Raw genomic sequence first — 72,089 nt, forward strand, 5'->3', positions numbered from 1 at the left:
TGACAATTGCATAAGGTGGCCATACTAAAGGTATTACAGCGAATATAACAGGAAGTACTAAAAGTGTGAATCGGTATTGGTAAGTTCAGGTTAGTGGCGTGCGTTAAAGCCGCGTGTGGACCCCTCCCCCCTTTCATTTACCCGACTCCAGTGAAACGTGCTACCTAAGTTCCTTCTGCGACGGCCGCTAGGTTGTTAGATATATTCAGTAATCCATTGCTGATGAAATCATCAACGATAAGTGACCGAAACTTTCGACCAATGAGCTAGTTGCGAAAGATTCTCGATGCAGACAGATATGTGAAAAGCATTTGAAAGCATAGAATTACTAATGATGTCTTTCATACCAAGTTTCTTTCTTCATACCAAGTGCAATTTGCGTCGAGGAAGCCCACGACGAGCCAAGCTGGGTAGCCTCTTGCTGTTGCAGGAGTAATGAAATAATGAAAGAACCAATTGGCTGCCAGTCGAACAGACAAAGCAGGACGCTTCCTTGTCTGGATTACCTCTAATCCTTTTTTCATCAGGCTGAGTGTTCCTGTTTAGGTTAGACTGCGCTTAATATGATTACCGTGTACTATCAGACGCTTTTGGTTATGTTGCGTATGCGCCTGGTTAGCTAAAGTAGTTCCCCTGTTGTTAATGCTTTGTCAAGTGGTATAAACGAAAGCAACACTGTGTAATGCAGAATGAAATTTCATTTCATTTCATATACCTTAAATGCCCTAACGGGGTACGTCTAGTCGAATGCAATATTATAGGAGTACAAACTGTTTGTACTGGGGAAGTTTATTATGCGTGTTATGGTGTATACGTATTTTTAATGTATGCTTGCACATGGATTTGGGAACAAATGTACCCTGGCACATGAGCCACAAATTAACCCTGAGCCTGGTAGTGAGCCACAAATTAAGAGTCGAATTTCCTCAATCACCGTCCCTACATGTATTTGCTATTGTTATTAGTGAGACATGATGATGAAAAGATAACAACATTGAAAGTACTGTGTACTAGCGTACAAGCTTTCATGCACTAGCCTGCAATTAATCGGGTACCATTTAGATCACGTATCATCAGGTAAGATATGATGCTATAATAAATTCACGCTTAAGTTACTCGTGGATCCATTGAATATCGGCTTTATCTTGAATATAATCGTTATTATACTTTTGTGCGCATAAAATGCCTCCTCGATGGGTCAATGCGCGTGCGAATTGTCCGTAATTTTTCTGAAGACTAGAGCAGTGTTATACTTAATATGTTTTTGTTGTAATACGCGTCAACCGTGGTCGGTCGACTGGATGGAGAAAACTAGAGTCACTAAATAAGCTACGCTACTAAATAAGCTACTAGATAACAAGCTACTGGCTCTAGAGAAAACAACGACCAGCGAGCTCTTGCTCTAACCTCGTCATGCTTCCAAGGAAAGCATCAGCGCAAAAAGCACAACCTTCTCCAACGTGTATGAGCGGAAGAAAGTGCTCCTCAGCAACAAATAATGGGACTCGGAGAAGGAGGAGGAAAGATGAATTCCACTATGGTCGACACAAAGGAAATATAAGTGGGCAGGAACGCCAACAATGATGAACGCTACGTGTCCAGCTCAGAGTAGGACTGGGAGGCGTTACATGGGTATTGCACATGATATGTACAGTACTCTGTTATACAGTGTTGTGCATTCAGGTAACTGAATAAGTAAACAGACGAATAAGTAACTTTCGTATTCCTATATTTATTAATATGTACGTGACACAAATTTAAATAAATCAGGTGTAAGCGTCAAAGCTGCTGTGTTGTCAACATCATCTTGTCATACTGTACATTGAACGGTAGTCATTGAATATGATCGTGACCTGATTGCGGGTCGCTGTGAAACTATGTGCATGATTTAGCATTTAGAATGATCGCTTTATATACTACGCACAGAGGAGATGTCAGTAAAGTTTTTAGATGGGAGAATAACACTACATTCATGGTTTTTTTGGTCCTGACAGAATATTTCTGTGTGAAAATTGAAGCTTACTATACAAACTGGACTGACTTCCAGATCAGGTATCTGCAAGCAAAGAGTGTAGCAATTTGATACACATACTTTTTGTCGGAATCACCACCACCACCACCACCACCATCATCATTATCATCATCGTTCCAAGAGTTTTTCACCAACGTAACTGGCGCAAGTGATGTGGAGTTCCTGGTCTCACACTAGCGAAGCCGAAATCTCTATTTTATTTTTTTCTTCAAATCAATCAATCAATCGTCAGCATCATAGGCAGCAGCAGATAGCCCGCTTGGCAGCACCAGCTCGTTCCCCGATCCTTCGCGGTTTGCTAGCTTGCATAAGCGTTTATTGAACAGTTCGAAATTGTGCGTCCTGGGTCTATTTCACTGTATACGTATATCAACTGTATATGTCAATACAGTTACCCGTGAAGAGGGCCCATTACGTATGATCTCGCCGTGTGATAACTGTGACGTTCTCCTCCTGAGCGTGGTGGACTACAGCAAGCAGTTCAATCACCACCACCACCACCAACAACAACAACAACATTCGAAATCGTGGCGCGCTTTCGTCATTGTTATATTGTCCGCTCTACAAGGAAAAAGGAGTTCGTAGTGAGAGAGGCAACCGGAGAGGCTATTAACGTGGGATGCAGAGTTGCGGATTTGTGTCATTGAAGCTCAGGAACCGCAGTACACACAAAAGACGTAGACGGGTAGAAATCCAGCGAACCGGTAGAGAAATACGAAGGGAGTTGCCTCAGGACAGGAGCCGCCGATATTTCTAACAGAGACTGTTCTTCTTGTGGGCGAAAAAGAATGGTCTTTGTTCGAAATATCGGCGGCTCCTGTCCTGAGGCAACTCCCTTCGTACACAAAAGATGTAGAATTTTCTACCCATCTCGGTAAAGCAGTATTGCGACCACATTTCTACTGAAACGAATTTTACCTTTTGGGTATAACTGCAGCGTAGAAACAAACTGCAGAGCAGAAACTGTCGTTCTACCAGCTTGGGTAGGAAATTCTACCCTTTTTCCTCAGAGCAAACATGAGAGAGAGGAGCAAGGGAAAGGGACGACGCCGCTTACACCCGCGGAGGAGAAGGCGCGCGTGGATTGGCCCGAAATGGTAGAAGTACCTGTCATTCTCCCAGCTTACCTCTAACACTTTGCTCTCCCCGAGGAACTCACGCACCCTCTACGCATCTCCACCCTTCATCCTCCATCCGTCTTTTTTTTTTATATAGTTGTGACGACGCCCAGTTCTGTGTGCAAATCTTGTGTGCCGATCTGGTCATTACTCCCTCCCCACCTCTACCAGTTTGAGTAGTAAATTCTACCTTTTTTTCTTAGAGTGTACCTAGAGGGAATACGGTACTCACGGCGAGTACGCAAAGTGTGCCATGTGGTGTCCTTACCAGGACACTGTGCCTCCGGTACCACTTTACTGGCATCAATGCGCTACAAATAATATGCAACGAGGAGTTAAGGCTCTTCGGACGAGTCTGACTTCGTCGTGACTTAAATCCCCGATGAAAGATGAGTGAGCAAAAATGTAAGAGTGAAAGGAGGGTGAGTGAGAGTGTGAATGGCTGGTTTGTCGTCCCTTCAGATGATGACGCACCCTGAAAGTCGCTGGAAAGGCGTGTTAGCTTAGCTCAATTGGTGGAGCCCTGGACCGGCAATCCAGAAGATGTGGGTTCGCTCCCTACAGTTGGCTAACCTTTTCAGTGACTTTCATCTTTCATCGTTGATTTCTTAGGCAATTTGAGGCTTTGTTTGTATCTGTCCCTTCTATGTTGTTCCAGCCTCAGAACATCAGTTTCTCTCTTGTTAAATCCCCGTTTTTTTTTGTTTTTTTTTTTGTTCTATCACATCACATCACATCACACTCTTCTTACGACACTGTACCGCACGAAACTAGCTGTAAAACTCCGGGCGATGAACTCCCAAGACGAACACACAAAACAAGATGAAGCGAACACGAACGTTGTATACCTATATATTTTCGTACTTCGCAGGTACTTATAGCTGCACAGCGGACCGTAGCGGACTGTCACTCTAACGTCGTAACCCCACCTTCCTCTCCTGTTATTTTTCATTAAATCGCGCTCACCGCGAGTTCTCATTAACTCGAAAGTACCGTAAGCGTAGAACGGCTGTTCAGTAGGCTGTCAGCCCCACGGCAGCCCTGCTACTATTCCTAGACAGGGAGCGCAACAGACAGCCTCGCCAAGACACTTTGCGCAAATTTTTTTATTTTTCTGTCCTACGCATTCCCCGCATCCGTTGGCAGCATGCATATCAATGCAGAGGGCACGTCTTCCTCACTTTTTCTGTGCCTTCCAGCAGCATGCCGTAAAATGCTGTGTCGAAATGAACGTACTCTCCTTCGTCATTGAAATGCAGAGCGTTGCGCAACGTTGCCAAGTTAGGATGGAGACTTTCAGTAATGTACTCTATAGTCTTAGAAGTTTCGTCACTTTCAGCTTTTTGTTTCATCTCCGTGAAGTAAGCCATCTTCGTAAGAAAATAGCAACACGTGGTGACATGGCCAGAGCAGTTTGATGTGTTGTTGCTTTGTGTTTGTTGTGTGTGTGTTGTGTTGTCATTTGTACGTGTCGATGTGAAGCGACACATCCGGAACGAATAACTACGAACACCCTACGGATGAACAGATCGCGCAACGCGTCTTCTCCTGAAGCAGCACGAGTACTTGTTAAGAACGATTTGTCAGCACCTTTCAAGTTCTTAATTATGCAGATTTCACCATGCACTGTTAAGAGAAAACACTCATCAAGTACCTCTAGTTTTGTGTAACATATGGGTCACGCATATCATATTCAATAAGGAAGATTGCGTTCGCCTAAAGTTCTTTAACCCAACTGAACTGGCATCTCTTTTCTTTTTTCTTTCCTTATTCTTATCTTATTCTTTCTTTATTCGCGGAGAGTGAAGCGTGTTTCGACATATTTAAATAGATTTCAATCAACCTGTCGTTCCAGCGTGACCTCCAAAAAATACTTCGACCCCTCTTCATCTATTTATACGCAGTTTACGTTGATTCGTCAGCTCGCTCCCCATCCCTCACCTTCTTCTTTTTTATTTTTTCCAGCGAAATTTTGTGTTGAATATGGGTACGTAAAAATATCACTTTGGTATAACGCCAAGAGATAGAGCTGGCATCATCCACTGCAAACATGCTATTCCCAGAATGTTGTTCCTTGAAAACTCTTCTTTTTTTTTTCGACGAGTACTTACAGAAACATTTGCGAGAATGAATTACAAATGCCCTGGTTGTGTGCACTCATGAACATCCGGCGCGTACGACTCATTAATTGTGTATGGCGTATGCGTTGCTCCGGTTCCAAGCTTGCTCGAAAACTGAAGGTAATTACGAAATATTATGCAGAAAGGATGGCAATTAAACTCTTCGTGCAGTTACCTTTGACATTTTTCATTGCGCTTTTCTTTTTGTTGTTGTCGTTGTCGTAGAAATCTTCCGATGGCGTCGCGTTTTCCTGAGCTTTCTTTCGTTGTTTACAGCAAGCCAGCTCGGGCTGAGGAGAAGACTGTGAGCTTGCGTGCCTCCGGCCATTTGACACCCAGTTGCGTATTTGACGCATAGTCACGATTTTGCGTTGTTGTTGATCAGAGTACCTCTGCTCTCCACAGGGAAAAAGCAGGTGGAACGTCATCTTCTTGTCGGATACTCACATCTCATTCCGTCCGTTGTGCCTTAGGGATAGTGGGACGCACCTCATATGGCGAATTTCCCCATTTATCACCGTTAATTTATTTGTTGTTGTTGTTATCGTTGTCGGATGCTTTCGAATCAGAAGAAAACATATAGCTCATCAGTCCAGCTGAAGGAAGCATCGAAAGGACGAAAACTGCAAAGAATGAAACAGTTTTATGGCGAATTCGGGTGGTCATTTCGGAACAACTTTTTTTTGCCAGATCTCGAGCAGTCATGTTCGCTTGGTCAAAATGAAGTAAATCTCGCATGTTCGCGTGGCGCTTTCCGAGCGCTCGGAATTTGCTGGCTAGCACTTTTTTTTTTGCCCGGTCTCAAAACGATCGAGCAGCAGATTGCTCAACTGTATCCGGTGTCGTCACATCCGCACTGCAACGGTGGCGAGTGCCCTCATTGGCCCGCATGTTGAAATCACGTGGTTTAGCAGACGACAGAACTCGAAGACTTGCGACCGCGACGCCCCTAGCGTGATCCAAGTACCTAAAACTGCTAGATTCCTAGCAGTCATGTTCGGGTGGCAACGGTCACGTGATCCAGCTCGGTCGCCGACCTAGCAATTTCTGAGCGCTCGGCCGTTTTGCTACGAAATGACCACCCGAATTCGCTATTAATGAATAACCAGATTTCGTGCTGAGTCAGCAGTCGTGACGTAAACCCCATTTTTTTCTTCTTCTTCTGGCACATCACATCAGCACATCACCCCGCACTCTCAGAAAAAAAAAGATGTAAAAATGCGGTAACTCCACAAGTTACCACATTATGCGTACGTTACCTCCTTGTTCAGGACCACAAGGGGTGTAACTGCCCTCGTTACCATCTTCATTGCAGGGTGACAAAATCTTGCAAATCTTACAACTGTGTGCATTTAACACAAATGTTGCGTCTCTTCAGTCGCGTTCGGTGGATCAGTTGGTATTGTGTCCGCCTTCTGGTTCTAAGATCGCGGGTTCGAACCCCGCCGAGTACGGTGGCAACTTGGACATTTCGGCGCACGTTAAAAGAAAAATTAATTCACAGACTCGACTACTGTGGCGTCGCTAATATCGCAGTTGTCTCACGACGTAAAGCCCCGAATTATTATTATTACACCCTTCGATAGGTGGCATAGTTACCGGCTGCATGTGGAAACGTTACACCCTTGCATGAGGTGTAACTTTGAACTCATAACCAGGGTTGTAAGTTTACATCCTTTTGAGCACAGTATATGTAGCAAGCCAGTTACCAACCAAAAGGTACTATTACTAAACTGCTACGACTACTAAAGTACTACTACTACTAAACTACCACTACTACTACTAAACTACTCTACATTTTTTTAAGTGCATTAAAGCTGTTGCGATAAAGCTGAGTGACAGCCAGGAAAGGGGAAAATGTACGCGTAAAGTGCACTGGAAAATCACTAGAACCCTGAAACATGCTTTATTGGTACTATATCGTACTCGAAAAAAGAATGTGTGGAGTTTGAGTTGAGAATGAGTTTGCAACAATAACGTTCTTCTGTGTTGTGCCTGCGTTACGTTGACGATCAGCAGCAAGACCGAAGACTACACTCAGATAAACTTGCAGCACGAACAGCCCAAACGCAAGCTCCGCGAAATAGTTGGAGAACAGGATTTAAGGTTTCAACTACAATACAAACTACACATGAGAGCAACAGAATTTCATTCCTGCCCACCCTTTTCCCGCGCTTAACCTTACCACATGCTCCATCCCGTACATACCTGGCTGGTAAACAGCAACTACATCGTCTTACATCACCTTCCAAGCGGCATATTATTATGGTCGCGTGTCCTTGGGAAAGATGTCACAAAGAATGACACGACAACGACACTGAGTGGCTATTCGTTTTCCTGTCAGCCGTCGTTAGTGGACGAATTTTTCTCTGTCTGAGCCAACGGGGAGGCACACACGCTTGTGTTTGGAATGAGGGCCTAACCAATGACAGATTTATCTGCCGTTGCAGTCTCTCCATGCAGCTGCTCTGACAGCCGGGCGATGAATCGCGCGCCGGTGATAAATAGGCTGAGAACGCGGGTCGGATAGGAGTCGCCAATAACTGCCGCTGCAGCCATATTGGACCCCCACGGCGTACCCGATCACTAAACCCCGGAGTTGGTATACGGCTAAGGATATTTCGTTGGAGGTGTGCCCTCATTGCGTTGTGTTGCGACCTTAACCATGTTGGCGATCTTCGCCGAGAACCCCCTTAGCGGCCGTTAACGCATTGCGTACGTTAAACAAATTATACAAAGGCGAGAGAAAACCTAAAAAGCAATGCGTGGAAACAGTATTCGGAGGTTTAGCCATTGATGTTGGTTGGGACAGCAAAGATTTCCTGTTTTGAGTTGCTTTTATAAAGCGAATATGTTTAAGGTTATTCTTTAAGGATATAAGGGTGCCAGACTGATCGGGCCAATAAAACTCGTGAAGGTAAGGATATCGCTAATCGTTGAAACTTTCCTAAAAACATTTTCTCAGCTGCAGTCCTGCAAAAGTACGAGTAGCTACATAAGAAACAATAGCAATTCGAACATCGATCAAGACTCTAATTTCCATTCCATTTCGATTTTTTCTTTCTACTTCTATTCTATTCTGATTTGAAGTCGATAGAATATGTCCTTCCACAAATTTTTATTCTTGTCGACAAATTACTTGGAGTCCCCCTCCTCTGTGAAATCAAAGAAGAAAACAAAAAAGAAAACAGTTTGTGTTGGGGTTCTCCACGTTACACGCTTGTCATGCAGGCAAAGCACGCTCTACAGGAGCTTGGAATTACACGGTGTGTATTATTGTGAAAGAAAAAATGACCACAAAGAGTAGGACAACGTAAGAGTCACATAGAAAATAGTAATCCTGTCAGCTATGCTAAATTATACCTGATTAAACTAATGACACTTACCTCATGGATTTCCTTAGCTTCAACCTTTTGTAATACTTCATTTGATCGCTCGAAGGCTGTTAAAACGACGGGTTCAATTTTAAACGACATGCATCGCATGATGTTGGAAAGTAATGAATTACCAACCCAATTCCATACATCATATCTCATTTGCATGCAAATCCCTTCTAATAAATGGCTACTATCACCAGAAATAATCAAACGACAAATCGGCTTTATCTGATTTCCGAATGTGGCAACCACAGCTCCTACAGATTTGCGTTTGCATATTGCATCAACAAATTGGTCAGTTGATCAATACATTCTGCATTGCATCAATGATACCAGAAATGTCGCATCTTAGATGGCGCGTGCACGAATGCATGGGATGTCTCGAATTACAACTTACAATGCAATTAGAAGACCAGTGTGGAAATATAAAAAGCTATATTGAGAAAGAGTTCGTCTCAGATGTGAACACGCTATTAAGGGTAGGTGAGTATTCTTATCTTTTTTTTTTCTTTGTTTGGCTGACATCTTTAAAGAGGCACGTTACTTCACTCGTCTATAACAGCGCAATCTGTCAGGCACAAAAATGGGAAGAGGGCGGGGCCCCGCTGGTCGCTGGCGGCCGGTGATGACAAAGTGGCGGTCCAGTTGACGTCCCCATTTGACCAGGAGGTATGTTGATGAATACCCCTCTGCTTCCCTGCTTCCCTGCCTTGGTACAGATGTACAGAACAGCAGGGGTGTTACCAAAGGCAAGATAGACGTTTATTAAGGCTTTAGGTTGGTAAAAGGCTGAATTAAAGAGTTGATAGATGTTAATACGTCGACGCTGGCCGATGAACTCCCGTGGTCTCTCTCGCGCCCATCGCTTTTGTGCATGGGCGATGCCATGATGACGACAACGATTGGTCGGTCGCAGTGGTGATGATGATGATGATGTTCACAAATCGCAAGCATGGTAAGGCCGATACGAACCACCACATGCCACACGACAGCTTAATGTCTCCAGAAAAAGAATCACACCCCAGGTCTTGATTTCGAAAAGAAAGTCAGGGAAATCCGTGTGCTTTATCTCATTCCACTTCCCTTTTCCATTCGCAAGACAGTCCTCACAACTCACGTCCCATATTTCGTTTATTCTTTCTTTAAAAAAAACACGCCAACCATCCTATCTGTAAGACCGGAATAAACAGCGAAACACCCGCAACCCTCGAGCGATTATACGATCTAAATAACCTCCGGTCTCAAATCACAAAAGCGATCTCGGTGATCATACACTCGGGCACACGTTCAGGAAGACCGACCGGCAGTTTTATTTTCCAGAGCCACTAATATAAAGCCATCAAGCATATCAGTTTTCCCCCTGTTCTGTGCACGTTCTCCCCACTAAGATATTTACCCAGCGCGGTTGGGCCATTGAAAGAGGACGCATTCTGTTTTGTGTGTTTTGTATTTTTAACACTCTGTTTCTCTTTGGTTTTGCATTTTTTAAAGTTGCCACATTTCTTTACGCCTGAGGTAGTTTTTAACGAGCCTAGTAGCGACCGCGTTCCTTTGAATTTTGGTAGTTGTCTTTATTGTGTTGCGTAGTAGCGGTCTTGTTAACGTGCTTGGGGAAATTGGCTGGAAAAGAATGATTGGGCGCCGTGTCAAACGCGTTTAAATGCCGTAGTTTTACAGGGCCCTGACGTGGCTATATCACGGGACACGTCACGTGGCCATACACTCTAAAATCAATACGTCACCGTATAGCACGCTCTGCACCAACCATTGCTATGAATGATAGGGTTACCGTTTCAGATTTCAACACAGGGGGTCGCAAGCCTCTTTGTGTTAACTGTCACATACCCGCATTGGCGAAAAAAAAAAGGCGTAGGGAATCGTGAGGCACAGTGAGGCATGGGGCAGACCATTACACTGCCCATATCTGCCTTATTCGGGAACCTTAGAACAGCGAAACAGTAGGTCCATTCATTTCGAAAGAAAAGCGCATGCACCAGTTCTTAAGTACACGCGAGGTCTATGACAAAAAGAATGCGAGAGGGCTGCGCTCCTTGAACTATAGTTCAGGAGGTGCAGGCAGTGCAGGCGAAAAGAATGAACTGGTGTAACTGTGTCCGTCAAACAGTGCGACATCGTAATCAATTCACGCACATCGGCAAGCAATCAGCAATCAGTAGGCAAATCGTATTGGCGGACGTATTTCAACGAGGAAAAAATACTTTGTGGTACGCAACAATAGTGACTTGAATCCTACGCGTTATGACTGTAGTAGATGAAAGCGGAATCACTCAGAATTAGAATCGAAAGATGGCATGCTCTTTGCTCATGCTCAACCACGTGCTGATACGCCCATCTCAATAGCTGTGTGATGGGGCATCGTGTTACGGGATCGCATGGGGCACACCGAAGCAGTGTACACCAGGGTGTTGAATAGCACGGCTTGTACATAAAGTCGGGTGTCTGACAAGAGAGAATGCCGCGGAGAAATATGAAGTTAGTTTTCTGAGGCAGGGCAAGAAAAGACCGAATTCGTCTTCCCGAGCATGGGGCACACCGTTACAAGAGTTACGTAGATGCCTATATTTTCGCAATTTGTCGGAATATCTCTTCAGAAATAACGTTTATTTTGTATTATAAAACAAGACTTGTGCTAGCCAGTGGAGTAAAAATGCAACGTTCTCTTTCCTGTACAAAACTAATGCTATGTAGGAAATGCAACGCTGAAGCCTTCTCTAATATACCCAAGCTTTCATGTAGTATCTACATTTCTTCAAGTGCAAAACGTATGTTCAAGTTGCACAAATATATACCAGGAAGGTCTCGCGTGTACAGTACATGGCGAGAAAGAAAGAGAGAGAGAGAGAGAGAGAGAGAAAGGGGGAACGTGCTTATGGCGACACTGTGTTTGAGCACATTCCCCTTTTATTCTCTCTCTCTTTTTCCTTCTCGTCATTTACTGCACACGTGGGACCTCCTTGTATATATTTCTGCAACCTGTACAAACGTTTTGCACCTCAAAGAAATGTAGACTACTAGCCCTATCATTGGTCGCAACGGTTGGAGCAGAGCGTGCTGTGCGGTGAAGCTCGGTTTTTGGCGTAGGTATATAGTATCACGTGAGAACAATATGCGAAGCTTCCTTCTTGTTCTTTGCTGACCCCTGCGTCGGTCGTTTTTCCTTGTCACGGAGCCATTTTCACATTTCTTGCCCCCTTTTTTCTGACCTTCATTTTTTTTTTCTACATGCGATCATCATTTCAGTTGCCTCCGGCACCTCCATGCGCACACTGCCACAGAGAAGAAGAAATAATAATTCTATCAAAGGCGCCTCCGCCGAATCATCTCTCTTGTGTCACCCAACAATACTTGGCTCTCTTTTATTCTCTCGCTTCCAATCAATTTCCAAACGCAGACACGTGACGCCGGGCATTCTCCGAAGACAGGTACATCCTCTCCGACCTACTCCAGCCATGATTGGGTGGGAGCCCGAATTGACTACTATGGTACATCGAAGAGAAGCTCTGAATTCCATCTCATATCCCCACTTCCGCAACTCCCTTACGCTCCCGTCACGTGACCCATCGCGGCGTGGCAACCAAATAGAGCCTCCCCTCCTTTCGTCGGCGAACAATACTCCCATTCATCATTTTCGCGAAAGCCGAATCGTCTTTATCCCATTTTCCTCTCTTCTTGCTATTTCTTTCTTGCATTCCTCGCGACACCAAAGAAAATGCGCCCGCCCAACCCCTTATTCCCGTCATATTACAGTCCGAAGAAAGATAGGGGGCGCTGCTGCGTCGGAAATAACAAAGCAGCGTGCACTAGTCATCACGCGCAACTACTAGCGACACCTACTTTATTTGATATGTGGACGGAAATAGCATTTGGAATCGGTTTCTGAATAGAAAGAAATGCAACCCTCGCGTGTCAAATGAATCTAGTTTTGGAAGTCGAGAAGTCGGAAATATGCGATCTTTTGTTCTAAGCCACGAAAGAAGTTTGCGAGAAATTACTTCTCTGTGTTTGAATGGAGGATTTGAGCGGGTGGGGTGGTGAGCTGTGGGAGTTTTGTTCGTGGGTTAGCGACTTGTAATTGGTTCCGTTGTACGCGGAAATGTTTGCTCTATGAAGGACAATAGAAAGGAAATTACTAAGACACTGCCAATGGGAATCGCTAGTAGTCGGAGCATTTATTTATTTTTAACTTATTAGTTGATAACTATTAACGCTTCTCTCGGTTTGTTATAGGAGATGAGGGCTACAGACAAGAAGGGCGGGATACAATATTATACATTAGGTTGCACTGAAGAAAGAAAGACCCATTCAGAGTATGCATCTCACTAGACAGCTTAACATACTTAAAAAACTCGTTGACTTGTTGAATGCACAAGGCGACCAGCAGTATGCAAGCATGAACTAGAGAACTGTATAGGAGAACGGTTCCACTCCTCTAACGTTTGTACAGAGAACAAACCGCAACAACAAGTTTAGTTTATGATGATTATTGAGGAGTTACATCGCCAGGGGCGACGCTCTACCCCATCGCTTGTGACAGAGAACGAGTATCTGAGAATGCCAGTTCTAGAGCGAAACCATAAATAAGAAGCCTCACACCCTGACTTGAACGCGAGTCTGCCATTGTGACGTATTCTTAGGAGATCGGCTCCCCCGTAGTGTCAGTCTAGAGTGAGGGTTATGCTGGATTTATGGGTGCTGTCAAAGAGCAGGGCGGGTGCAGAAGGAGACAGTGAAAGTGAGCCTATGGGAGAAGCAGGAGTACAAGGTAAATGGCACCGAGAGACACGATCAAACGAGGACGGTCAACAAATTCAGGAATATCCAGTATCGTTGAAGTTTGACAAGGGTGAAGCTGTACTTCGCTGACTTATTCGACGAATAATGGCTGCAACATTCGTCGTGCAACCGGTGCAACTGCATTTGAACTTGCAGTTTGAAGCTACACCGGGAATGTGTTATCACTCGCTGCGCTACATCTTTTCCATATACCGAATGCGGAATCTGCTGAGATGCGTGGTTGGGACATTTCAGGGAAATACATTCTGCTTTTTCTGTTTTGTAAGTTTCTGTTTCACTTTGCTTTGTTAGTTTTTTTTTTCTCAACAAATTTGCTTGTATTACGTAGTATACTCGCGGATGACATTATTACATAATACAAGGGAATTCGTAATGAATCCTCTATAAAAGCCAAAGTTTGTCTTGTTTCACAAGGTGTATGTATAAGTGTTTGAGTATGTAAATAAATGTGCTAGTTGTGAGCAGTAAATAAATCTGCTAGTGAGCAGATGTGTTGTGCTGCCTGTCGTCCTCTCTTTGGCTGCTTGAACATAATTATGACTACTTTATAAGCCGAGTCCAACGTACATATTTTTACGCGTATGATTCAAACGCGGCGCACCTCAATGTTTTTTTTTTCACGTGAAAAAACGATAAGTGTAGAACCAAATCTCTCAAAAGAAACTCATGCATCGCCAGATAAATTCCAATACAAAGCATTCTCGGTGACCCGTACGTCCTTCTTTTATTTGCCGAAATCGTGAGCGAAATCATACCATCGCATTGTGTCCTAACACCCAAGTGTATGAGGATCAAGATATTTTACTGGACGTTCCTCTCATAAGCCTGCCTCAACTTGGCGCAATATCTCATATCTCGTGCCTACCAGACTCACTCAATGAGTTTGGCGCATGCCAGTGGTATTCCATTCGGTCAACTCCCTCCTCTTAATCCCCTTCATGTGACCCCGAGCGTGGGCTCGTTGGTCCCCAATCGAAAGGCAGCCAACCCTTTCGTTCCATGCCGGAAAATTCCGCCGTTTATTTCATAAGGGAAGGCGGGAAGGGAGAGAATTCTGTGCGGTGCCAGACTTCCAATATACGATGCAGGTTCCTTCAATTAATTTGATCGATATCGGCGTGGCACGTACACAGCATGCCCAAGTTGGGTCTAAACGCTTGTGCGGGTATAATGGAAAGCTGGACATCTTCAGGGACGGGAAAAAATATGCACGCGTTAGTTGTGTGCCCCGAATTTATAAAGTGCTATCTGCCTCGAGAGACAGAAAACCGGCAGAGCATTTCAAGCAAGGTAGAACGAAACTCTGAAATGCAAATATCTCCAGGCATCTTCACGAATCTTTACGTACTTGCGACATCACAAAACGAGGAAGGAAACATTCGTGTCGAACGAAAGCTTCCCGTGGAACTGATAAAGCCTCGGAGCTCTTTTATGTTTTTCCGTCGGCGCCTTCATTAGGCATAAGCCTCTTCTGAGTGCCGCTCCCGCCTTCAAAACATTTGCTCTCTCATCCTTTGAGTGTAGGATGTTGTCTGATGATCAGTCGCGTTAACTAAGAAGAAAGAGAAATGGAGTGTTTCCTTTGGTGCAGCAGCCAAGGACACGAAGGCCACTCGAGCCCAGAGCATCGTCAACATCCTACGAGGTTTATTGCCGGTGGCAGCTTTTATGGGACGCAGTGATTCATCGTGCGACAGCATATAGTTCATAACGTCTGAATGCGAACCCGCATGAATGCGGAGCTGCTCTCTTAGTCGTCTTATGAGTGCCCCCCGCTACTTTAGTGTCGGCGAAATACTCTTATCCGACGAATACCTTTCCATTCTTAATATCTTGTTGCGCTGTCATCGTCGCGCACTTTCTGGCTTGCGACTAATTGATCTATTAATTAAAAGGAAGTTGAGAAACGTGCTGTCGCACTGCGTAAGAACAAAGATTCGTTCCCGTTGCTTCGATCACGTTGGTCGACTACGCTGTTTAGCAGCGTCACAGTTGAAGAAGACAGGCAACCTCTCTCAATTAACGTGTGGACTAATTACGATGGTCTTTTCGGAAATGAATCGTCCCTTAATCCTGAACTCCCGGTAATGCGAGCTAACGCTAATTCGATCGGATATATCGCCAGTTGCTGATCACGTGGGTATCCTCTCTTTTGCGTACTTTCGCAGAGCACGCTCCTAGCCAACCATCATCTGGAATGATATCGTTATCTGCCCTGATTTGTTGAACATGGGGGGCGTACGCCATTTCTGTGACAATTATGAACAGCATAAGTGTCACAAAAAAGGCGTACGCCTACCGTTTTCAACAAATCGGGGCACACAGCGATATCATTCGAGTTGATTGTTGGCTAGGAGCGTGCTATGCGGTGAAGTTCATTTTTAAGAGTGTAGGAACGTGCTACACGGTGCAGTTCATTTTTAAGAGTGTGGGGCAGAACGATGTCATTCGGGATGGTGATTGGCTAAGAGCGTGCTATGTGGTGAAGTTCTGTCTTTTACAGTAAGGGACGAACGTTTCCTTTTAATATTTCAGGTTAAACGAGTGTTTACCTTTGCCTATAGCGGTGCATCAAATCTAACCTGTGAAATTGTTAGAGATTCAAAAATCATAATTGCGTGCCTGTTATGTACTGTTGATGCCCTCACTACGTGTTCAGCGATGTCAGCGTTGACTTGGCGTGATGAGCTATGACATCTACTCTACTTCCTATACTTCGCCACGTCCCTATCTATACTGTTATGAATGACATTCTTGGGTAAACATAAACAAGCTCCCGCAGGAACTTCCGGTGACACGAAGACTTCCGGTCCTTCCGTGATACAGGACGCGCGGAACCAGGCTCCATGCAGACTTATATCTTTCGTTTTCCTGATTTGTTGAAAACGGAACGCGTACGCCTTTTTGTGGCAATTTGAATGGCTACAAAAAGGCATATACGACCCGCTCTCTCTCCTCAAATCAGAAGCGATAACCGTATCAATCGGCACAGTGCACTGTTAAAACAGAACTTCACCACATAGCACGCTCCTAGCCAACCATCATACCGAATGATATCATTCTATGCAATGATCTGTTGAAAATGAGACGAGGCGCCTATCTGGGACAGATTATCTTGTCCTAGATAGGCGCCTCCCTACTGTTTTGAACAAATCATGACACAGAATGATATCATTCGGTATGATGGTTGGTTAGGAGCGTGCTATGTGGTGAAGTTCTTTTTTAACAGTGTGGTTGGCGCAGAGCGTGTTTGCTGTGAGACCGGACGTAGTTTTGGCACCAATTCGGAAGCTGTGAAAACGGAATGTATAAATTTATTTATTCGATATTCCACAATAATGTTGGTCCTTGATAGAACTGTAATAGGGGTGTGAACCCAACATGAATCGTACGTAGCACATATAACACTGTAGATATTCGGGGTCCTGTCTTCTTCTGTGTTGTGTCCATCGTTAAATTGCTCCGCTATGTGTACACCAGTATATCACACAAACAGGGGGGAAAAAATACAGTGTCACACTATTCTTGTAGCGCGTCATTCAAAGATGACAAAGTACACTGTTAAAAATAAACTTCACCGCATAGCACGCTCCTAGCCAACCATCATCTTGAACGATATCGTTATCTGCCCTGATTTGTTGAAAATGGGGGCGTACGCCTTTTTTGTGACACTTATGTTGTTCATAATTGTCACCAAAAAGGCGTACGTCCCGCGTTTTCAACAAATCAGGGCAGATAACGATATCACTCGAGATTATAGTTGGCTAGCAGCGTTCTATGCGGTGAAGTTCATTTATTAGGAGTGTAGGATACGGTATCAAAAGGCAAAACGTTCGAGTCAGGAATCATGCATCATGAAGAATAAATGATAATTTAATGAATAAATAAATATCATTAAATCAAAAGACACCAGTGACGTGATCGAGTGGATACTCGTTGTTCGCAACTCCAAGTACAAGGTCATGCTTAAGTATGGGAGATTGTGGGATTGAATCTAACCACCTGCTGTATTGTCTTAGGTTTTCCCAATAAGGTTTTCTTCCCACAGACTTCCCATGCACACGTCGGTACGCTTCTCTTTCCCCTGAAGCTTTCCCAGGACGCATACTAAGCTCTCCTCGTCTTCTTCCGGCAGCCGTTTTCATCTGTGCACCACACTTATATATTTATTACACGAGGCAGACATGACATGAGGCAGTGGGAGAAAACATACGAAGCACACCATGAACAGCGATATCATACCATGTCTAATCACAAAAATTGTAAAAAGAAACACATAAACGATGATAGTTATTATAATACAATAGGAAATAATAGTAAATAATATTATTAAACAATTCAAAACAAATCATATTTTATAGCATTGAACATGATACACTTAAATGAGCTTAGTTATGGATAATCCAATCACTTAATCCGGTGCGAAATTACTGGTGATCCAGTATTTTTGCGATCCCTGTCTATAATGTGGTCCGGCTAAGAAGGACTTAGAAAAGATGTCTGTGCGGAAATCAATCGTAGGATTTTAAACTGATGGTCTTATCGGGGGAAAATAACACAGGAACGAATTATGGGAGAACTATAAGAAGGAATGGTATAGCCAAATTTATGGAAGAGATATAACATTGTGAGAGGATGATGTTTTTCAAGACCTAGAAGCCGATGTTGTTTAACTGCAGTTATTGAATAAATGTGAAGATAAAGCCATAGTTTTCAAAAATTTAACGCAGCAGAGAGACAGGAACGGACAGAACCAGACTCTTTAACGGGCACATTTCAAAACCTACACTCTTAAAAATGAACTTCACCGCATAGGACGCTTCTAACCAACCATCATCTCGAATGATATCGTTATCTGCCCTGATTTGTTGAAAACAGGGGGGGGGGGGGGAGCGGACGCTTTCTTGTGACAATTATGAACAGCATAAGTGTCACAAAAAAGGTGTACGCCTCCCGTTTTCAACAAATCAGGGCTTCTAACGATATCATTCGAGATGGTGGTTGGCTATGAGCGTGCCATACGGTGAAGTTCATTTTTAAGAGTGTAGTTGATAGGGAGATCCTTGAAGCGTACATGATACACAAAAGAGGTGCTAAAAGTATAAGTACACTATCTATCGATCTCAAACAAGATGAGATAATGTATCTAGATAATGAATGCTAGTGTTTACGTGTTTGTGATGTACCTACGTCATGGAATTTTGTTATTTAGGTGTTGCGAACAATAAAAAAATTCCTTAGTTGAGAGTACCTCCCCGTCTGGTTCTTTCCGTTCTTGTTTCTCTGATGCGTTAAATTTTTGAGTACACTCTAAAAACAGAACTTTTCAGCATAGTGATGCTCTGCGCCAACCATTGCCACGAATGATAGGGTTATCGCTTCTGATTCGAAGAGAGAGGGAGGCGTACGCCTTTTCGCGTCAGTTATCGTATATCCAAAGTGACACAAAAAGGCGTTCGCCCCTTTCTCTCTTCGAATCAGAAGCGATAACCCTATCATTCTTGGCAATGGTTGGCGCACAACGTGCTATGCGGTGAAGTCCAGTTTTTAGAGTTCAGAGCCCGATCACTGAAGCAGCTACACTCTTAAAAATGAACTTCACCTCATAGCACGCTCCTAGCCAACCATTATCTCGAATGATATCGTTATCTGCCCTGATTTGTTGAAAACGGGGGGCGTACGCCTTTTCTGTGACAATTATGAACAGCATAAGTGTCACAGAAATGGCGTACGCCCCCCGTTTTCAACAAATCAGGGCAGATAACGATATCATTCGAGATAATGGTTGGCTAGGAGCGTGCTATGTGGTGAAGTTCGTTTTTAAGAGTGTACCTGTAAGATTATATCTGGACCCGTCCTGTTACACTGCGGCATGTTTGTCATTATTTCAAGCTCGACCCATAGTTCCTTCATTTTGCATCACTAGCACAAAACTTTGGCTTTTTCGAAATTGTCCAAAGTTGAAGCCCCATCGGCTGCAAAGCCTTTCAGAGCCTTTCAAACGACGAGTCATTATCTTAACCCCGCCCACGAGCAGCGTGAAGGGCATACCAATTAGACGAGATAAACGCTTCCTTTACGCTAATCATTATGGGCCCATAACTGACCTAGTAATCACTAGTCCTTCCCCTCTCTCTTTCTGGGAAAAAAAAATATGTACAAACAAGAAAACTAGCAAGAATGTCTTTAATACCCCTTTTGCGCATGCTCACAAAAAGAAAGCGAGCGTGGGGGAAAAATAATGAGAAAAGAATGATGAGGCCTCATCACCTTATCTGCTGCTCTGCGGAGTCGACGCTTATTGGACGACATCAAAGTATTGGGGAAATGGAAGGTGGAGGGAAAGGGAGGAAGGTGGTGTCGTTCATTCCGATAGATTCGACCGATATGAAAGTCATGGATCATAGGCGGAATGTTCTCGGACGTTCTTTCGGGTTATTACTCCACATTTATTCCGCTTTAAAAATGATACCTAAAAAGGAGCACACAGTTTGGATCGTGCTTGTCACGGGAGGAATTTCGTTCGCTTATATTGCGACGGTGCTTTATTTGTAGCCTACAACTAAACCAGATACAGCAGTGTCGACGACGGACAGAGCAAGAGATATTGCGAATGAGAACCTCCTCGTTTCTGTTCGTAATGAGGCTTTTCTGTGCCACTGCATTTTATGACCAAGATCTCGCAGATTAGGTCTCGTGTCCTTTCTTTCTTTATCTTTCTTCTTTTTTTTTAAGACTTCAGTGCCTGGTAATTTTCCGATAATACCTTAGCTTTGACTTCCGTCCCTACGCGAGTAGAGATTATCCCGCGCAGCTTTTCCCAGGAAACTTCAGTAAATTAGAGTTCTACTACTGCCTGAACGAATAATGAGGAATGTAAAACGCACTGACTCCGTATCTTGTACCGCTACATTGGGGCTCATTATCTAGCAAAGTCCTCATTAGGGTTTTTTTTTTCCTTTTTTCTAAAGTTTTCCCCTTCAGATTTGTGTACATCATACGAACTGAGTTTCGAAAGAGAACAAAAAATCACGTTCTACGCAGAGAAATCCGAGACGGAAACAGGTTTGTAATTGCATGTTCGGTATTCCGAAACATTACTTTCAGCTTCATGCGATATTCTCCTCTATATTACGTGTAATACATAAACGTGAAAAACGTAGAGAAAGTGTCTTGAGCTTTCTTGGCAAGTTTTGCAAGTTTCTGCCTTAATATACGTATATGCTCCTGCATAACTTCGGACACTGAAAAATTACTTCTCGCACGAAATGGTTACTCAGTTATTACTCCGCATGGTATACACGAAGTGTAAATAATATATTATCGCGTATTATTAATAAACTTAGTGCGCAAGGTACAAATAAATATTCCACGAAATATTTCGAAGACAGATACGGGTGCAATTGCTTGCCTTATTTTCGAGTTTGCAGATGGACGTATTACTGTACAAATAACGTTTGTGTGTTTTTGTTTCTATTGCGGATGAGTGTTGATAACGTAGTGGTAGATGAGGCAATTAAACATAGGACAAACACAACGCAAAGCCAAAGCCTTTTGAAATGATAAATGAGCAGTTTTATCGCCGGTGGAGATATTCTACCCCCTTGTTGGTAGTGATGTAGCAAATGAAATAATGAGCCCCTTCATAAGGATCGAAGTCCTATGGTGTCCAAAAATGTCATAAGAGCTTTGAGGGCAGAACGTTGGTCGACTGGATTTAGCCATGGACCGAGCAAGTTTGAAAGAGAGTGAGAAAGGGCGAGAGTCCAGCTGATTAAGACATACAACACAAACCTTCATTGCCCAGTTGCATTGCATTCTTCAACTGCCATTATTGAGAGTTGATAATTCGTTAGTAGAAATTGCTATGTTGGTATTTTCATGTGAATTTATTCACCACTGTCTCCTCGTGGTTGTTGCTGTTGTTGTTGTTGTTGCAAATGCCGAAATTTTGTGCAGAAATGCAAGTGAAATTTAAAATTGTCATGTGTTTACTGCACTTTTAAAACAACTTCACCACATAGCACGCTGAAGTCCAAGCACAGCGTCGAGTACCGTTATCACTCGTGATTTGTGGAAAGCGAAGGGCGTACGCCTTTTTGTGACACGCATAACTGCATATAAGTTTCATTGAAAGGCGTACGCCTCTTGGTTTCAATAAACCGTTTGAGCGAACGTTGTCATTCGGGACGACGGTTGACAAAGATCGTTCTGTGCGGCGAAGTTCTGTTTTGAACTTGTAGCAGAACCTCTGATAATGCATATATTTTGATAATACACTTTGATGCTTTGGTAATACGCAAGATCCGCATGGCGCAGAAAATTATGACTGTGGTGTCCTACTTGAAATTTGCCCGTTAAAAGTGGGGCAACCAACACTCAATTTTTTTACTCAGTTTCGAAATTGCACCACATCAATCAGTCAATGCACGCACATAGAAACACACACAAAACCATTACATATGCGAATCTCGTGATAGAGTTTAATATGAGCGATACTCAGAAGTCCCCTCGGGAATTTCTTCTAAGGACGACAGGTGGCAGCTGAGGTGGTCGAGGGTAGATGATTCGTCTTGGCACCACAGGGGGATCTACAACGCGAACTCTTGCAGAATCCTGAGAAAGAATTAGTCATTTAAATGCTGTAACACTTTCACAGTTTAGCGCAAAAAACGGGCGCTTAAAGATTTACCCTTTTGAAAGGAACTTTCGTCACTACAAGGACGACGGAGATTATGACGGACACTGCAGGGATTGCCAGCAACACGAACACAGGGATGAACGCTGAAGATTAGAACACATTCTATGTCAGTAATGTTCCAGTATCTGTTAAAATACCTAACTAACATCAACTCTTGTAGACGTGGAAAATTCTGTATTAGTAATTAGGTTGATCATGATTACGGGCGTATCCTTCCTATCCCACACCCTAAAAACACTACTTCACCACATAGCACGCTCTTAGCCAATCACTATCTCGAATGACATCATTCTTCCCCCTGATTGGTTAAAGACGGGAGGCGTACGCCTTTTTTTGGAACACTTATGCAGTCCCGCAAAAAAGCGTACGCCCGGCGCTTTCCGCAAATCGGCAGTGGTAAAGGTATCATTGGCCTTCACGTGGTGAAGTGCTACGTGGTGAAGTTAATTTTTTAAGCGTGTATGTGGTGAAGTTTCGTCTTTAGAGTGCAAGGAACACTTCGCTGGGCCAATACCACAGACTTTGTTTCTCGTCTTGCGTTTAGTTGATATGCACTCTTAGAAATGAACTTCACCGCATAGCACGCTCCCAGCCAACCACCATCTCGAGTGATGTCGTTATCTGTCCTAATTTGTTGAAAATGGGCGGCGAACGCCTTTTTTGTGACAATTATCAACAGCATAAGTGTCACAAAAAGGCGTACGCCCCCCCCCCCCCGTTTTCAACAAATCAGGGCAGATAACGACATCATTCGAGATGGTGGTTGGCTAGGAGCGTGCTATGCGAAGTTCATTTCTAAGAGTGCATATCAACTAAACGCAAGACGAGAAACAAAGTTTGTGGTATTGGCCCAGCGAAGTGTTCCTTGCACTCTAAAGACGGAACTTCACCACATACACGCTTAAAACATGAACATCACCACGCTGAGGAAATTGTTGTCGTTTATTTCCCTGCCTCGGGTTGCATCTTTGTCATCATGAACCAGCTTGTCTGCGCCCTCTCTCTCTGTTGTCGAAGTTCATGAAGCTGATTTGTGAAGTTCATTTCTAAGAGTGCACTGCAGTGTTCTTTGGTGGAGTTTCACTAAACGGAAATGTCGCTCCCCAGCGACAACGGCTGTCTCTTATTGCTCTCTCAATGGATTGACCTGGTAGCTCTCGTGACGTGTTACCTTTGCTGTCGCAAACAAGTCTCACCCAGTTTAGCAACTAAGTGTTAGCTGTGCGAGAAGGCGGCACAATATTTTTTTCGGATTGCCTTACATTATATTCTCCTGTCTACCCCGTTCTACCCTAACTACCCCGTGTCCTGCGGAAATATTGAGTACTTGTACGTCTACACTCACTGGGATTGATCATGACCACAGCGTGCGTGCGATGCGGTCTGCTGAAGACGCGTTCCATGTGGTCCACATCCATCCACCTATAAGCCGTGACGCTGAATACGTGTCTGCTGAAGGGCGACAACTGAGTTATGGTCACGGATGAACCCACGGCGTCAACCGTGCACGTGCCACGAGTTGAGTTCAGCAGGAGACCCATGGGCCACGCCTCCTCGGGCTTGTCGTCGCACCAGGATACGATATGTCCGTCGGACGACTCGTCGTGCGGCCACCAGTAGAGACGGACTTCCGTCCAGCTTTTAACGATGCCAGTTGAGAAGCACGGTTTGTCTGGGGCTGCCAAGTTGCCCGCACAAATCGGTTAATACATTACATGTTTGCTTAATAGTTTGCTAACGAATTTAATACCCCTGTCACACGGGCATTTCGATCCTTCTCGAATCCGATCTGCATCGAACTTCCCGAGCACGCTCGAGTTTTGACGCTGCTACACGGCCACTTTCAATGCGCATTGAATGGTTGACCTGTGCAAATGAATAAACGGAACTCATTAATTTCGCGTTTCCTATATAACAGCGATATTAGTGGTAATTTATCGTATACCGATGTAAGCATCATTTGTAGCTTAGCGCGCATGTCCGTCTTAAGTTATGACAGTTCACCGGGGTCGAGGATGCAAATGGCGGCCGTCGAGCCGTCTTGAAATTCTCAATCCTGTTATGGGAACTGTCTTGAGTCAAGCAGGATCAAAGTACGATCCTGCTTGGAAGCGGCCATGTAGCACCATCCGATCTGCATTGGGTTCAAGCAGGTTCGGTCGAGCAGGATCGAAAAGGCACGTGTGACAGGGGTATAACGTGGCGCCATTTGGAAACACATGTAGCCAACCGACGAGGTATCTTACCGAGTCGTTTGCTGCGGAAGTGCTTCTGGTACAGTGTGGTACCATCCATTCGGTACACATCGACGGTAACTTTAAAACGCCACAAATCAGTGGGAAGAGTGTAGATGCCCTTCTTGGCTCGAATGCTTTCTCTGAAGCAGTTGGTGTAACAGCTGCCTTCAGAGACGCAGGTCCTTATAAGGAAGCTCTCTTTGGCGGAATAATGGGCACTCCAGTTCAAACGAATCATGAAGTCGGACACGGCTACGGCTTCGAAGCGAAGGACTGTAAAAAAAGAGAGAAAAAGGGACAGTTAAGTATTCGCAAGTAGCGGGAGTGCAACCGACGGGAATGCAAAATTAACCAAGCCTGCACCCTTAAAAATGAACTTCACCACCAACCACGCTCCTACCCAACCATCAGCCCGAATGACAACGTTCTCGCCCGCGATTTGTTGAAAACGAGAGGCTGAGCCTATTTTGTGCCGTACCCTCGTTTTCAACAAATCTGGGCGGGAACATTGCCTTTCAGGATGATGGTTGGCTAGAAGCGTGCTATGTGGTGAAGTTCATTTTTAAAAGAACACCAACACGTAGGCGGAAGACAGGCATAAAAGACTCCGACGACCAGATAAGTGTCTGAAGGTTTGCGATCAACTTCGTCTCATATAGGAAAACTATGGACCGCAAACCGTTCTCTTTCTCTGGTCACCCTTGTACATGAGTACGGCTACTTCCAAGAAAGGGGAGGCTCTATCCAGTGCTAATGTTCCTAGTCTTGCTGGTAGTTGAGACGTCTGGGTCCATCCTGACGCTTACAGAAGCAATGTCGCGCTAAGATAACTTCTTATTCAGCTGATATTAAAACACATAGCAAACCAGCCTTAAATACGTTCTTTTCCACGCGATATTGAGATATGCGTTAAACTCCCTGAATGCATGCCTTTTTGGCACCATCACGAAATCTACTTCTGAATTAAAGGGACTATCGCATTCATCTCAAACGATTCCGAAACTGTAGCGCCGTTTTACTCCGCGTTCATCACTGATAATAACGCCGAAAACCCGACGCGAATTGGCAGCGTTGTTCCTGTGTAGTTTGATATAAAACTTCGCAAGAGCAGACGACGCATTCCGGGGTTCCCTCTCCGGAAACGTCACACGGACGAGGCCAATCACTGCGCGCCCTATGACATGGAGAATACCAATCACGGAGCGGCCGGAGGACCTTGGTAGCCTTGGCAACCGACAGACAGGCGGCCGGGCGGGCGAGCGAGGCGGAATGCTAGGGAACGGCGTCTTCTCTGTTAGCGGCTCGCGGAACGTTGTTTCTGGTTAGCGTCGAACGTGTTCGTACAGTCAGGAGCGTAACGCCTTGTTTCACGTAACATGGTTACGTCTGCACTCACACTGGTAAGCGAAAGCCAGCGTATTTACCGAGGACTTTTCACTTAGTATAGTGCAATGCGAACGCCAAGCAGACGATCTCGGAGACAATCGCCTGCGCTGCGCTCCTATTCGTGTGCCTCGCTTACGTCATCATCGTGTTGACTGCAGATGGAATGCGGACCTTTAAAACTCGATTACTTAATATTTAAGCTGTTTTCGGAAGAGAAATTTGGCAAAGTTGACTCTGAAACGGTGACGAACATTATCCTATCGGTATCATACATACGTTCCCGGATGCGATAGTCCCTTTAAGTGTTCTGTCAGAACACTTATGCCTTATCCATTTATCTTATCCCTTGATGTATCTGCTGTAATGAAATTTGTTAAAACCTACATGGATCCCTGGTCCAAAGCGTCGTGCAGTAGGTTGAATTGTTGAAGCCACCAAGACACTTCTTACAAGGAACGGCGCTGCAGAAGGTGAGGTTGCTGTTTCCTGGAAAGTCTCCAAGTACGTCCGTCGTTACGTTATCGATGGCCTTGCATTGGACTTTATTCGAATGTGCCCGCGTTGACACGCTCTTACTTGTAGTATTATATTGGTGCGGAGGTGCCTGAAAATCGGCAATATTTGTCACATGGCGGACAATCTACCATGAAGGACACATACACGCAATTAGAAGCGCGTCTTCAACCACACATAGTCAGGAGCGGGCCTCTTGTCTTACGCCCGTTTGTTCCTGTACATAGTTTCATAATGAAGTCGCTATTTGTTGTGCTTATCGTGTCGTTACTGTCGTAGCCCGGCCATTCCCGACTATTCAATGTAGGCTAATTTACCTCCGCGTTAACGTCCTCGGTCGTCGCCATAATCCATTAATGTCAATACCACGGTAGTTTCGACAAAGTTATTCCAAGCTCTGTGCGATCCGCTAATTGATCCTGAGTCGCTTTTACCTGCACCGAACCGCGGTGGATAGGTTGACAACGTCTCCTCTTACTGATTCCAAGCGTGAGGGTTCGAACTAGGCCGAGGACATGGTCACGACGTTGCACAAGACTGTTTGTGCAGGTTGGGAGGGGGTTTTGTAGCACACTCCCGAAGCCTCATGTGTGGAAAACCAATTCAGTGACAGATCGCTCTATCACACGTAATTGTTATAGTTGTCTCATCACCCAACTGAACTCGACTTTAGTTTGGGCCGTTAAAGGAGTTAGGTCACAGTGCCCCCGTGTTATGTCGGATAAATGTACGAGGGGCGTTCAAGTCAAACCGAGACTTTTCATTCTTCGCATAAGTAACATGAACTTACAGGCGAGAGATTAGTTTTATTTTTCAACGTAATCTCCAGCTGCACTAATGCACTTGTCCCAGCGTTTCACGAGGGCTTGCATGCCAGCAGCGTAGAAATCCTTCGTAGCAGCCATGATCGGACCGCATTCTTGACCTCGTCGTCGCAGCTGAAGTGGCGGCCCCCAAGGATCGCCTTCAGTGGCCCGAAGAGGTGGAAATCGCTGGGGGCGAGGTCTGGACTGTAAGGGGGATGTGGCAGCAGCTCCCAGCCAAGTTCCTGTAGGGTGCGTGTCGTGAGATGCGCGGTATGCGGGCGTGCATTGTCCTGTAGGAGGAAGACTCCTTTGGTGATGAGGCCCGGCCGCTTTTACTTCAGCGCCTTATGCACATCCCTGCGAACCTGGCAGTAATATGCACTATTGATGGTGGTACCACTGGGCAGAAAATCAACATGAACAACGCCAGCCTTGTCCCAGAAAACCGTGGGAAAACGTTGGCTGTTCTCAGGAACTCTGACACTGGGCTCTGAGCCGCTCCGACCGGGATCGTCGTGCACTGATGTACGGCAGTCTCCGAACCGTGTGCACCACTCAAACGCTTTGCTGCGGCTAAGTGTAGCGTGGCCATACTGAGCCTGAAGTCTTCTGTGAATTTCAGATGACTTCACGCCTTCATTCACGAGAAACTTCATGACACTTCGCTGTTCGACGTGCGCGCTCACCTCTTTGTCCGCCATCTTGTCCAGCATGTGTTTTCTGTTTTGCACAAACTTTGGACCACCACGTGGTGAACGCGGAGGCCTGTCGCGTGTGAAAATGACGAAAAAGAAGTAGCACGAGCCATTTGTACACTCAGGAGACAGAAAGTCCCGGTTTGACTTGAACAACCCTCGTAAAAGACTGCTATTTCCGTCCATGTGAACCATTCATGTGAACCTGCATTCCATGTCTTGCTGCGAATCTGGTAATAAGCGCAGATCTGGCTCTAACATCACGACGAGCATCTCCGCCAATGTGGATGCGTGGGAGAGGTCACGTGCTTAACAGAACCAATAGAAATGACCGAGGCCCTCGCTCCTCTCATATTTGAGCTCGATGTTGAAGCTTGTTGAAGTGTTTTTGTCTCGCCAAATACGCCACGTAAGGCAATAATGATTTTTCGTCAATAGTTAATTGTCCACTACAATGCGTGCATGACGTAATGATATACATGTGTCAACATGCGACAACCTCAATAAGGAGGGTGTAGGCTATCCCTGGGCAAAGTAATAAATGTGTCATGGGGCCCAATCTTCATCTTGTCGTTATCTGATAATTCGCGTAAAATGCATCACTTTGACCCGTGGTGGTGATGTTGGTAGTGATGGTGGTGGTGATGGTGAAAGGGCTCGACCCGTGATCCGTCAAAAACTCTTGCGCCAGCTTACCACAGCGGCTTTAGACCGCGTGAACTTTGAATATAACGATAACGATCGTTATGTGAAAGTTGAGGAAAGCGGACATGGATTGGTATAATGCCGCAATTCTAACGCATAGCCCACTACTGAAGGCAACAACAGGAAGAGCCCAAGAGCACCCTATAGTCACTGAGCAGCGCAACTCTATGCACATAATTAGTTCTGCGAGGACATAATAGTGCCTTAACACAGGCCTAACCTCAGGCAGTTGCAGCTCCGACAGGCATCCTTGCAAAGGTCGTTCCACCGGCCGGTCACGGGCTTCGAACCGACACAATGCTCCTTTGTGCACCTTGAGACACATGAAGGCGCCGATCTGCCGCATCATGGTTTTTGAAGAACCGTAGCATAGGCAGAACCTGTCACCTTTCGGAGCCACGCGTCGTTTCCACAAGTACAGTATAGACTTGTTCATGAACAAGAATTCGTGAACCTCAAATATGTTCGTTGCTGCTTCAGTCCACGGTAGCTGCAAAAGATATGGGGTAAGTTCTAATGGACAGTAAATCGTAATCGACACCCAACGCTCGTGAATTTCTTTAATCATCGGCCGCGAGGTTTCCTGATGTAGTTACCTTTTTGGTCAGTGATTTGGTCACTGAGAGTCTTCTCTTCACGTGACGCACAAATATATATAGAAGACGAACGAATATTGAGCGAACGATGAATGAATATTGGAACAGAAAGCAACCACATGCGAGTATTCTGCACTTTATCGGATAATCAAAGCACTGAAAACTTTCGTAAATGACAGCTAAAAGGGATTACGAAAGGTATGCCTTCTACGAAAGGTATGTATTCTATGCCTGCGTCTTTTAGGTGAACATCGCGAGAAGCGGTACCCCGTTGCACTTTAAAAGTGCAACAGGATACCTTCATCTGTGGTACTTTCATCTACGTCTCCGATGTCAAATCACACAACTAATACTTACGTAAGACAGGCATATTATGGTTGCCAGAATTGCGTGCATTGCTGTGATATCCAATGACACTGAATCCTGAGTACTCGTTGACGGAATACGACCCCACTGCGAAGAGAACTACTACTACTTCTTCTGCTTCTTCTTCAGCCACAAAGGAAATAGCCATTAGCCACACAGGTGACCGTGAGCCAGAACTTCTTCTTCTCCCTCATCTCAAAAGAACTCGCAAGGACAGCTTCTTTTTATTATTATTCTCTCCCTCGTTTTCTAACACGCAAATCAAATTAAATTCCTTCCCGTCTTTTTGCTGTAAGCTTCCTCAGATCAGTTGAATTCGTGAGCAGAACGTGTGACGCCAATGACCTCCTCCGGGTTCGAATCCCGGTGCCGGCTGTGCTGTCTGGGGTTTTTCCTGGGTTTTCCTCGGACGCTTTCAGTCATATGTTCAGACACAGTTCCCCTAGAAGTCGGCCCAGGACGCACATTTCCCCAGGGCGTCAGTCGTGACGTTGCCCACATACGTGAGGCCGACAACGGCAAGTCCTTTCACCATCACCACCACCACCACCACCACCACCACCTCCTCTTCCGCATTTTTGTAGTATTTCAAGAGAAACATTCAAAAGAATGCCAGGATCTTGCGTAACCATATACGTACATGAATAGACACGTGGTATGTTCATCGCTTATTCATAGACTTACAGAAATAATATTTTTAAGGAGCACAGGTCATTTATAAAAAAAGGCTGTGAGAGTAGCGCAGACTCTTCTTCCTCTTTCCTATCTTATATACCTTTCCTTTTAATAAATCTATATCCCCCCCCCCCTTTCTCTACAGATATTTGAAACCGATGACCAGTATGTGAGAGACCAATGTGCCTCAACTTTCGAGGAAATGGAAAGTAAGGGACCCACACAGTGCTCGTTCCAACGTCTTCGCACAACGTAAATGTCATGTTACTTCTCTTTCTGCTCACGTACCGCTTGCACCTGTCTTGGGGACAATGGCTTTGCTTTCTGCACGTTCGCGGACACATGGTATACAAAGTGTCCGTTCTCACCACACATGGTCGGTTGCGTTGAACTTTATTGCGCGTGTCACTTGAAATTTCGGCACCTTGGGTTTCTAGAAGTTTTGAAACTACTCCGATGCCCTCTAACACTCCTTGCCGCTTCACGCTCACGGCTCCCGAAAGGTCGTGTCAGTAGATATTGGAAAAATTTGGTACTGCCACCTTTTTTGTATACACTGAACCCTTTTGGTCAACAGAATGCGTGAGATAAACGAAATGTTCTTTTTTTATATTTCTTTCCTTCATTCTTTTTCTTTTTTACTTCTACCCCAGATGTCGCTGTCACGGTGATGGTGGTGGTAGAAAATAACGAAAGAGGCAAGGCGACGACGGCAGCTTCAATATCCGAGTGCTCACTGCATATACGGGAAGGCAAACTGCTCTGCAAAAACACACCGCCAACCAATGAATGGTCTTTAATGAATTCTTGTGTCGCTAGCTGCTTACCGTCGTGTCTATCGCGTACTATGATATTGCAAGTGGTCGAACATTATTGGAATCGCAAGAGGCCACAACCTGGTGCTCACTTTTTATTAGTATTATTTTAGATCTCAGCAATTGTATAAGCAGGCACTTTGTTTTCAAGAAGGAAATTGAGCACAGATTGCGTTACAACAACAGCTGTTGTAGCCTGTATATGCCTGCTGTTCTGTTTTACTGTTGATCAGAACAATAACAGTCTCTGGGTTTGCCATTAACATTTCCTCACGGGCCCGCTGGATTCTCAGTCCTTTTACTAAACTGCTGTTCCAGGTTCTTCGCGCACCTATTTCCCTGTAATGAAAATGAACTAACATTGCGGGCTTGCTAACGAAGCAGAGACAATTAATTGTTGAATTATTTAAACTGAAATACTTGACCATATAGTGTCAGCTTCGCGGGGGCTGCGCCGTAACGTAGACTGAATGTAAATTTCCCTTAGCGCTGAAAGATGAAAGTCACTGAAAAGGTTAGGCAGTTGTAGGACTCGAACCCACATCTTCTGGATTGCCGGTCCAGGGCCCTACCAATTGAGCTAAGCTAACACGCCTTCTCAGCGACTTCCAGGGTGCGTCATCTGAAGGGACAAACCAGTCACTCACTCTCGCTCATCCTCCTTTCACTCTTACATTTTTGCACACTCATACACACATTCATACGACAGGGATCGACACAAGCGGCAATTGTTGAACAAGAGAGAACTGATGTTCTGAGGCTGGAACAACATAGAAGGACAAATATCCGAGTGCTCACTGCATATACGGGAAGGCAAACTGCTCTGCAAAAACACACCGCCAACCAATGAATGGTCTTTAATGAATTCTTGTGTCGCTAGCTGCTTACCGTCGTGTCTGTCGCGTACTATGATATTGCAAGTGGTCGAACATTATTGGAATAGCAAGAGGCCTCAGAACATCAGTTCTCTCTTGCTTAGCGCTTTTGAAGTAACTAGTTTAATTCACAATGAATACCCCTTTTTTTTTCTTGATACTCCTACTTCTGTTGTCCACGTCTCGTTTATTTTGTATTTACATCACTTCGCGCCCATCTGACTTATCTCTTAACGTATATACATGTATGTATTTTATATGTATTATAACTCGATCGTGCACTCCCACCTGAGCACAGGTGTTTCGTCCTACACTCTAAACCTTTTTACACCTTAAAGGGTGTAAACCCAAATGTGCAGGGTACGCACCTTTTAAGGTGTAGTTTAACACTGTCAACATTGTTAGGGTGTAATCATGTGGAAGGGTGTAATTCTCAACGCTGAATAAGAAAATACGCAGAAAATGTTGTCAGCTTGATGCGAAAAGACTACATTTTTCGCATCGAGCTGACAACACTTTTTGGGTATACGCCCAGGACCATCTAGGAATGTATTTCTGTGTCATTTTGATAATCACCAAATGAACATATATGTAAAAAGTTTCACTGCATCTAAAGTATTCAGCAAAAGTTAGTCTGCTCATGCAGCATGTCATTAGGTAATTGGTGAACTATAATGCGATCAACTATGTGTTTAAGAATGTTATGTGAAGCAAATATATACGGCTATACATAGGCAACTCAAGGATAGTCCAATTCACCAGAACGCACTTCAATGAGCATTATGAAAAATGGTATGCATGGCTTGTTATATGCTCTGATGTTTTTGTTTTGTTTTTTGTTTTTTTGCTGGAAACTGACGGAAGAAAGAGAGGTGTCACTTGAACAGGTACCAGAATGTCACATAAACTATGTTTCTGGCAATCGTATAGTTGTTGACATTGTGATGTCTGTCAGAAGTGTCACGATTGATGGCTTCACAGTTTCAGCAAGTTGTGTATTTGAAAAAGATATTCCTGAAAATGATTTGCCGGTATTTTCAGAGATCTTAGGAATATATGTTGTAAATTCTCAGATTCTTTTCGTTTCCCTGTGTTTAACCACCGTTGAATACGATTGCCACGTGCATGTCCATGTCCACCACTCAGGAATCCACTGAGTATTTCACCTGTCGTGCTGAACCTACACAAACTCCCGGATGGCAGGCGCGTTATCAATCCATGTCATGCGCTTCTGTAGTGTGACGTACTTATGTCAATTCACGTGACGCGCTTTCTGATTGCCTATGTTATTTCTTCACTTATGTCCAGCTCTCCTTAGTGTGCCTGAATTAATCCACGCCTGGCTGTTAATCATGCCATGTGTTTATTATTTCGTCATGTCGTGCGTTCTTCTAGTGTTTCGTAAGTAATTTTATGTAATGTGGAAAACCTGCCCACTTCATCGTCAAAATATAACTGTTGTTGTTGTTATGTAATGCGCTCCCTTATAATTAGGGTTCCGCGTTTTCGATGTTTATTTTTGGGCAGATTCGGCGTATGTTTTTTTATGTTCATTGATTTTCGAGAAATAGGAGTTTTCCGATGTTTTTTTCTTGCGTGTACATGGTTTACCCGACAGTTAACGGCGCATAGCAATTACAATGTAATTTCAGTGCTGTGCGCGTCTAACGCAGCCTTAACAACAACAACCAATGCGAATTACCAGTTTTGTGAAATCACAAGAAACTTTATTGCTCCACAGCGAAGTGATGGCGCATTCACGAAACCAACGAAAGCACAACTCATTTAAGTTTATAGTAATAAGTGCAAGCATACTTCCCGAAGTTCTTGTCAGACATTGCTGCGCGCTCTTTAGTTCGCGAGTTCTATAAATGCTGCAAGAAATGACCGGAAGGCGTTTGTTCACCTTCTTCGTTACGAGGATTCTTCATATTCACGTGGCGCCGCGATCGCAGGGGCTCCGATATGCGCGCCTGAGAGTTCAAAATCTTAATTTTCGCAAACGTAGTCCGAGGCCCTCTTCCTTTTTCTTCTCATCTCGGATGCCGCGGAAAAACAGGACCGCCGTACGTGGAAAGTGGAGGTGTATGTACTGTCGTAATCTCTCCACTAAACAATTAAAGGCCTGTGACCGAGATTGTACTTGAGGTCACGTCCCTAAAAGGCTCACAAACGCTGTGGGGCAAATACAATGGCAGAGTGAGATTGCGACCAGCGCACCCGATCCGCACTCTAAATCGTTTTACACCTTAAAGGGTGTAAATCAAAATGTTCATGGCGCACACCTTTTAAGGTATATTTTAACACCCTCATAGCAATTGGGGTGTAAAGGGTGTAACGCCGAATAAAACTGCTGGGTTTATGGCAATAAGCTGGTAACTGTGTATTCACAATTATCAGCATATTGCGTATAATCACATTGAGGTCCATATATGTGCGCACATCAAGGTGATTAAATATGTGTGTAGACATGCACAGCCGACATACAGATAATCATGTATGGCGTGGTAGCTGTGCATGGCAATGAAGCATGGCAGCTGTATATTGCTTTTCGTGAAACTGTAGACCTTCTCATGAGCAGGCACCTCCCCCATATGCATGTTCATTACTTAGAACGCTGCATTTATTCGTTTCTTCAAGGCTTCGCAGTGTTGTACCCACAAATATATAACCACTGTAAAACGCATTATGTTGTTCATTATCCGCGACTCATCATGATGTTTGGTCCTTTCCTATCTGTATGGTTGTACGCGTTTCGAAGGGAAACACCAGCATTTTAAAGATGTTGCTAGAAAAACTCGACATTTTAAGAACATAACCCTTTCATTAGCAAGAAGACATCAATTTTATCAAATGTATGTGGGGTCGCAGCCCTTCATCAGAAATGCCACATCTACTGATGGTTCCAAGGAGATTCACGCAGAATCTATAGTCTATGTGAAAAGTGTAGTTGATAGTGATAACACATTTGCTGTTGGCTGTTGTTGCCAAAGAATCTTCAGAGGAGGACTTACCCGTGTTCATTGAGATTGCAGGTATACATGTTATTAACTCTGATACCATTTTTCTCATACAAACATTAACTACAGTTGAGTGTGATGAGCACTATCATGTATTTGCTCTGTCTTGCAATCAGGAGCAACGTGTTTTAAGCACTATCTCAACAGACCTTCTAAATCTGCATGCATCACCAGATGGTAGACTTGTTGTAAATCCAGGCCATGCACTGTTGTAATGTAACTTCCTGTTCCCTGTTGTTTTATATATTTGCTTTTGTTCATGTAAACGAAAACAAACATACTCCCTTTCTACACACAGGCGACACACTATCACCATATTTCACCTGAGGGTGGAGTACACCAACGTTACACCCTCAGGAACTTCCAAAAGAAAGTTGTAGGGTGTGAAAGGGGTGGTGATGTTTGTTAATTTATTTATTTTACTATTTTATTATTACACCTTTTACCGCCTATTTTACACCTTTAAAGGTGTGAAACGATTTAGAGTGCGGGACAAAGGGATTGACCCTGGAACACTCAATGTGGTCACAGGTCATCCAACCATATAGCAAATACCGAGAAAAAAGTGCAATAAAGGAAAGCCTGCTTGGTATGATGGAATCTTAAGCTGGGCATGTGCAGCAATTTATCTGTCATGGTTCCTGAAATGTTCCTCTGTATTCGATGTTTTTCGATTAAAACCGAATGAGTTAAAATTTAACCGGCGTATGTTTTTCGATGTTTTTCGATTAAAACCGAAAACTGGGAACCCTACATAATGTTCCCCTGTCAAGTCTGCACTATTCGATCTCCTTTCAGTGAACAAAGTAAACGTACGTTCAAGATTCAAACGCACCCTCAATACACCCTGTATCACACCCTCACCGAGATTTTCCAGAAAAGGGTGTAATACACCATTCTTACACCCTCAAGGGCTCTCAAACAGATTTTTAAGGTGCACAAATGGTGTGTAACTGCTGGATACAGCCACTTTACACCCATTTTACACCTTTAGGGGTGTGAAATGATTTAGAGTGTACTTGGTACTCGTCAGCTCGGCGCAGGGAAGTGACAGAATCTTGGGTCGGCACGAACAGTGTGTCTCAGCGAGACATCGGTGTTCCACGTGAAGGGCGCCAACTGTGGAGGACGCGTGGCAAGCCAGCAAGTACATATACAAAGGGAAAATAGCCGAAGCTCTGTGGCTGCACGTGGAGCATCTGTTCATAAGTTGATCGTGCGCTCCCAGCACAGGATAGCTGTTCGTCCTACTTGGTACTCGTCAGCTCAGTGAAGGGAAGTGACACCATCTTGGGTCGGCACGAACAGTATGTCTCAGCGAGACATCAGTGTTCCACGGTGACAGTGCCTCCTGTATATGTGTGGGAGTACATTGTGATACGCCTGCATACTTTATCTCCAGACCCAGACTTGACTTTAACGCAGGTTCGCCGTGCGCAGCGGGAGGGGAGATACACTACCGGTGCTTAGCGAAAATAAAGAAGGTTTTGGCTATGCCGCTCGTGCTACAGGGTGTTCGCCGTTAGCGGGGAACGATGTTGCCTTTAGAGGTGGTTATCAACGCGGCGCTAGCGATTACGCAAGCAGCATGTTAACTGATATCGCCGAGAGTTGCCCCGTTGGCACTTATCTGGGGACAATCTTGTGCGCATGAATTGATCGTCAGGAGCGTTGTATAAAAGGATTGAGGATAAACACAAGTGCATGTATGACACCTTTATTTAGTTCGGAATAAACACAGGAACCAATCGAGCTGTTGATAATTGTTCACAATGGTATTCAGTCTGACCTATAGGATATCGAAACAATTTGACCATGGCTTCCTGTGCCAGGGCTGTTCTGGAACACCAAGTCTATGCATGAGCCCTCCATACTGCGGGATCTCGTACTGCGGGATCTTGATGCCGTACACGCTTCGCTGCTGCCTCGGCGGCAAGAACCGGTCCATCATCATGGCCGACGCGGGATCTTGTCGATGGGCATGGCTAACACCAGCCTGGTTTGCGCGAACCTCTGATTTCTACCGTACAAGGCGTTTGCGTTCCCTATCTCTCTCTCTCTCGGCGCTTAGCCTGCGCGGCGCCCATATGATGTTTTCACAGCCTTGGGGCGACCCACCCTATATTGGAGGCAGGAGCCTCGCACACAGGGTTTTTAACAGCCGAATGGGTTCTCGCGTTTACGAGATCTTATCGTGTACGCTCTCGGCTATATACTGAAAATCCGGTGATACCACCGCAGCGGTTGTAAACCGGTGCGGTTTTCCTCCTTACCCCGCACATGTCGCCGCCGACGACGACGTGCAGTTTGTACAGCGCCATTTCGGGCCCAAACGGCCACGGATCCCAACAGTAGGTCGTTTCATCAGCGGGTTCTGCATGGTGTTCAAACGGTATGGTGCCAAGGAAAGCTACAAAACCTGAAGGAAATCCACAGAAAAAGCGGTGCTTCTTGAAAAGTGCGAACAACTCGAGACCGTGTATTTGAAAGTGCCGCGTCGTCTGCTAAACTACCGCTTGTTCCATAATTTGGGGCGCTGACGTTGCTGCTCACTCGCGCCACCTGGCCCAGAGCAACAGGTCTATACTGACGCTGTAAAGCTGACATACTTTGGTCTTGATCTCACGTTCCATCGATAGCGGTTGGAAACTGGCGGAATACTTCTCCGTGCTCTCAGCGCTCAGCGCACCTGCGGTAAGAGTTTTGTGCGGACATGCGAATGCCGACGACGCCGACGCGATCTCGGTAAAGTCTCTACTATATGTACAGCTGACGCTGTAAAAATAACTGTTCTAGAAATAACTTTTTAAAGTTATTTGGCTTGTCTAGACCACTTTCTGTTTACAAACATGTGGCGTCCCGAGAGGACCGGTTCGAGGTTATATTTTGCTCTGGTTGGCAAGAAGCGGGAAAAACGCGTCTGCTGATGGGCCGAAAAGGCTGATAAGGTTGATAGGTGCCCACCAGCATGCTTTGCGCTGCGGCGAAACGTAATCGATGACGTAGGAGTGCAAGTGGTCTATAGGGCGCCCAGGGAATCTTAGCCATTCTTTCGTTCTCGGCAACTTGACATCGCCTATTTTTCTGCCTTCGTATCTTCTCGAAGATAGGAAAGGTTCAGATAAAGGTTCTTGCAGAAGAACGGTTGTTTCTGTGTCTATAGAGTCAAAGCGTTTCCCGTAGGCAACATATAGTGTAGACTATCTTTGTATCAACAACCTTTGGAAATTGCCTCCTCAAATTATGAGGGAACACGCGAAATAAACAACAACAACAAAAAAAATTCCACACGCTTTATGTTTGGCCGGTTAAAAGGCGGAATGTGGTTAGATTTTTTAGCCTTAGTACGACGCATGTTCCTTGCTGCATGTCTTCCCTTTTACGGCCTCTATGATCAAAAGTAGTGCCCTGTTGTTTCTCAAACGACCGTAACAAAATACAGTTTTTTTTTACGGTGGCTGTTTCTGATAGAGGCCCTTCCGGACGTGTATCTGTTCCAGTGACAAGGCCACAGGCGCAGTCATAAAAGCATCCGTTCTAGACGCAGTTATGGGATTCGTTGCGTTGCGAAAATGCGTTTCATTTATTTGTCTGTCATTTCTTTCGCTAGCGCGACTGAAATAAAGCCTCGCGCCATGGAGCAAGCCCCATTCCGGAATTAAACCCAAAATTATGAAATGGTTTACTACCGCAAAGTATCGCGCTGGTGTGCCAGCAATGACCAGTGTCGTTGGATAATGAAATAATATAAGATAAACATTTCTCGTAAATAGTTCCATCATAAATATATATTACGGCGGGGGATGGCAACATGCTTTTTGTACGCTGCCTACGCGAAGCAACACTGGGGTTTTGCCGCTTACTGCACAGCCATCCAGACTGATTTTTCCAACCTTACAAGTGATGAACACAAGCAGAATAAGGCAAATCAGCTATACACAAAAACACGATTCAAGGAATGGCGCTTTTGTGTATAGCTGATTTCGCAATTGTTGACGTAATTCAAAACTTTGATTCCATTACGAAGCTCCAATCAAAATTACACCGGACACTCTCTTGCTACGACGCCAAACAGTGAACGACGCTTCAGTTCGTGCATCGTGTGTATATCGGATGCTTTAAGTCCACGCTGCGCGAGAACGCGCGTGCCACGCCGTAGAGCAGTTCCCGTGAAAAATATAGCCCGACTTAAAACGCACGCTGGTGTCGTTATCTGATGGACGTGAAGATAATTGTTGTCACTGGAGCATTTTGGATTACGGCTATGGGCTACATTAATTCAGTAAATAGGTATTGAAAAATGCAGCACTGCGCATCATGCCGCGCATGTACACAACGCTGCGACAGGACCCATTCCACATCCAAACGCGCACGGTAGGCATGCGCGCGCTTCTGCTGCTCTCTGATTGGATGTCGCCAATCTTCGCTTCCTCAGGATCCATTGGTTGCCGCCAAAGACGGCTCTGTTTTGATTGCGTTTTTCTTCTGAACAGTAGCTTTGTGTGAACTAAGTTTGCGTGCATTATACTAATTGAAACACGGACAAGTGCTTTTTTTTCTTATGTTAGTGCCCCTTTAAATTTGGTGTGAAGAACACTTTCACGGAATTAACTCAGTTACAGTAACTAGTTACAGCTAACTGTTACCTTCACAAGAGAAATAACTAGTTGCAAAATCTAGTGACTACTTCCTGTAACATAGTTACTCCCCATGACTGGTCTCGGCAATTTTGCTGGTTTTGAGTCAGTCCTGTACACTTCATAGCGCCCTCTAAAAACAGAGCTTCGCCGCATAGCGTGCTCGGAACCAACCGCCATGCAGAATCATATATTTATCTTGCCTGATTTGTTGAAAATCTTGACGAGAGGTGTTTCGTGGCATGGCACCGAATGCGCCTCCATGTGGCCTTTACAGCTCAGTGGCGTTACCGCTTGAGGCAAGTTGACTCACCCACCTGCTGCCACTGTAGTGTTCTTGAGGATCTGGAGCATATTCTTCGTCATTGCCCCCACTACCAACCTTCCCGAACCACACTCTCCGAGTCTCTTCGTCAGCTGGACTCTCGCCCCTTCTCCCTATCGAAATTGCTTGGTCCCTGGCCCAATCCAGCCCAGCAACGCTCTGCGCTTAAAGCTCTTCTGACATTTCTGGACACCATCGGACTTCGATCGTTATTGTGAAGGGGCTCGTTATTTTATTCCCCACATTCCCACCAGCAATGGGGTTGAGTATCGCCTGTGGCGATGAACCTCCCCACTCTCCAAAGGCAAAAATAAAGTTATTGTTGTTGTTTGTTGAAAATGGAAGGCATACGCCTTTTTGTGGCAATCCAATTTACCACAAAAAAGGCCAGGTGCAGTACTATTTTTAGGCTTAGTTTACCTATGCTTCCTCAAATTCGAGGAGATGATGCCTTTTTCATCGCAAACCTGCAATTTTCCCGGTTGCCTTGACTTACAATAAACGTGCAATAAAAGTGCAATAGAAAAGCCACAATGTCAATGCACACTTAAAACAGAGCCTCACTGCATTATATGCTCCTTACCAACCATCATCCTGAGTGGCATCGTCCACTAGATTTGTTGAAAACGAGATCCGTACGCCTTTGTGTCACTCTAAAGGGCGTACCCCCCGCGTTCTTCACAAATGAGGGGTGATAACGGTTTCGCTCTGCGCAACAGTTGGCCTTCATCGTGTTATATGCGGTGAAGTCGGTGTCGTCGGTGGTCGGTGCCGGCTGTGCTGTCCAGGGTTTTTCCTGGGTTTTCCTCATACCCTTTCAGACATATGTCGGCACAGTTCCCTTAGATGTCGGCCCAGGACGCACATTCCCCAGGGCGTCAGTCGTGACGTTACCCACCTCTATGAGGTCGACAACGGCGAGCCCTTTCACCGTCACCACCACCACCACCACCCACCACCGGTGTTGTCGGTTAAGTGCTGTGCACCCTCCATCCGTTTATTTTTTCATTTTTCTTTTTTTGCTATGGTCGTGACGATACCCACTTCTGTGTGGTCAACAACGGTGACGCGATTATGGCGTTACACCCACCCACCTCTGTTACGGCGAACGGCTTCACCATCACCACCACCACCACCAACCACAATCTGTTTGTAGAGTGTGGAGGAATAACGGGTTGAAAGAGACGCTGTTGCTCCTCTTCACGTCAAAGCTTCGAACCCTAAATCATGGGATCAGTCTCTGACGCAAATATTCCATATTTCATTCTTATGTAGTGAGAGATGGTACGTCGCGAATACACACGTGTCGCTATTTTCGTTCAGTGTTCTCTTAAGGTTGGGTAAGGGTACAGCCCAGTAGCCTACTGGCAGAAATGCAAGCTAGAGAAAGGAGTAAACCCTTGATATATAGAGAGGGACTGGCGGAGTACAGATTCCTGCTGTGTGCGTCAAAGACGCAAGAACAAGTTTCGTCTGCAAACTAGAGCATGAAAAATAACGTTTTGTCCCGTATGTCGTCTTGCCTTGCGAGAGCTCTCGAAATATCTTTATAAACGACACCCTAGACTCGGTGCTATTTTAGTGATGAACGTTTGCGCTTTCTTTTTCTATGTCGTTATTCGAACTGTGTTCCTGACATGGAGGGTTTTAATATCGTTCCGGTTGGCACGTTGTTGCTAACGAATTAGAGGATAAGGTACCGCTTGACGCCAATTAAATGCCTCTTCCGCACTCTTAGAAATGAACTTCACCGCATAGGACGCTCTCAGCCATCCGTCATCTCGAACGATATCGTTATCTGCCCTGATTTGTTGAAAACGGGAGGCGGACGCCTTTCTTGTGACAATTATGAACAGCATAAGTGTCCCACACATCCACGTCCACATTGCCCATCCTTGTTGAGCAAGAAGCTTAGTGCGCATTTTTCATGTTCGCATTTGTACTGCTAAAACTGCAATACATTATGAGCTCATATCTCCACGTTTTCTCCAAGATATCGCCAAGCGGCAAGTTTTCTTTTCATTCTCGAAAACAACCCCGTACCCAGAACAAGCCCACTTTGGCAGGCATAATTTACTAGCGCTACGATTACCCTTATTAATCCCACAGACGCGCCAGAAGGGAACGCTCTATGAAAACACGCTTTCATTTTTATTTTTTATTTTTTATTTTTATTTTGTGCAAGGATCACCGGCGCATGTCACCCCCATACATTTGCTCGCTCAAGGCAGCCATCAAAAAAACAAAAAAAAACACAAAAGAAAGACGTGCATCTCGTCGTTATCGCCATTATCATCGATCACACGTAACTTCGCGTCGTTCATTGGCAACATTGTGTACATGCAAACTCCGGCTGCATAATTTAAACCCAGCTACCATCCGTCCGTTGTAAGGCTCGTCCGCCGCCGATGATTTGTTATTTCCAGAACGCTAATCCCTTTTAATTATAATGAATCGCCCGCGCTTTCAAGTTTTGTACGGCTAGCTACGAAGCGGAATATTTTGCGAGAGTGTATGTTATATGTATATTTGTTCCATTGTACCATGCACCGTAGTAACGCAATAATTTCAGGCGAGGCTGACTGTAATGACACGCAAAGTGACCGTCGTTGCACCCTTTTCTCTCGCTTTCCCTCTATTACCGTAGTGCTCTTTCTGTTTGTTACATCATAGTTGAAGACACCGGCGACCATGTTGTGGCCCGTGCATAAGAATCGTGATATAAATTCGTCGAACGAAAGTATCCCTCGCTTCTTGCAAAGCTAACCTAGAAGAGGTGGAAGAAAAAGTTTGTATTCCAATTGCTTTATACACTTTAGTTCAGTGCGGCAGCAAGAGTGGTGTGCAGTGCAGAACTCCTCGAGATACACTTACATCATTTATTTTCGTGCTTGGGGTTGCCACTATATCTGGTCTCGCTCTATCATCGTTTTAGTTAACCTTACCAGCTTGGCCAAGGGGACATATACCCAGCTATTGAATTATGGCATTTAAAGAAACGGCAACAGCAGTGGGATTCGAACCCGCACCCTCTGGTTGCCGGTGGGTTCGAATCACAATGGTGCCTTTCCTTCAGCTGCTATCATTTAACTGAAGTATGCAACTGGGCGTTTTGAGGCCTGTGTTGTATTTGTACCCCTATGTTTGAGTACCTTGTCCACTACAACGTTGCATACCCTGCAATATGGCTTACTTAAATGTTGGAGAAATATTGCACTCTCTTCTGTTGTGTGTACATCACACCTTGATGATAGTGGACGTGTTACAAATTAACGTATTATCTGTACGGCTCGTTAAATGAACCGCAAAACAACTTTACAAAATCATAGTGTCATAACAAATCATTGTGCCCATGTTATGACATATTCTGAACGCATTATGGCCATCATTATTGTTGTGACATTAAACAACTAATCACATCATCATAATTATTTATTTTTATGGCCAATGGTTGAAACGATTTACAAGCAACAAACGTTTCCGTTCTGACCGCCTCTTATTTAATCATATTCGCTATCAAGCGCGTTTAGTGTAAACACAGCTCAGTTTTTGTATCAATCCGTACTCTCGTATTCCGTATCAAGGAAACATCATTACACCTATTCAATAACATGTACTTCACCCCTATTTTTCACACTTCGTTTCTTTCTCTTTCACAGTGCATGTAACTGCCATACGGCAATTCAGAAAGCTAAGAATGTAGCATTCGGCTTCCTCGCCTCGCTCTTGTGCAGCACAGGCAAAGCACGCTTTACAAGCCGCTCTCCAGCCTCCCGCCTTACCTCCACCGCATTCAAGTTTACGGAGGCGAACATTGAGAATATTGTCGTCTTTCGTTCCTTCCTTCATTTCTCCTTTCTAATATTATGTTGACAAATGTTTCAGTTTTGTTCTTTAAGAGATGTGGAGTTGTCGACATCCACATAGATGTAGTCAATTTCTCCATGTTATTTTTATTTTCATTCACTCTCTCAAGTATTGATCTCCACAAGCCTGTCAAGCGTCCGAGTTGCAGAGTTTCCTTTCTGTATTGGTCGAATGACACCAACCAGTATCAAAACAGTCGCCAATGTACCGTACCAGAAAGCCCATAATACTTTTTAAAAAACCTGAGTGGAACACAGCTGCATGGCAGCGATGCATCGTGGCATCATTCGTCGCATTAATTTCTCGTATATGAAACGAGCCGCATCTTATTAGACGAAGAGGCAACTGGCGTGATCACCGGCTTCCCTAAGGTAATTCTCCCGCTCGGAGAACATACGAGGCACGAGTTTGTTCATGTGCAAGATGAAAGCGTTTTAATTATCGCCTCGCCTCCTGTCTTTGGCGGCCTCCACTGAGGTATCATTAATATGTAAAAGCAAACCAGCTACGTGTTGGTGTCTTATTACGGAATTAACGATTACACGCGCGAGTTCCTCAGTGTGTTCATCCTGCGTCGCATCGACAACGTTTTAGTTTGACGTTATACGGAGTTATGTTTGTTTACGACGCTTTACGTATAGATGCTGTAAAACGTGCGATGTAGAATCCACCATACATAAAGCACGTTGTACATGGATGCGAAGATAAAGAGCTAGGTGAATTATTTGAACTAAAATCACATTGAATGTAATAATGAGTACAAAAGGTTGCTTTATACGTCTTTCAACACGGTTGCTAATTTCGACAATGATGATAGGGCTGTAGCTCGACCCAAAAGCCATAGCTACAGAACAGCGGTGTCTTGTTGATAACTTTACGTTGCCTACGTCATATTTTGCCTATCTTCTCTTTCGTGCAATCGCTTCTCTAGGCTGGCTCTCCTGTAATGGAAAATGCAAAACTGAAGCTGGGACACAAGCAGACAAACGCAACAGAAGCCTCGGAGCGTCTAACAACACTGAAATATTCAAATACGGCCGCGGCCGTCAGAGCCGGCGGGAGTAGACTCCACGCTTCTTGATTGTCCAACGTGGTGATTGATGAAGATCCTGATTGATCAAGAAGTCAAGGTTCGAATCCCACACTTGCGTGACATTTGGAACGACCTCTGTGAGCTTTTGTCCGATAATGTCATTCGCTTTAGCCGTCTCGTATCCTCCTTGAATCCAACTGTATCTATAGCTGACCCTACTTGCCATTTCATTACCCTCTTGCCAATCTAAACACCGCCAACATTCCTGAAAGCTAGGTGCTTTTCTGTGTGGACTTCTCTGTATGGACTAGGCTAGATGTATCTCTTACTGCCATTCAATACTCAGCCACCGGGAAAGAAGGCTATCTTGACGCCCTGACCTCTTCAAACAAACACAAAGAAGTCAGGGTTCTGTCTAGAATGCATCCTTCTTTCCTGTCTTTCCCGATAATCCCTGATGCCTTGAACCCTGACATTCATCTGTCACATTTATCTCACGACGCTCGTCCGCATGGGTAACCGAGGTCTCAGTAAAAAGGCACGTCTGTTCTAAATAGAATTCAGTGGAGCCTTTTTCGTCTTTCTTCTAAAGCGCTTCGTAGCCGATTTCACTGCTGTTTGCCAACAGGAGACAAGCAAGCGATAACCCCAGCCATATGCGGATTATATTTCTTTCTGGAAATTCTGATATGCAGTTCTAAGCCTGCAAGGAAAAAAAAAGTAAACAAGATTGATTCGGACGCACCTGTTTGCTTCGTCTGCTTGTGATTTCGCTTTGCACTTTTTGCTTGTGTTATTGATTACCGATATACTCCTGAACATGTAAGCCATACTGCAGTCACACTGCATGTGTCACTTGAATCCGCTCGATACCTTGCTTCATTTTCTTCTTGTTTGTTGATAATATTGTCATTGTTTCCTATCTTCCCTTCGCTTCCAATGGCAGTTTTTGTTTCTTTTGTCGTCGAATCGGCAAAAAGCTGCCAAGTATAGCGCGCGTTCGAACAGAAAATCGACGAAGATACGGCGCCGTTTTTTTCTTCGTCTGCGTTTTGCGATAAGGATACAAAGCATCAAGGAAGGAAGTTTTCTTCTACGGATCCTTTCTGTGGCGATTCCATCGCAGTTCCTGTTGACTGTCAGGCTTGGAGGCGACATATCTGGTGGATTGAGACAGACTTTGGCCTGCGGCAGCATTCGTTGCAGCGTTACTTGAGCGAAACATTTTTCTCACATTGAACGTGGGATGAAAAATACGTAATTTTGCTTTCTATTGAACTCGTATATGTCAGCATCAAAGCGCTCCTGATACGTGCAGGTGCCGGAAAATCTTAATTGAAAGTTTATTCTGCCTCATTTTGTTGACTGTTTTGTTGTTACTTACGCTTTCTTCAGTACGTAGCGAGTACTGTTTTCCAGTGTTACGCTTTCTTACACAGAAACGTTAATCGCTGATGTCTTTCGCTCCATTTGTAGCTGTGAGTTCGAGTTTTCGTAAAGCATAAAAACACTTTTTGTATTCCGCTAAGTATATTACGAAATTTATACCGAATTCTAATCCAAATATGCAGCTATAAAGCTAGCCAACCATGATCAGCTAATGATATCGTTATCTGTCCCGATTGGTTGAAAACGGGAGGCGTACGCCTTTTTGTGACAGTTATGAACAGCATAAGTGTCACAAAAAACGCGTGCGCCTCCCGTTTTCAACAAATCAAGGCAGATAACGATATCATTAGAGAACATGGTTGGCTGGGAGCGTGCTATGCGGTGAAGTTCATTTTCAAGAGTGCGGCATTCTTTTGAATCCAAGACAGCATGAATGGTTCCTCGCAAACATCCAAAAAGAAATTACATGCTACGATACATTTCATCTCGAGTCAGAATTTGCACTATGTATGCATAGTGGATATGTATGCATACATGAATGCATCTTGTATAGTTGTTGTCTCCCCTAGCTAAGATAGCGATGAAAAAGGCGATTCAGGCCTCTCCACATCACATCCACAAAAGTAGTACTGTCCTCGCCCTAAAAACGAAGAGTAGGCATGCACTACTTTGTCTCCCTCTACGGCGGTCATTAAAACATGAAGGGTAGTGCAAATGTAGTGAATGAAGGGTTGTGCTCCCTCCCCATGAAGGGTGGTTGTAATTTTGCCGCGCCAGTTGCAATTTTGAGGAGGAATCTAGACATAAGAAATAAACATAGTCTCGTAAAGCAAGGTACTGTATTCGCAGTAACTGTTTTGTTGTTTCCCTACGTAGAGGTGATCGTCCCTGGCGTACCCAGTGTTGGCAGCGGAAGGGAGCTCGTGCCGGGCCCTACATGCATCACGCACACTCGTGAAACGATCACATTGTCACAAACATAATCTGATAATAAAATATTCCCGTGAGCCGGCGCAACTTCGCCAGCCCTGACATAGTCTCGTCCTTTGAACATGTAACTTGGTTCACTGGCCTTCCGCTCCGATGCCAATACACAGGTTCACTGGTGTTCTCGTCGGTGGTTGTCATTCACTAACTCTGTGACTCATCTAATGAGTCAACAATACAAGTAATCCACACGTCTTTTCCGCCATGTTTAAGGTGACTGGGAGATTACGTTCTAGCCGCAGAGCTGCTACCTACTAACCTCCGAAGCAGTGGTTTTTACAGAGCCCCCCCCCCCCCACACACACACACACAAAAAAAAAAAAAAAGAAATGAGACACCCTCTTTTTCGTTTTTTTCTGCACGACATAGCTGCTCCGAAGCGACTCTTCCTGAGTTCTGGATTGTTCGCATGGTAAGGGGTGTGCGCATAGCAATCCACCTTTGGGTGGAGTTGCTCCCCAGTACGTAGGCTAGAGTTGCAGTACGTGTATAAGGGCCTGCCATCACACTTCATTGTCAGGTTCCTTACTTAATGACAATACACACCCTGGTAGATTTTCCGTCAGTCTATCTCCATAGGTAGTTCCCCTACTCGGCGACGATACAACTAGAGCGAAACGGCCGTCCCCTTCTTGTCGACGTTCTGATGATCGCCACGGAGGGAGCCAAAGTAGTGCATGCTTGCTCTTTGACGTTGACAGGCACTGCGCTTGCCCCATCCTACAGTTGGCACATATATACAACATATTTGCTACGTATCACAGTGTATTGGCGTCGTAGATGCTTCGTATTTGCGTCGTATTTGCCTCGTATTGGCGTCGTATCACAGCGGGATGGCTGGATGCCCGCCGCGCCAGTCTTAAGTAGAAACTTCCCAAGACGTTTTTCCTCTCCGCGAGCTATTGAACCGTTTTATATATCTCGCACTGATGGTTGCCCGTCTTGCTGGATGTGTGAAACGGTCGAGGACTGTTTCAGGCGTTGCCACGCCCTCGTTTCGCAGTGGCGCAGCGTATCCGGTAGAGTTTTCACCGAGCCAGTACCCTGTTGCTCGACTGTACTGTTGGTGGGACTTTCCATATACAGCGGTCTCCCACCGAAAAAGGGCTAAAGAAAAAACGGAGTGCTCTACACAAATGGAACCAACTGTACGTGCTTGGCATTTGTGTGATCTATCCAGAAATATATCTTTATCTTATATCTTTTTCACCGCCCCTTGTCAATTAATTGGCGATAATCAATTTTCTAACTTTTTAATTATGAAAGCTACGAAGTTGTTCCAATGAGAAGATCTGTTCTCTTCGGTCACCAGATACCAAAGCCGTTTTCAGAACAAAAATCCGTTCGACAGATCGTTCGCAAAAAAAATTCGTGAAGGAACACCTTTTTTTTTCTTTATTTTGTTCATTGCGCATCTCTAGAGACGCGTCTTTCCTTCACCCCCAATACGAGAGGATGAAAGAGCACACTATCGCCTTCTGCGTCCCGGAAAAAGAAGGAAACAGAAAATGCAACCCAAGATAAGGGCAGTTGCGATAGAGTCACCAGATACATTCGTTTTTGTTTTGTTTCCGCAAGTTAAAGCTCATCTTCGACGCATGAAGCGGCACTGTGCTCTTTCACTCTCACACTGGGGGTGAAGGAAAGACGAGTCTTCGAAGATGCGCAATGAACAAAATAAAGAAAAAAAATGGTGTTCCTTCCCAAATTTTTTGCGGACGATCTATCTAACGGATTTTTGTTCTGAAAACGGCTGTGGTATCAGGTGTCTGAAGAGATCAGATGTTCTCATTGGAACAAGTTCGTAGCCTTTATAATTAAAAAGTTAATTATTGAAAGTTGATTAAGACATTGCCTTAGGAGTCTGCTAATGCCCTCCTAGGGAGTGCCCTTCAGCGTATGCTATATTGAAATTGATTTCATCTCGGAAAAAGTGATAGATGCATTTTAAAAAAAAATATGTTCACATTTAGCTGGGGCACCCTGTAGATCGCGGTGTTAGACGAGGCTGTCTACTGTTAACGCTGCTATTCATTATCAATTTGGACCCGTTTCTTCGCAGTATCGTCTCATGTATAGGAAAGCGAATGGGTTATGTCTCCCTGGTTCCGGCACTTGGAAGGTGACTCGTTATGCTGACGGTATCAAATATTCTTACGCGACTCAGACTCGCTCATGCACATCTTGGATCTCTTTGGATACGCTTCGGGTCGGTACGCTTTGCATTCGCGTGAGCTTGAACAACAACAACAACGACGACGACGACGACGACGACGACGAGTTGTGTTTGGTGCTCTTCAAGGAGGTCAGTGTCTTGCACGATCGCAAAAAGAGAGCGAAGGGCCCGGTACTGATCCGCGGGGGAGCTCCATGTGCAAGTACTTTGAACAAGGGGGGGGGGGTATGTTTATTAAAGATAGAGAGAGGGGGAAAGGTCAGACAGGCCAAGGCCGACTTGCTATTCCCAACCCAAAAGAGACAAGAGGAAAAACTTTGAACAAGCTGAATGGTCTATGATGAAGCAGCTCAAGTTGGCGTCTAAACACAAACAAACGCAAAAACAAAGACAAGACAAGGCAAAGCAACAAAGACAAGAGCATGGTGCTATCGTTAGGAAGTTCTAGCCTCAACCAACTAAATTTTGAAGTGTGACAGACGCTTCGCATATTAGGCGTTCGCATATTATGCTAAGGGATTATCACAGTCAAGCTAGAGACAAACCACCTTGGACGTACGCAAAGAGATAGCCAAGGCGAATACGTTCGCACTCGTATACAGACAAAAGGCGTACATTGTACGAGGCACCTCTCGCACGTGAGCGTCCCCGGAGCTCCGTTGTCCGTTCACTACATTCAGCCCTCATCAGGTTCTTCTGGAGTGGTAGGACAGATTACAGCCCTGCATGGGCCGACTTTTCCGGGCCCGACCCGGCCCGGGCGCATCGAAAAATGTTTTCCCTTTAGTGCCCTTCATGTTTTATGCGGCCCGGCCCGATCCGGTGACTCAACGCGTAGATCCCGGCCTAGTATTTCTAGCCGTGACGTACGCGTTTCAAGCGCTTATCCCACAAACTTATAAGAAGAGAAGACACAGCCACAAACATACAAGAACTGTCGGTTTAACACCACAACAGCACGAGACCAAATTAAATCCAGGACGCACGCTGGTAATCACGTTATCGTTACACTACCAAGTTTTTGTGGATACAGAGGGTGCTGTCGACAAACTCCTCCCAATCCTTACCCCTCTCACCAAGCTTTGCGAACGTGTTTGTGAAATACGTGAGGAGTCAGGAGCAATGTAAAGTGGCTTTGGGAATGTTATAGAGGGTGGAATAATACGCATAATGCAGTGTCCCCTGCTTGTTTTTGCAAATACTATGCACAGGAATAACTCATGCACGTGATGATATGAAGTAAAACGTTGCCTATCATGGATGATATGAAGTAATAGTCCTCCATTGCGTGGAATTAGCTTCGTGACCCGGTCGAGCCTGACTCTCGGAAACATGCTTGTTGGCCCGGGCCGGCCCGCGGAGCACACAGCCAATGACAAGCCTGGCCCGACCCGCGGGCCGGTTCGGGCCCGGGCCCGTGCAGGGCTCTAGGACACATTACTGTTACACATTACGCTGTTCCTAGGTCACTACTAATAGAACGCCTAGAAAACGTTGGTGCCGAATGAGACACCTCCAACAAAAATATCAGAGGCGCACTCAATATGAAACCCGTGTTGGATACCGCTGGGACGCCGGAGCATCGTTATGGCTACCAAGTTCTGTACAAGATCTGTGATGGCGTGCTGCATGGGAGGCTCTCCCAACGCGAGATCGGCTCAGCCGTTGGGGAGTGTCTCGAATATCCCCCTTGTTGCAATACCGAAAAGAAGAAATAGCAGTCGGCCCACATGTTTTCCGGGAATGCCCTGTGGCACGCGCAGGATATGGTCAATATTATCTCGAAAATACCGCTTGCGCCTCAGGGGTACTTGGGGAAATATGTCCTGGACGCATGTAAGAAGGAGTCCCCCGGCAAAGTTCGTGCTGCACAGAATCAAGGCTATGGCTTTTATGAAGTAGCGATGAATGATATGGAAGGAGTCAGGTTACTGAAACAAGAAGGATTGTGACGAACGGAGGAAAATGGGTGGAGGTATACCACTTGGTGATGATGATGATGATGATTGCAGTTTTTATGGCGCACGAGCAACTAAGGCTATAGTGTGCCAAAATAGTGATATGTGTCGCATGGTAAAACTAACTGTTCAATTAAAAGCAAATTATCTCAGATTTGTGTACTATTTGGGGGCGAAAATGAGAGAAATAACGGTGCTTCGATGCACGATTGACAACCAAGACACAGATTTGGAAAAAGAGCTCGGAGAGTTTGTACCAGTGGTTAAAACACAGAGGAAAAATTATGGTAGAGAGCACGAAGGGTGTGAAGCAGGAACTTTTTTTTTTTTTTATGGTGAGGGGGGGCAGAGCTGAGTATCTTTATCAAGGGGTCACACAGAGACACACATACATGGGATTACGCGTGGTTGCTCGATTTTCCAGAAGTCGATCAAGAAGTCCAAGACGTGATCCAGAAAGGGGTCAATGTTTGTGACAGTACTTTTTATTGGTGGGAGACTGTCAAGATGGAGGTAAAGAATTGGGGGGGGGGGGGGAAGGCACGTTAGAAGCGTGTAACGGCGTACAAGCTGCAGGAGCACATGCGGCAGTTTGAACAGTATGGCGTGAGAGTACATTCCCGTCTGAGCCACATCTCTGCCAGACATCACGTAGCACTCCTGGGGAACATACTTCTTGTACCTTGCTGGAACACAGTTAAATCTATATATTCTAATAATATATAGTCTATGAGGTCTCCCATTGTATCATCATTCTTGTAGCAGTACAAGTTCCCCCCGCCGGGAGGGGGGAGGGGGTGTCATCACATGGAGTATCTGCTCTTCGTTTTTAGGGCGAGGGTTTTGGTAACGCGACGTTGTCAAGCATTGCGGCTTGCCCTATCCTACAGGTGGTCATACAAGGTCAAACTCGGTGCAAAGCAGATCAAAAAGTGATCAAGTGTAATTTCGTCACTTAGTTACTCGGATGTATAACTATGCCAATGTAATATTCTGACCAGTATTGCAACTTGTCCCATCCATAAGGTAGCAACACAAGTATGCAAATTTGCCCCGGATTGTTCTTGTGGAGCTCACAACATGTCAATATTTTGTGTTCTGAACAGGTCTTCGTAACAACAATACAAGGTACGTTCCCTGCTTGATTACAACACACACCTCTTCTTCTATGGCTAACTACCTTGGCCTACGTGATGGCAACACACCCTCTGCACCTTCCTGTTACCCATCGAACATTTTAAAAAAACACTGAAGCTTTCTAAGGTTATTTTTATACGAGTTTTCGTGCGGAGGGCCACGTACGCTTCCTCCACGCGAAAGCTTGTATAGAATAGAGGTGGTGGTGGTGGTGGTTGGTAAAATAACAAGGGGAGGTTGAATTCGCGCAAGCGAATAGACTAGAAATAGAATAGAATAGCGAATAGAATAGACTTAGAAAGCAGTGTTGTTGTTTTAATGTTCGTGAAGCCATCCCAGGACTTGAACATCTCGACACACTTCCACTATTATCCATCGAGTACGCCACGGCCAGTAAATACTCAGTAAAACAAGCATTGCTTCTTGACCCTTATTCCTGTCCTCAATAGGAGTCGACAATTTAAAAGTCAACAGTACGAATAAGAGAACGTTAGGGAAGATACGCTCATCTTTCTTTTCTTTATGAGTTAGCAAAACAAAAAAATGTTGATGTCGTCTCACGTTTTGTCTTAAGTCACGAGGCAGAGTCTTAGAACTCGCCTAACTTGTTGACTCTGTTTGAGGAAATAAAGGGAATTCGGTCAGTCAGTGGACTAAACATTAGGGAAGATGAGGTCATCTTTTGGTGACCCTTGAGTGAGTCAACAATACAAAAAAAAGAGTAAGTGGTGCATCAAGTTGTGAGCACACTAGGACTGTACTGGCCCTCGTAGCGACACTTTCGAAGTTTCGGGATTTATTGTGGCATGCGCAAGAAGCAATTTGCCCTGGGGGCGTCATTATCTAGTACCATCCTCGGCCCTTGGCCTAACCAGATCGACCATCGCCAAGCTCTTGAGTACTTCAAGAGTTTTCTCGGGAACACTGGTCTCGTCTCTACCCTATTATGTGCCTGCGTACCTGTATGCTGTGTGTGTGTTTTTGTGTGCTGTGTTTTTGCGTACCGTTCTGTTGATGGCTCACTGACTCCACTGACTATCGACTCCTATAATCGTTCATCACCTCATCATTGGGACACATCTCATCCTGCCCATTGTGCTTTGGGGTAGTGGGCCGCACCTTATGTGGCGAATTTACCTATTCATCACCATTGATTTATCTGTTGTTGTTGTCGTTGTTGTACTAAGATAGAGCATCTGTCTGTGAAAAGAGGTCTACCTCCATCGGTAGTACTCCTACTTGGGGTCTATATGCACACACTTCTTTGGAAGATGACAGCACACACCGTTGATCAAGTATTTTGGTCAGGCGCCCAATGCCTGAAGGCAGAAAGCAATTTATAAACCAGGAGACGACACTTTGGTGCAACTAAAGGTGTTAAACAGAAACGAGGGGTATGGTGGAAAACACGGCTGCCGAAGTGCAGAGAGAACAGAGCGAAGAAGCGATAGAGCAATCTTCGTCTATAACAAAACGGGAATGATGGGGGAAGAATTGACTGTTTTTTATTGATGAGCAAAACGAAATCGCTATTGTGGAAAGTAGCCCATGAGGCAATACCGGTGAAGTATAGTTTGTGTAACTGCTCGCGTGGCTCAGTGGTTAGGATGATCGCCTTTCACGACGAATCTGGGAGGTGTCGCGGTTTGAATCCCAGCACCCGCTGTGTTTTTTTTTTTTTTTGCAGTCTTTCCAGGACGAATTTCTCCTGTTTCCCTGAAGTCGGCCCAGGACACACACTAGCCCCCCCTGTACTCAACTCCTTCCTGCTGTCCTCTCTCCATCTGTCTACGTCTGTACGCTGCTCATAGCCACAGTTGCTTCGCGGCACTAACTCGAAATTTTAATAAAATAAATTTTACTGTACTGACGATATGTGAATTACGTTCGAAAGGGCACTGGGAATACATACATGAAAAATAATCAAACCAAACGCGACAAAGGCTCTACCTGTAAGTGGCAGTCGAAATATAAATTTTGAGCTAATTGATGCAGGGTTGTGCATGGGGGCGACTGTTATGGTAAAGAAAGGGCGTGAAAAATTATTTATCATTACCTGATGCACTCATTCCGCATTCATTCCCTTACCTATCTCAATAGATAGGTTCCCTACTTGATTCCAATACACATGTTCCCATAGACATGCAAATAAGTTTCATGTAAATGCATTCCCCATTGCTGTCCGGCATGCGACATAGAGTTTCTGTATGTGTAAATGGGTCTCTCTTCATAGGTAGTTGACGACAAATAGTCGTTCCAAATTTGCCTTACACCATTCTAAAACTGTGATACATGTAACATGCGTGAAATATTGGAAAATCTGTTTTCTTCTGGTTCTTTCTATCAAGCAAATATCCTAAGTGAACGTTTCTTAGGCAGAGGCGGTTCCCCTGAAGTACGCATGGGGCGTGAACCCCTCTGTCTTCCCTTCCTTTGTGCCACCTTTTTCTCCGACTTTCCCATGTTACGTCCACCGCTCACATAGCGACAGTAGTGTAAGACTGGAATCGACAAACGTAATATTCCTGGTAACAACGCGCTCCCTCACCTGGACACTTTCTTCGCGGGGCATTTTTTGTTTATTTTTATTTTCTATTTTTTTTTATCTCGCTTTTCCTCGTTGAGTTCTAACCCTCGTATATACCTTCCTGACGCCATATCGTCCCGGATCTTATTCACCACTGAGTTATCCAATGAGAAAATCGACGAAACCCTCGCATACGATACGGATATACGGTCCGTACAAAAAACGAATGCGTGAACATGTCCCCATGCACCTTAATGGGTCTGTATGCTGGTCGTGAAAAGAACCTATAGCACACGGACGAGGAAAAACGTTCGTGTGAGTCCAGCCTTAGGCTAATTTTTTCGGAGCCACACAGCTTGCTCTACGGCGCAACGCAACACGCCGCTGAGATGAAGGTCACCGAAATCAATACCTCGTTGCAGAAAACATGTCGAGTCAGTGAACATGGGACCATATATTAAAGATTAAACAGATGACTGCTCCGTATGCATTAAGAACCGTGCTGTATGTTAACGACTGCACGTTATCGTCGTCTTTTTGTTTTTCTGCTGTCGATCATTACAGTACAGCGAGAGCTCACACAACTACGCATGATTCTGGCAATCTGACTGCATCATTAACATGCAAAATTACGTGTTCGTTATAATGTACAACGCAATACTTTTAAGGCAGGTAGAGTAAACACTGTTATCGCGTACATCCAGTGTCTGTCAATAACATGGCTACATTTTCGAACCGAAGGCGGATGCGTACCTTCGCAACTTCGTGCAATGGTACGAGTTGCTTAGACATATCATCTTCCGTAACGTGCGTTAGGGTGTTTGCTCTAACGTCTCCAGAAATTATATTTAAAGCGAGCGATAAAAGAAAAGCAAGTGGTACTTTTTTGCTACGTGAGTAAGAAACAGGTACTGCTTCACTAGTAGCACCTGTTTCTTAGTCAAGTAGCTGAAAAGTAGCGCTTTTATCGCTCGCTTTATATAGAATTTCTGGACACGTTAGAGCAAACACCCTGTATACTGCAAACCATGTGCTGAGCTTTGAGCGCTTGATAAATATAATAACAAAGAAAAACTCAGGTGGACAAAATGAACGCGTGCACCGGACGCTCTGACGTCGTTCACGTTCCCTTGACGTTGCTTTGCAGTAAAAGAAAATTTTAAAAGTTGAATTATTAATACTGTTGTTGTTGTTCTGGAACCTCGGCAGGAAAGATTAGCAGTTTAAAACTAGTTGATAAGATAAAAAATTCGTTGTCGTGTTCACCTTCCATCCTAAAACAAATGCTACTCAGCAAGCCTCGTCTTTTCTGTTTATTTACTGCTTTGTACTTCTCTTTCTTCTCGCCAGTTTTCGCTTTATTCCTCTTGTCCTGTGCGCATGGTGTGTACCTTACATTTACTGGTTGCAGGAGTGGAACACCTTCAACGTGTACCGCCAACTGGAAAAACACACAAAGCAAAACGAGTATCTTCATCTACTCCAATTACCATCTTCATCTCTCTCGCTCACTCTTTGTCTCTATGTTCCACTCAGTGTCCCCTCTCTTTTTTTTTCCCCTTTAGAAAGGGAACAATGCTGTCACACACTGACCAACTTTGTTTACGACAACTCTTCGAAATAATGGGGTCTCTGCGAAAAGGGAAAGAAGAAACATAATACATAAATAGATGCACATGTGTGTAGGACAATGTTTGTTTTCGTGTACCCTCCTCTCCATTGCCTGCAGCCGACATCTCCAGCTTTGAAAAGAGCGGAAACCTCGTGTACATCAAAACAACCCTTCGCTCTCTCGCGCTCTCTGTGTCTTCCTTTCTTTTTCATCTCTCTTTCTGGTGTACCAAGAAGGACCATAATGGCGAAGCCTTGGTCGGATGTGTAGCCTCCCTTCGGCCATCCTTTCAACTGTCGGAGAGATAGCGCGTCGCCTCCGCTATCGGACCCAGTACCGTTCGCTGGCTGCACCCATTGTGCGGCCTATTTTTCTTCCCCGTCTTTTCCTTTTTCCATCCTTTTCACGTTTCGTTCGGTTTCTGTGGTGTCTCCTTCACTTTAGACAGGGCGTTTAACTTACAGTATAACCCCGTATGACAGAAGCCACGTGGGCTCTCTGCTTCTGATTGTTCCCTATACGATTGCTCGTTTCTACACAAGGTGGGGAAATCGGCCGCTCCCACGTTTTCCGTATATGTGGAGCATTGGGAGTACACCTTCGTTGTCTGTGAACGGCTGTCGTCAAAATAGTATAGGGCCGCGGCATGCACGTGGCAGGCAACGAGCGTTCCACGGTCTATAGTCCAACATTTCCGAAACATGGAAGCCAGGTTCTAAAGCTTAGGGGTCTCAACGCATTAACCTCATATTTTTTTGTAATCCATCTCACCGTTTGTTAGCCACATTTTTTTTTTGCCATCTTTGTTTTTAATCTATCTCGTCCTTGTTTCACCGTTTGTTAGTTTATCCTTTATTTCCTTATTCTATTCTTTTCTTTTATTCTTTCATTTATTTTTATTTTTGTGCGGAATAGCAAGCCGGCGTCCCGTTTGTCTGACCTATCCCCGTTGTTTTTCCTTTGTTCTAATATCACCCACCCCCCACCCCCTTAGGTGCATTAGCGAAGCAAAGTCCAGCTTCGTCGCTTTGTAATATGGCACCGATTAATTCCGCTCATTTTTGTTCGTTTTATTACTTTATTTTATTTCGTATTCACGCTCCAATTTTTCCTCCAATTCCAAGCGGTCCCTGAGATGTCAACTTTAAGTGTCATGGAGTATCAGTATTCACATTTATGGAATTACCATCTCAATATGGTTGTTTAAATATCCATCCTTCCCACTCACGAAAAATAATAGTTCGAAAACAGATTGGTGGATGGCGGTTTTCCAGAACTGTTTTGTGAAGAACAGCCACAGGAGTTCGAAGTCCTCCGCTGTGTATTTTTGTGAAGGGATACCACGCGGAGAAATGCTCGTTACACTGCCAGAATATTAGGTTCGATCCGGTCAGATCCAAGAAGTGTGCATTTGGGAAGCCGATAAACTCAGACTGGGAGATGCATAACGGTTTAGTCAATACACCTTGGAAACAGAACATGATAAACTGGGAAGTAAAGTTTCCATAGTTCACCCTCAAGAGTTGGCGTCTCAGCTGCAGCTGGTACAATATTTGGTCGTTTTATCGAAGCCAATTGCTTATTTAAAGGTATCTCTAAAATTAATCCTCATCTTACATGGTTCCGCATATTATAGGCCTTTCTTTGCTGAGTAAAAAACGAAATGTTATTGGGATAGTAGAGCTAGCGGTGCACTTTTCTTGATTGATAACTGTGTCTTCTATGAAACCTTGTATACTAAAGTGGCTCACCCTGGAAAATATTGCTGACTAAAAGTATCCAAGGATGAGTAAAAAGAAAACGTAGATTGGCTTCTCATATCAGATGTCAGGCTGGTAACAACCCGTTGCGAGAAGAACCTTCTCTGAAACAGAAGAAGGGCACTGAGGTCATTTGGACGGGGAAGAGAAAGAGAGAGAGAGAGCTCCTCCGGGGGCCACGGGCAATTTGTTCTTCAGGAGGCGAGACCTGAGATGGCTGCGTGGCTCTGATATGTGGTGCTGGGATGAGAATCCTTCTCCCCATTTCTTCGTTTCGACGAAAGTGGACAGAAAGGCAAAGGGGTCACTTGAACTTGTTAGTAGGAAACATAAGGTGTCCTGACAGTTACCCTCGCAAAACTGTTCCTTTCTTAGGACGTACATATATGATTGGTGACAAATTTAGTCTCAGTATTATATAAAGAGGCAAAAAGATAACATATGCGAAGATGGTAATTAATGGTAAAATAATGGTAAGTAATGGCGACATGGTCTGCGCGATTACTCAACCTTTTTCGCGGTACAAGTGACGGATTTGTCTCCGGTGTAAACTCGTGGACTAAATTTGTTTTAATCTATCTTATTTCGCAGTCTCTGAACTCATAGTTGTCTCACGACGTAAAACGACGAAATATTATTAATAATAATAACTTTTGAGGAAACAATAATAATAGTTTCTTATTATTTTCTCATCTGTTCAGCACTTCCTCTCTCGGCCTTTCTCAAACGGTACCGTAGTTCGAACATCCGCATTCGATCATGTTTGCTATTGAAGGCGCTATTACCAACTCCCGTGGTATAGTCGTTCGAACGACGACCGCGGGTTCGAATCCTCGCACCGTCTGTGCTGTCTGGGGTTTTCCCTGGGTTTTTCGGCAGACTTCCAGACGAGTGTCGACACAGTTCCCCCTGAAGTCGGTCCAGGACGCATACTAACCCCCCTGTCCCCCACTCCTTCCTGCTGTCCTCCCTCCATCTGTCCACGTCTGTACGCCGCTCGTAGCCACAGTTGCTTCGCGGCGCAAACACGGAATTTAAAAGCAAAAAAGAAGCTGCTATTGTGCTCGCACAATTAATATATGCAATTGATCCAACACATCCAGTCATCGCCCTCTTCCAACCCACAGCGTCTTTGGAACTTCCCGCGAACATCTCCGGGTCTCTTCCTCGCCGCCCGTTCAATTTAATAAACACTTAGCTGGAACCACAGTCGAAATACGTTCTGCACCTGCACTACAAAAGGAGAGCCTTAAATTGAAACCACCTGCTACTTAAGGGCGGAAGAACAGTTTGAAAAGAGGAAAGAGAGAAACTTCGTTCTTTTGTTCCCCGAAATTCGTCACTGAAAGCGGCGACCGACACAGATTGAATACCGGAAAGGGCAAAACAAAACAAGAAATGAAAAAAGAGTGCGCTCGCGCGCGCAATGATGTCAAAATAAAAGCGCCTCCGACAAACCTTGTGGAGACGTGCTCGGAATGAAAGAAGGAAATTCTTTTGAGGCTCATTTCGTATTTATTCCTCGCAGACCGGAGACAGAAGGGAGTGCAATTATGGTACCTGCTGCTGCTGCTGCTGCTGTCCAAAGTATGGACTCGCTTTCATGTCTTTGCGGAGGACAGTCTGGTCGCAAAATGTCGTTAATGTGATACGTGTCTTCATTATAACTGGGTCGTTTGTGTGTATCTTTTATTTCCGCATTGTCTACGTGGTGTTGGTATTTCACCTGCGTATCTTGTAAGGGCGGCAAAGGGAAGGTGGAACGTGCTCTATTTCGGCATCGATTCTGATGCGTGACGTCAAACTGGACGTGGGAACCATGTCGTGAACGGAAAAAGATGATTCGATTATTATTTATTTTTCGAGTTTCATTTGTAGCTAATAGGGATAGGCCAACCGAATCCTCGAATCATCGAGTCCTAGGCAAGGATTCGAGATTCGGGAATCCGGATCCTAGTGCCCAAAATGGCGAATCGAATCTTTCGAATCCACCGACCACGTTTGTTTGTTTGCTTTTTCTAAATTGGCGTCTCCGGAGTCCGCCGAAAGCCTGATTGGGCGGCGGGTGTTTTCTTGTTTGTTAATTTACGTTGCTCTGGACTGAAAGTGTTCAGGGAGGAACTCTTACATTACAAGTTTAAAAGTAACACGGTTTTGCATTTGATTGTTTCTTAGTTTTATGGAAATAATTCAGACCCGAGAGTTTATGTATCTCCTGTAGTCGATGAACAACGTGTTAAATAAATTACATTTAAGAAGTATATGAGTGTGTTTTCCCCTGAAAGTGAACTATTATTTAATTTGTTTTTCTTTAAACAAAAATTCCAAATTCTGCTACGAATCACTTTTCAGAAGAAGTGTTTTTTTCCCTGGCTTTTTTAACCCTTTAAGAAAGGGTTCGAAAGATTCGGATTCGGAAAATTCTGGATTCGTCCCATCTCTAGTAGCTAGTCATGCGTGTTGTCCTGTCTTTTTAAATGGAGGGAGAGCAGGACTCAGTCGTTGTATGTTGCATCGTCGAATGCAAACGTTGTGCGTACGTGCAAGATATCTCTGAAAGTTATACGTCAGTTGCGACTTGTTTGCGCTGACCCTTCACCACCTACTTATGGACTGCCCTGACTACCAGCGGGAGCGCGAGATCGTGCAGCACGGACTGCATACAATCTACCACCGCCCTTTTACCATTAGGCAAGGTGCTGGGCCCATGGTCCAGTAGCGTTCATATGCACCAAGGTCTCCGTCACTTTTGGGATTTCCTGTCATCAACAGGCCTCTCCACCCTGCGTTTATCACCTGAATCCTCATCTCCATCATCATCTCTCACTATCTACAAATGGCACTGGGGCAGCGCCCAGCCTACTGGTCGGCATCAGCCCCATCTCATCATCGTCTCTTTATGTGTGTGTGTGTGTGTTTACCATTTTCTTCTGTACTGTCCCCTTTTTCTTTATCTGAGTATATATCCTATCAGAGCTGGTCTCACAGAAGCACATCACTGACATCAGTGAGAGAGAGACAGAGAGTGGTCGAGGAGGAAAATGGAGACGCCCAAGCCGCACAATGTACCGAAAGTCGAGTGCAATAGGGGTGGACGGTATGTGTCTTATCAATGTTCTTTAGTTTCACCAGTTAGTTCAAGGTCTTCCACTTACCCGTCCACCCCTATTGCACTCGACTTTCGGTACATTGTGCTGCTTGGGCGTTTGGCCGCTCCACCTGCTCCAGATTGGTAGATATCATTCGTAGATGTTAAATCGAGACGCTAATCACTATTTTGAGGCATTTTGAGCCTTGAGTCTCAAAAGATTGCCGCAGCACCTATGGCCTTCAGAAAGCGCACCAAGGCGGAGAGGGCGGGTTGTCTCCAATCCACCAGGCCAATCCACAGCACCTCCTCCACGCTGAGTGGTCGACGGCCCAGCCTACCCAGAGCACTGTTCAGAGGCTGTCGGACAGACGTAAGGCGTCTACAGTACACCAGTAGGTGCTTCGCTTCCTCCGGTGTTCGACAAGCTGGAGAAGTTGGCGCACCAGTACCGGAGTGCTGCTGCTAAAGGCACATGAGAAAGTCCACATTATAGGTAAACCCGTGGTGCTACACTGTTAAAAAAAAGTAGTTTTACACAAAAGTGACTGCTGTGTTGCTGGCATATGTGCCGTAAAGTAGTTATTGGGAAAACAATTCGTTTGGAGTGCACTCTGCACAGGTCCCATAAGCGAAAAGAGAGCTACTTACAAAAGGGATATTAAACTGCGAAAGCCCAGTCCGTAACTGTGCAACGTGCACATCAAAGGGGTTTAGTGCAACATATAGGTTGCGGCACATATGCCGGCAACAGAGTTCGCAGTCACTTGTAAAGTGAAATTACGGATTTCGTCTTTTTTTAGTGTGTGAGCAATCCTTGCTCATCGTCACGACAGGTACCTGCTGTAAGGTAACAATAATGTGAACTTACCTATTGCAGTGGAGGAGCGCAGCAACTACGTGTTTCCAACGTTCAGATAGTCCAACCTTGCATGAGCGCTGGGTATCAATAATTGAGAACGTCCGTCCTCGCTGTTCTTGCTTGAGATTTGCAATGATTGTATGCGGCTCACCCTTCAGTGCACTTGTCGAAAGACACAGGGCAAAGCCTTTGATTTCATCTTCGGTCTGCATCATTTTCCCACACATTACAACGTGGCCGGCGTCCAGAACGCACTCGCCTTCCACGAAACTCCTTGAATCCGTTGAAACATCAACAAATGCCAATATATTCGCTAATGGCAAAACGAAACGGTCCCTCGTCTTCTCCGCATTCTTGCTGCGATAGCGCTGCCATCTATAGTTCGTTGGAGACGCGAATACCTCGCATAATTCACGTAACTAAGTTGTGGTGACTAGCCCTGCTGTGAACGTTTATGCCTACATTTCTAAGCAGACTCACTGATATTGTGCTACGCTCGATGCGTTTTGGAGTAGCCAGTGCCGAGTGGCTTGGGACTAACATCTCCATTTTTTTTCTTCAATCGATGCGTTTTCCCATTAACCGAATCCCTGCGACCACGAATGCGTGAACCTTCATCCTCAAGGCCGTGAGGGCATTATCCATCATATACCCATTCATATCCATCTTCTCGCTCAATTGGCCTATTCTATATCAGTCTTCTTTAGTCCTGAAATTTTTTTTTTTTTTTCGTACCACTCATCATCTGCGTATCATCATTGGTCGCGGCTATTCTCACTTATTTGCCGTCCTATACCGGGAATAGTAATACGCGATGTAACAAAGTCAACCGCCCAACATAATCAACGATATGTTTTCCGAGCAAGGGAACACATTTGAAGTGACGACAATCTGGATTTCGTGTGCGATGAGAATTACTCCATACTCGGCACGTTGAAAGAGCTACATGAACAGGACACCTTATTAATATGCTACCAGTTTGGCGTTGTCGCAGACAGAGGGTTATCTGACGCTGGCTGTCCGGATACGGTCGATGTCCAGTTGAAACCGCATGAATAATGAACTACAACGGGAGGTCAGTGCGTATCACGGACGACTGCCTGGGTGGAAGACTCATTTCCTCTCATGACGTCACGACCGGTATATGAATATGACGAAGCGTAGCGAGCATAATTTTGCAAATCACGCCTGAATACGCATTATGCTGTATAAGCTATTAAATTGTAGTTTTGGGCGACGTGGAGGTTACACCGAAAATAATTAAAGGAGTGCGACACTTTCATCTCAAGTTATTGCGGATCAATGTAAGATGCGATGATTTGCATCGATGTGGAGCTGCATTCCATGTTTTACAGCTAGCGGGATAATAGAAGTTCAGAAAGCCGATACCGCGAACACCGAAGCCCATGCGCCTCTGATATCACGGCACGTATCTTACCCGTCGGGTCGCGTGCTTACGACTACCAGTGCTAATGGCTGGAGCTCCGATGTCAGAGCTTGATGTGTGCGTGTGTTCAAGGGTGTATATCTTGCCAAATACAATGCGTAGAAAAAGAATTATTTTGTTTCCTCAATACTTTAGCGCGCAACACAATGCGTGCAATTATATGTTGAATCGCATCTATCAGAGTGTCACAAACCCTTTAAGCTCTTAAATGCGATACGCTTGGTCGAAATTGAGACACCACAGTTATAATTCTCTTGTCAGTTCTAATTCGTTCAAGCGTCTCTTATGTTTACTATTAGTTGAATCATTAATATCATTTTGCTGTAATTGTAATGTGTATCGAGGCATTCATAGATTTTTAAACCTACGTTGTATCATAGTATATGCAACATACTAGAGAGTGTTAGAGTAGGGTACACTCTTAAAACAACGTACAAAGGGGTGGGGGGGGGGGTCGAAGTAGCCTGCCCTTGTTGGCCGCACTCAAGTGGGCATAGTCACGGCTATAGCCAAAAGAAAAGAGGAGGTAGAAGAGAGTTGATGATTTCAAAGTGAGGCATAGGCAGGATGAACGATACTGATGGGACGGAGGCGCACTGTAGATGAGAGGTGCACTAGAGTGGTCTTTCTGCGAGGCCCGTTTCTTGAAGGAACCGTATGACTGTTGCGATTTTTTCGTAAGTCGTTCTGCATAAGAACCTTAAGGGTAGAAAATAAGCTCCGCCTCCCGTATTCAACCAATCAAGGGCGAGAACGTTGTCATTCGTGATGATGATTGGCTAGGAGCGTGCTATGTGGTGAAACTCATTTTTAAGATATAGGTGTACTGGAGTAGCCAGTCCGATTTAGTCGTGACTCACCTCCCCATTTTTTTCTTCTATGCATCATCATCATCAGGGCACCGAAGCGGGCATTTGCGCCTCGAAGAGTTTTATGGATCCTCACTGTGCATTCATAGAACCCAAACAGTGTTATGCTCAGTATGTTTTTTCATTACTTTTCTTTTACAATGAACCATTCGCGTACAATACATGATATAACATTTCCATGTTATCTTTTCCTTTTACTATCTAATCTAACAACAACAACAACTGTATCTTTAAGATGATGAATGGGGAGTTTCATTATCTAAACCTATTCTATTCTTTGTTTTCGGTCTTCACTTTGACCTTCGCTATTCTTGGTTTTCGGCAACATTTTTTGTTACTTTTCTGGGTGCCTCCCACGACGGAGTCGTTGCCATGGAAGCTGACATAGTACATAGCTGAGCCAGTAGCGAAGTTTCATTAAGTATAATCGCGACGTAAGATCCTTCTCTTTAAAGTACTTGCAACGAAAACACGCTCTCGAAGCACGTCCGCCTTGTTTTGTTAAGGTGAGCGAAACGCGCGGTAGCAAAAGTCCTTGGACAAGGAGAACGTCTAGAAAACCGGTAAAGTGTCAACATGCTACAAACTGTGTTTCTCTTACTAGAAAGTGTGTGACAACACAAGGAGTGAGGGAGAAAGCGTCTGTTGTGAGAGAACCCCGTCATGAAACTTCAGGCAGGGCTGTCTAAGGTTAAATTATAGGAATTAATGTGCTTAATTAATTAATGACAGGAAGAGAGAAAGACTTTGATCTAGCAGTCTCCAAAACATTTTGATCGCGCCGACGGTATGGGAGCCTCGCTAATAGAAATTATAACGACCTTTAAAATTATGTCTATGAAGAAACGATGCCTGATGATAGTGTGTTCTATATTAATTCCAAGAAATATTCGCGTCTAATTTCATTATATTTAGTTGTTTTTGGATGTTGTCAACCTAATATTTAAGTCCTATTTCGAATACTTCTTTGCTGAGGGTACTTATTTCCATCATCTCCGTGTGCAAAAGCTTTCTGATTGTCACAAGTCTTTAACAAAAGCTATTCTTACAACCAAACCATGCACATATGACTATGCCAGTGCCTGACCACGTTTGACAGCCAGTGTCCCGCCCACCTGCTGATGATGGTTGCGCTATCGCTGTTGTTATTCTTATATGATATTATTATGTCATTATGCTACTACTACAAGTTTGAAATGCGTCTGGTCTCTTGCTGTCTGTTTTGCAATTAATGTGCTAGCGCGGTATATCGTATCTGTATCTCTCATTTCTCTCTCTCTCTCTTTTAAGGCCTGCAAGTGTAATCCAAGAGCAGTGCGATCCTACTAAAGAAAAGGAGAAAAAGAAAGAAAGAAAACAGAAAGGGATAAGCTTTTACCTTTTCTTTCCTTTTTGGGTTCTCTGAGCTACTTCACTTTTTACAATTTTTTCTCTTTTTCAATCCCAGAGCTTCTTCTTAGATAATAGGTCTGTTAAAACACCTCTTTTTTTTTTTTGCTCCCTCGCCCCTCAAAACGCATTTTCTCAAAGTTTATGCTCGGCTGTATAATGCTGAAAATCATCCTCAACCATCCGTGAAATGAAGGTAAGAATTCACGCAAGCGCCCGTGAAGATATGACCCTTCTTTTTGCAGACGTAGTTTAAGCCCCCCAAAAAACGACAACCGGCACGAACGCCATCCGCAGCGCGTTTCAAAAAGAAAGGACGTATGGTGGCAAGAAGAAGAATATGCGGAACGATAAAGCAGGACGAAAAAAAAAAAGTTCCGAGAAACAAAGGAGGTTTTTTAAATAACGTGATCTTCGTCGCATGCTGGTGTCGTTTAAAAAAGACAGATCATGAAAGGGACGATCTTTTTCATCCAAATTTTTATACGTAGTTTGCTGTGAAAGAGAAAATGTCTCGACCTGCAAATTATTCTTTCGCTTCTAGTCGTCCTCTTTATATGTGTATCGACTACATGTATCAGATGTTATCCTCTAGGAGGCGTGATTAGTTTTGAGCTAGAAGAGATAAAGGTACAATCTGAAGGCCACGGATAACAATGCGCACTTTCCTCTTTTCTCTCTCTCTCTCTCTCTCTCTTTTTCGTCTGTCTTTTTTTTTTTTTTTTTAAACAAACCAAAGGACGACCAAAGCTTTTGGCCCTGCGACTTCTCTTCTGTAAAGCGTGCTTTGTCTGCACAGTGCTCTAGCACTGTAAGGAAACCTAACTTACACATCGCATGGTTGTTGTTCGACTTTCACCTGGGTCGTTCCTTAGGTAGCGGGTCACCAATGCTGTATTTCGTAAGAAATAATAATAATAAATGATGTAAGGATAAGCAAACATTGGAATAGTTCTCCATCAATGGCAGTAGAGCATCAGCGTTGTAGATTTGTCCAATACGCGGTCCTTCCTTGCTCAGACCCAACACAACGAAAACTGGTGCTTCTAGGTATATATTTTTATCGCTTTATGAGAAGCTGTGGGCTGAGGAAAACAGCTTCAATGAGAAAATCGAAGCTGGTGAGGCCTCGCAATAAAATTCACCGGCTTTGGAAGGTAAGAAACAGCCTGAATCATAGCAGAAAAAAATAGCAACCAAAAATAAAGAGGGTGGCATCGATCTGTTTACATAACTCAGGCAAACAACGAGGAAGTACGCAAACAACAAACTATCGTTCGAACGACGGGTGCAACAGGAAAAGGGAATGCTTTACGAGTTGACCTCTTTGTTTTTCGTTTGGCCGCAAGTTCCTTGTTAAAATGCTTCCACCGTTCGTACCACTGATTTGCGACACTGTTAACTTTTCAGCAAACAACTGCACTGCGCTAGAGGTAGACAGACGTGAATGAGATAGAGGGAAACTGAATTTAGTTTGATTTAATGACTTCGCCGCGTCGGTTTCGTTCGTTGGCCTAGCTGTTTACCTTTTCCTCTGTCCCGCGGAATATTCCGCTACGTTTCCATCAGTATTGGATGCTGAGTGCGAGGTAGTCTGCCCCCGGAAATTCGTTGTGTCTCAGCGGCGTGTTCGCTGAAGCGTAGTTGAATACGCTGACAGCTGAGAGAGTCCGAGGTAGGGTGAGACCTGCAGGAGTTCGGTGTATAGGTCTCCTCGTATGGCTTCGTGACAAACATCACAGGTGAGAGCGAACAGAAAGTTGCGATTATATATTTTTAGGGAAGTGTGGAACGAAAACATGACACACTGATATTCGAGCAGGAATGACGCGTGCATTCGAAAAGGAAAAGAGGAAAACGAAGAAGGCCCAGAAAAAAAAAAGTGGCACGAGAAAGCTTGAAATGGCCGGGACATAAAAGAAGGCCACGCAGATAAATAGCATTTTTAACGAATGAATGATGGGCACCTTTGTGAAAGTATATCATGTAGCGGTCTGCTCCGAACATCGCGTGATTATCTCTGGTATGGAATGCCGTATCGGCGAACGTCCGGAAATTTTGATATCTTCGATTCTACTATGTCGCTCTTTCTCACTCCTCCTCCTCATCATCTTCTTTTGCAATTTGTGCTGCTCACACTGAGAATTGCGCATCATGGTGGAAAGGCGATCCTAACAGCTTGTGAAGTCTCAGTCAAGCCGGTCTCAGTCATGCGCGCCTTTCGGTAATATTACCCAAGTTTATACACAGGGAAATTATTGTGTCGACGTCGTCCTCGCCTAGGAGTCTGAAGGTTTGTCAAGCCCACATAAGCAAGTGAATTGGTGACGTCGTTCTCGAGTAGGCGCGGTGGCAAGCAGCGCGACTCCATGTATGAAATTTCAGTTGTACATGTTGCACATGAGGCTTGTAGAGTGTGTCCTTTTGAGGCATTTCAAATGTCGTTCGAGCGTGAGCCAGACAGTTTCCAAGCTCCATGACCAGCTAAGCGTCGCTGGCCTGGTTACAAGACGCCCGATAGCTCAACTGACCTGTGTCTCTAGGTGTGCACCTGCATAGTTGCGTCCTGTCGCCTTTAGCGCCCGCTTCGTCCATATTAGTGGGTGCAAGCCAGGTTTAAAGGGAAGGCAACGCCGCTGCAAGTACCCACCACGCGTAACCTAATCCGCGCGCTTGCGAGGCACTCGACCAGGAAATGGCGATCGAGTAACTTCAGCCCTCTTCTGTATATTATGGCTTGCTCACCTTAATGATGACTGTACTGGTTTTGTGTCATCAAAATCCTTCATCATGGTGTACTGCGTGAAACCTACCGAAAGCAGACAAAGTCCACAATTACATTTTTCTTTTTCTTTTTCGTGTTAGCGCCGCGAAGCAACCGTGACTATGAGCGGCGTACAGATGTGGACAGATGTAGAGAGGACAGCAGGAAGGAGTGGGGGACATGGGGTTAGTATGAGTCCTGGGCCGACTTCAGCGAGAACTCTGCCGACATTCGTCCGGATAGCCTTCGGAAAACCCAGGGAAAACCTTAGACAGCACAGCCGGTGGTAGGATTCGAACCCACCACCTCCCTGTCTTCAGCACGACCTTGACTAACGCCAACGAGCGGGACCCCTTAGCCCCTTCGTCCATGCCCCTGGTCACAATTGCATTTTGATAGCTCCTCTAGTCACATTTTTCAGACGATAACTGCACATGTTATTGTCTGTGTTGCGTGTGTTATCTTCGTTAGACGTAATTTTGCAGTATCTGTGTAAAGCACTCCTCTTTGCGTGCAGTTTCGTTTGTACTACTCCGAAAATAAAGGCAGAAACGTATACACGCCCCTGAGTCATTTCTGCTTCGCCATATTCTGGACCATACAACGCCACCTGGGGCAATAAAACAGCTCGCGCATTCTACAATATCTGGTTCCATCTACGACTGATGCGCGCACTAAAAACGAAATGGAACAGGACGAAAGCCTTTTCTTGGCGGAGTTCGCCGTGGTTTCATCATTTAGAAACAGGCTTTCTGGAATGTTCTTCCTTCGTATCATTCTTGTTATTCCTCGAAACAAGGGTTAGTTGTGGCCAACCGTTTTTCCTCGAAGCAATCCCTGGGAAGCGCCTTTGGACTTGAATAAGTGCGCCGCTTCACCGCAGACTTTTCTCCCGGTTCTTCCGGAGAATGCAATTGTGTTCCGCGTTCCCTCACTCGTTTTCTTTCTCCTTTTCCAGTTTTATTATGAACAACGGACGAAATGTTTTTGTTTTTTTCTCTCCACGCGCGACCCCATGCTGCCGTGCTCGTTTGCAAAAAACAAAAAGAAACAATAATATGCGTCTCGGGAAGCGGCATAGTCACACAAAATTGTGACGAACAAGGGACCATGTTTTCTTTTTTTTTTCTTTTTTTACTAGCGCCGCAAAGCAACTGTGGTTATGAGCGGCGTACAGATGTGGACAGGTAGAGACAGGAACATTAGGAAGAATTGGGGGACAGGGGGGTTAGTATGCGTCCTGGGCCGCCTTCAGGGGGAACTGTGCCGATATTCTTCTGGAAAATCTTTGGAGAACCCATGGAAAACCTCAGACAGTACGATCGGTGGTAGGATTCGAACCCACCACCTGCCAGTCTTCAGCACGACCTTGGCTAGGACCACAGTTTGCTTAGGGATATTTTGGGTTCATATTTTGCTGGTCGTATTTTGCGGGTCACCTTATTTTCAACATTATTTTTAAGATTGTGCTCATGTGAGAACAAGGTAAGCCCAATCCTGGCTGCTCCACTACACAAAGGTGACTTCACCTTACCTGGCACCACCATCAAAGTCCGGCTCGTCAAAATTGTTCTTTTCTGCACGAAAACCCTGTGCGTTGCGGTGTTACATTGAAAAAGGGAATATGTCATGCTCCTGCATTTTGTTTAATTTCTGCTAAGTCATGCACCCAAAAACGGTGGTAGCAGGATATGCATGTGGAGTAGACATGTACATACATGTTACACATTTTGGATTTGCGTTATTCAAGGATACCCAGCTGCAATTATTTTACTAAATATTCACCTAATGTTTTCCCGGTTTGGGATTTTTTCACTTATCCCTTTATTGCATACAGAGGTTCAATTGTGATGTGAAAGCCACATTGAGGCGGAGTCCACGTATGACATTTCATCTGGGACATTCCATCATCGCCGGTCACACCGCCTCCTCTACATTTGGTGACCCGAACAACGAACACCATGTTCGGCGTAATTCGGCCATTCATCATCCTAAATGTTTCGCCAAACCAGCAGCGAACCCTATTCTAGCAGGCAAGGCGCACCGGGACCACTGTTCCACCGGGGACCCGCAGGGAGACCACAGTAAGCTGACTTTACGGCCTCCACCTGCTTCATGATGGGCCTCCCCGGCACTTCTCTGGCGACAGCCAGCATTCACGCTCTCGTACCGGTCGCGGTACTGTAGCCCACTCAGCAACGCACTCACTCAGCAACTATAAACGCTCTGCAGCAAGCACTCAACGCACTCAAAAACCACTCAACGCAATCAAAGGGGGGGGGGGGGGGTCGAGGTAGCTTGCCGTTGTTGGCCGCACTCAAGTGGGCATCGTCACGACTATAATCAGCAACTACTCAAGCACCCAACCAATCAGCACTCACATCTCATCACTGGAAGCCGCCCGGATCGCAGCGCTTTTGTTCCCGCCATCCCGCTGCTGCTGCATCAACAGCCACAATCGCAAGCCGTGTTTCAAATCGTCCACCATCCACGAGTCGTCGTCATTCTCGTCTTCATGGTATCGACGCGGACCTCAACCGCATGAACCGCTCCGCGTCTGAGGGGGGGAGTGATGTGACGGCCCGTGGAAGACGACGACGACGCGCCTCTGCTGCTGAGCCTAGCAGCAAGTTCTACCGGCACCGTACTAGTGTGAGGCCACGTCCATCTGCCCGCTGGGACATTCCATCATCGCCGGTCAGGACTCATGTAGGGGAACGCCACCTCCTCTACAGACATATCCTCAGGCTCAGCGAAGTTGCTGTTCTTGAGTCTGGGAGACACCATGCAGGACACGGTGGCTGTACACAAGTGTGCCACGAACTAAAGCGTGGTGGAGGGCCAGAAGGGACTTCTCATCCGTTCCCGACTTAGCTCTGGCACAGTGACGGATGACAGATATCCGCCGGTGGGCCTTGGTGTTTAAGTAGTCGACATGCTTCTTCTAGGACAGGTTGGAATCAAAGATGACGCCCGGAAACCTGCAGTGTTTAACTTGAATAGAAAGCTGGCACTAGCGCATAGCCTTCTTAGTATAGGCCAGCGCTGCTGTTTTTTCAGCTGAGATATTCACGCCTGCTTCAGTGAGATACCCCCAAATCCTATCCAGCGAAAGCTGAAAACGACGGCGCAATAGGCCAAATACAAATGTCGTTGGCGTAGAGAAAATTTTAACTGTTCGGTTAACGCAGGACTTTAGGCATGCCATTGCCAGATTGGAGAGAATTGGGCTTAAGACACTTCCTTGTGGTACCCCATGAGCTTAGCCAATCTTCGGCGTGGACCCGTTATGCGTGCGAACAGAGAGTGCTCTGTCGCGCAGAAAATCCGCCAACTACAAGAACATTTTATCAAAGGCCTGGGCTTGCAGCCGTGCGTGCAGCACAAAGGGATGACTGACGGTATTGTAA

The 72,089-nt window shown here is 45.0% G+C and overlaps 1 protein-coding gene across 1 annotated transcript; it reads right to left on the reverse strand.

The window, feature by feature from the left end:
* Positions 1-21,923: 21,923 nt before the first annotated feature.
* LOC135387560 (uncharacterized) lies at positions 21,924-29,573 on the reverse strand. The gene is made up of 7 exons (XM_064616701.1): positions 29,459-29,573; positions 28,726-28,995; positions 26,171-26,390; positions 24,410-24,673; positions 23,509-23,841; positions 22,155-22,246; positions 21,924-22,078 (listed from the first exon to the last, which is right to left on the reverse strand). Exons 1-7 carry the CDS (start codon positions 29,495-29,497, stop codon positions 21,962-21,964), a joined length of 1,335 nt encoding a protein of 444 aa, XP_064472771.1. The 5' UTR covers positions 29,498-29,573; the 3' UTR covers positions 21,924-21,961.
* Positions 29,574-72,089: the final 42,516 nt, after the last annotated feature.

Source organism: Ornithodoros turicata, chromosome 3, assembly GCF_037126465.1.
Source record: "Ornithodoros turicata isolate Travis chromosome 3, ASM3712646v1, whole genome shotgun sequence".
NCBI classification, from domain to species: domain Eukaryota; kingdom Metazoa; phylum Arthropoda; class Arachnida; order Ixodida; family Argasidae; genus Ornithodoros; species Ornithodoros turicata.

What these genes read in the sequence shown, in the direction of transcription:
- LOC135387560 (XM_064616701.1), bottom strand. Translation starts at nt 29,497, where the DNA reads ATGCACGCAATTCTGGCAACCATAATATGCCTGTCTTAC. An exon ending in CCATAATATGCCTGTCTTAC is followed by an intron (nt 28,996 to 29,458) that starts GTAAGTATTAGT and finishes TATCTTTTGCAG; the next exon opens with CTACCGTGGACTGAAGCAGC. An exon ending in CTTCCGCAGCAAACGACTCG is followed by an intron (nt 23,842 to 24,409) that starts GTAAGATACCTC and finishes GCAACTTGGCAG; the next exon opens with CCCCAGACAAACCGTGCTTC.